This window comes from Haliotis asinina, chromosome 1 (assembly GCF_037392515.1).
Source record: "Haliotis asinina isolate JCU_RB_2024 chromosome 1, JCU_Hal_asi_v2, whole genome shotgun sequence".
Lineage (NCBI taxonomy): Eukaryota > Metazoa > Mollusca > Gastropoda > Lepetellida > Haliotidae > Haliotis > Haliotis asinina.
The window spans coordinates 81669523-81741611 of record NC_090280.1 but is presented as its reverse complement, the minus strand read 5'-3'; the positions used below and the strand labels follow the sequence as shown (position 1 = coordinate 81741611).

The following is a 72089-nucleotide window of genomic DNA, read 5'->3' as shown; positions in this document are numbered from 1 at the left end:
GGTGAGTACAGAGACTATCCACACTAGTATGACTGCACATATCTGACTATTTTAGTAGTAATGAATGTATTTGTTTTGCTCTTCATTCAGTCACATTCCAGCTATGTCAGGGGTCTGCATCGAGTCTGCACCAGACAATCCAGTGATGAACATAATGAGTATCGATCTACGCAGCTGGGGCATGATGACGTGTGTCAACCAAGTCAGCTAGCCAGACGTCCCGATCCGTTTATTCGCCTCTTACAAGCATTTCTAACCCTTTCTTCACGGGAAGTAATGAGATTAACTTTTGGCAGTGAATTATTAATAATTTTGTCAAAATTGCCTAAAACTGAATCAGAAGAATTTTGGCCTCCTACTGGGGAAGAGTGTCTTGCCAAAACATAGTAAGTCAGGAGCCCGTTTCACAAAACTCTCGTAAGCCTAAGGTCTCGTAACTTTTCTCGTAGCATTGGTACCTCCTATACTGAAGCATACGAGGTCTTAGACTTACGAGAGTTTTGTGAAACGGGCCCCAGGTTTTAAAAGAAGAATGCAGCAAAGATGGTTCACGGGATCATGGCACAATAATAAGATTGATCGGTGTTGTGAGATAGCATATCATTACGCTATTTTAATGGGTTTCACACATTGCATTCATGTCGGTATCGCCAGTATGTCGTAACAGGCGACTAACGTGGCTGACACATATCATCGTATTCCAAATGCGTACATGGATGCTCATGATGTTGATCACTGCTTCATCTGGTCCAGATTCGACCACTGACAGACCGTAGCCATATAGCTGGAATATTCCTGAGTGTGGCATATAGAAGAAACTAACATTTAAAGGGATGGAGCATGAATTAGCTCTGAAGTTGTTATCCACATAACGTGTCATGTATTCTTGTTTGTCTAAATGCCTTTCAAGAATTTCATGTACTCAACCATTGTTTCAGGCAATGAGGTCGAGTACTCCGTCAAGTGTGTGACGGTGAAGGAGGATGCAGGTGAAGCTAAGGTAGTCATTACAAGGACGACTGACAAAGGCGTTGCCCGCCTCGACTACTGCATCAACCCGAAAAAGATGCTGAACTTCCAGACAATAAAGAAACTTAAGGGTCGCGTGTTCTTTAAAGATGGCGAGAGGACAGCGACCATTAAAGTGCCAGTTAAAGACAACACCGTAAGTCCGATATACCTGTTGGAGATTTTTGTGAGTATAGTTTTACGCCGCACTCAGCAATATTCCAGCTGTACGGCGGCGGTCTGTAAATGATTGAGCCTAGACCAGACAATCCAGTGACCAACAACATGAGCATTGATCTGCGCAATCGGGAACCGATGACATGTGTAAACCAAGTCAGCGAGGCTGTCCACCCGATCCCTTAAGTCTCCTCTTACGACAAGCCTAGTCGCATTTTATAGCAAGCATGGGTTGCTGAAGGCCTATTTTACCACGGACATTCACGGGTCGTTAGAGATTTTGAGCCATAATGACAAAATGTATTGGTAACAACTTCTATTTCGTGATTGAGACGTTCCACTGAATATTATTTTATCTGTAGTAGTATAAATGGCGGCGTAAAACTAAACTCACTATGTTTTGCAGATAAAGGCAAGTACAGGTGACGAGGTTCACATTGTCAGAATCAGCAAGCCGACGACAGGGAAGGTCAAGAAGGAGAAGGCAGAGATTGTCGTGCTGGATGACGATTGAGCTTTCCGCCAATAAATCGATGCACGTTTGTTGTCGTTTTGTTTGGTTTGTTTGCTGCTTAACGCCGCCTCATTATTCCAGCGACGTCTGGACCAGACAATCCGGTGATGACCAGAATAAGCGTCAAACTACGCAATGGCAATCGACCTATACATAGTGGTGTTCTGGCTGGCTCAGCGGTATCGTCGTATACTATATATTACAGATACCAGGGATATTCTGTATATAGGCTCCCTGCAGATACGCACCCAAATCACTCATGTTGCCCTGCAAGGACATTTGCAGAATATTCAGTGGAAAGTCACGAGGAAAATCTCGACACATGTGAAATTATTACATTGGGCCACCGGCTAATTCCCTACTTACGCTCTAAACAGCGGCTTAATATTTGGGGTATGCTGTATGATCGGAGACAATATGTGCGAACTTCATATCCCCGACGCACGCAGACACGCACACAAACGCACGCGCACACAACTAGACAAACCAAAGTCATTCGTGACCATCTCGTGTTAATCCGGGACAAGCCAAACAGCGACATGTGCCCCTCTGGAAGGATTTCATAATGGCGCATGAACATAAAAACTACTGTAAACAAGAACGATAAATCCTTTCCTGTTTGATCCCAGTGGCACTTAATATCACCCAGGCACTCGTATTGCTGTTGTGTGTTCTTCTTAAAGAATTAAAGCTTTTTGAAACAAGTAAAAGGAGAGAAACAATTGTTAACGACATATTATAGTGTGACTTTATCAAACTGTTTACCTTATACTTCCAAATGTATATTTCCAATAGGATTCAAGAGATACAAATTGGGTTAGTTTTATTGAATATGCAAATGAGATAATGTTTTGTTTTTCATTTATTTTAAATTCTAAAGCAGATATGATTTTACAACATTTCTGAAACTGAACATTGGACTAACCTTGCTGCCATGCCCCTAGGGGAATTGTAAAATGACCAAATATGAATGACCCTCAGAAGGGCAGAGTAAAGAATAACCAGAGGCGTGAAATGTTAAAGATTTAAGTTGAGTAGTATTGGTATAGATATATGATATCATTGTTATGAAACTCGTAGCGATTTGTAAAGTTACGTTGCCTAAGAAGATTGGGAAGCGCTCGGACAATCTCTAAAACCAGTCAGCAAGATCATCAGAAATACGCTCAAATTGGACCCCAAGAGGGCCTTTATGTAAATATAATACCATAAACAATTTTACTCGGAATGACCTTTATCAAAGCACTCCAGATTCGTGACCAACTCGCTTTGACCGGGAAGAAGGAATGTCGGTTGGTTCTCGAGGGATTTCATATTGGCGTGGGAACATCAGAACTACTTCAAACAGGAACGATAACTCTATGCCTATTTGATTCCATTCTTACTTTAAATGTCAGTCTAGGTAGACTTAGTCTCAGTGTTATTCGTTACACTCCACCACTGAGTCTAACAAACCCTTGTAGAAGGTCGCGTCAGGTAACCTTTGAGCGACCTATAACCATTCAATCAATAGCGAGACGGTAAAGTAGATTAAACAATCAGACAAATGGCTACTACTTAGGGTTCGGGGGGATCAGATCAGATCACTGACACAGATCTCTCCACAAACATAAATCCGCATATAACACAGTTATTTGACCTGCAGTATATACGCTGTGCGGTTTCTGTCGACATGGTTACCATTAGCTAATATTTCCGCAATATTGCCCAAAATATTTTCAGCGCCTGTTTACTCACCGTTTTCATGATTGTAACATGCACCGTGTGCATCACCCGGAAGCGATCCATTCGTAACTACTCGTCTCTTTCCGTGACCTACAAGAAGACGCAATGCCGTAGCAGGGGTCACCATACATTGTTCTTATGTGTGGTATCGAACCCGTGTCTTCGTAGTGACGGGCGGACGCTTTAGCTATTAGGTTAACCCACCGCCCCTATGAGAGGAACTTATGGACATACTAGTTAGTATTCATGGAAAGATTTGATCTTAGAAGTCTTTCTCGTGATGATTTAGAATTACTCCACGCACTACCTTGTCTTCAGTGTTTGATAAGGACATTTTACTCCGACCTCAGCAATATTCCAGCTATATGGCCTATTCTACAGGTCGTGAAAAGAAGCGTTTGTGTGAATTGTATCTATTGTGTGTAAAGAGTACCAAACAGCGCGAGGATCCCCACCCTAATCAACAACCGAACCAACGAATGAATCTGTGTCATTAAAGGGAGGATGTTAAAATTAAACCGTTGCTCTGACGTTCCACAGATGTGTCAATTCAATAAATGCTTGGAAACATTTTTGAAACATTCGAGGAAGGAATATGATTTCACTGTCTACAGAGGATGGGTTGAAGCTTAGTGAGTTGACGTTAACTTCTGACAGCTCGGTATATAGTAGTAGCGGTGTGTGGAGTATACGGTTGCCCAGAGTGGCAGTCTAAGTAAACTTCGTCTCAGAGTATTTCGTTACACTCCACCACTGAGTCTAACAAAACCTAGTAGAAGGTCGCGTCAGGTAACCTTTGAGCGACCGCCCATTCAAACGCGAGACGGTAAAATAGATTTAACCAATCAGACAACGGCTACTACTTAGGATCGGAGGGACTTTCAAAATATTCAGATCACTGACACAGATCTATCCTCAAACAAAACTCCGCATATAACACAGTTATTTGACCTGCAGTATATACGCTTTTTGGTTTCTGATGACATGGTTACCATTAGCTAATATTTCCGCGAGATAACATCCTTGAATATTGTCGAAAACACCATTTTCAGCGACTGTCTACTCACCCTTGTCATGGTTGTACGTACGCCGTAGCATTCGGAATCGTTCGTTTATGGACCTTTTCGAGTTATAAAGTTCAAAAGGTATGCGCGAATGTGCATTTTCACGATTTGGTAAGCTGTGTTCTGATCTCAAAGGTTACCTGACGCGACCTACCATAAGGTTTTGTTAGACTCAGTAGAGGAGTGTAACGAAAAAGTACTGAGGATGAGTTTACTTAGACTGCCCAGGGTGGTTACATTCTCTTGTGATGATGTGTCCCCTGACTCATGATGTCTCATTATATGATTCTTTGGCAAGATTACACAGACCCGGACACATTCAGCCATCTTTGAAAGCAACATTATATTTGGTTAGGGTTAGGGTTAGGGTTAGGGTTAGGGTTAGGGTTAGGGTTAGGGTGAAGTGACACTAGGTATCCGGTATTTTGTAACTTTACCGACTCTTTTCGCATTCTTGAAATAACTCTGATTTAAATCCTCGACTTTCTCTTAATGAATTGAGGCAAATGGAAAGATCAGCATGTCACTGAATTTCAGGCGAATTATTTGCAAATAATTCCTTTTTGAAAACGTCTGTTTCTATTTTTTTGGTCACGTGAGGTCTTGCATTGTTGTTTATGTAAAAAGTATCATTCTGTTAAGACTGCGTTGGGTTTGATTAACTGAAAAATAAGTTCAAGGTATGGTCAAGCACGCTGATTTCACCTCATAACTTTGAATTGTACAACGCTATTCAACTCAATACTGTCAAGCCCAGAGGTTGGCAAGTAAACATCTGGCGTCCATCGCATAGCATTAAAGGAAGTCTGTGGTCAAAGCCGAAAACATACCCTGATCTTTACGTATCATTAGGTGTGTCTGCTTCAAATTACCTATCATATTCAAATGAAACCATGAAAATCTATCGAGTCCCAGGTGAATGACACAGGCTGAAATCTATTAAATCAATTGGGATTACCGAGAATCGTCCCTTAACCGACATTGCTCCAGATGTTATAGACGCGTTAATCGCTACTGATAAAACAGACACCACTGCTGTGTGACTGTAACTATATTTCACCTCTGCAGTTAACAGAGTCGGTATGTATCATATGGCTGAACATCAGTGAGTTGTTGGTGGTGGGTTGTTGTTTTACGCCGCACTTAGAAATACTCTAGCTATATGGCGGCGGCCTGTGAATAAAGGAATCTGGGCGACTTGGCCTTCATCCTCCTTCACCGACAGACACTTGACGGAGTAGTCTACCTCCTTGCCTGAAACACTGGTTTAGCTCATGTTACTTTGTTGTATATACCACAGTCAACAATATTCCAGCTATATGGCGGTGGTCTGGCAATTGTAGAATCTGGACCAGACAATCCAGTGATCAACAGCATGTGTGTAAAACAAGTGGGCGATTTTGACAACCCGATCTCCGTTAGTCGACAAGCACGGATTGTTGGAGATCAGTTCTGACCTGTGTTCTTCACGGGTCGAGTGAGTGGTTGTGTGAGCGAGTGAGTGTTCGATTCCAACATTGGTACAGCACATGAAAGGTATTTCTTGTATTCCCCACTCACTAACCTTCTGTTAATCCCACTTAACCCATGGGGATTTCAGTAAAGACGACAACAGATATCACTGGCATTTTATCCATATCACAGATTAAATGTTCTTTACTGAGTCATTGAATTTAATGGGAAAAAAACATCACAATAAAGAAATTACAGTGCGGTTGTGTTGACAGTTGCTGACAGCGGTATATCAGTGCCTGAAATGTAAGTTGGAAATGCAGTTAACTTTATACCAAGTTGGTAACAATTGTATGTTTGTGTTGTATCCTGTAGCGGTTATGAATACATGTATGTAGCGTTTATATGGGATATGAATACATAGTGTAGATTGTTTACAGGGTATGATTGCATGGTATATCGTGTTTACAGGGTATGATTACATGGTATAGCGTGTTTTCATGGTATGATTACATGGTATAGCGTGTTTTCATGGTATGATTACATGGTGTAGCTTGTTTATAGGGTGTGATTATATGGTGTAGCTTGTATACAGGGTGTGATTATATGGTGTAGCTTGTATACTGGGTGTGATTATATGGTGTAGCTTGTATACAGGGTGTGATTATATGGTGTAGCGTGTTTACATGATGTGACTGTATGGCGTAGCTTGTTTACAGGGTATGATTGCATTGTATAGATTGTTTACATGGTACGATTACATGGTATAGCGTGTTTTCATGGTATGATTACATGGTGTAGCTTGTTTATAGGGTGTGATTATATGGTGTAGCGTGTATACAGGGTGTGATTATATGGTGTAGCTTGTACATACGGCATGATCACATTGTGTAGATTGTTTACTTGGAGTGATTATATGGTGTAGCTTGCTTACATGCCATGATTATATGTGTAGCGTGTTTACATGGTGTGATTATATGTGTAGCGTGTTTACATGGTATGATTATATGTGTAGCGTGTTTACATGGTATGATTATATGTGTAGCGTGTTTACATGCCATGATTATATGTGTAGCGTGTTTACATGGTATGATTATATGTGTAGCGTGTTTACATGGTATGATTATATGTGTAGCGTGTTTACATGGTATGATTATATGTGTAGCGTGTTTACATGGTATGATTATATGTGTAGCGTGTTTACATGGTATGCTTGTATGGTGTAGATTGTTAACAGGCTATGATCACATTGTGTAGATTGTTTACAGGGTATGATTATATGGTGTAGCGTGTTTAAATGGTATGATTATATGGTGTAGCTTGTATACAGGGTGTGATTATATGGGGTGTAATATTCTGTTGCTTGTATGCGAGATGTGAATATAAGTTGTAACTTGTAGACAGGTTTCGGATATATGGTGTAGCTTGTACACGATGTGCGATTAATTAATGTAAATTATGTTAAAAGTCTGATGAAATTGTGTAGGTTGTGTAAGAAAAATAAATTATATGGTGTATATTTATAAAAAAGTAGGATTATATGGTGTATACAGGGTGTTTACATGGTATGGTTGTATGGTGTAGATTGTTTACATGGTATGATTGCATTGTGTAGAATGTTAACATGGTATGATTATATGGTGTAGCGTGTTTACATGGTATGATTATATGGTGTAGCTAGTATACAAGGTGTGATTATATGGTGTAGCGTGTTTACATGGTATTATTATATGCTGTAGCTTGTACATAGGGTGTGATTACATTGTTTAGATTGTTTACTTGGTGTGATTATATGGTGTAGCGTGTTTACATGGTGTGACTGTATGGCGTAGCTTGTTTAAAGGGTATGATTGCATTGTATAGATTGTTTACATGGTACGATTACATGGTATAGCGTGTTTTCATGGTATGATTACATGGTGTAGCGTGTATACAGGGTGTGATTATATGGTGTAGCTTGTACATACGGTATGATCACATTGTGTAGATTGTTTACTTGGAGTGATTATATGGCGTAGCTTGCTTACATGCCATGATTATATGTGTAGCGTGTTTACATGGTATGATTATATGTGTAGCGTGTTTACATGATATGATTATATGTGTAGCGTGTTTACATGGTATGCTTGTATGGTGTAGATTGTTTACAGGGTATGATTACATTGTGTAGATTGTTTACAGGGTATGATTATATGGTGTAGCGTGTTTACATGGTATGATTATATGGTGTAGCTTGTATACAGGGTGTGATTATATGGGGTGTAATATTCTGTTGCTTGTATGCGAGATGTGAATATAAGTTGTAACTTGTAGACAGGTTTCGGATATATGGTGTAGCTTGCACACGATGTGCGATTAATTAATGTAAATTATGGTCTGATGAAATTGTGTAGGTTGTGTAAGACAAATAAATTATATGGTGTAGATTTATAAAAAAATAGGATTATTTGGTGTAGATATAGGATTACGGACTCCACACAATGTAGCTATGTAGAGAATCGAATCCAAGTCTCCATTTAAGTTAGAAACAGGAATTTTGACGAAAGGTGGATATTCTAGATGTTTTAATACCGCTCTAATTTTTAGCCTAATTAAGTCAATATGATGACAATTTTGTGTTAGCATGCTTATAGACATACTTTCAATCATCAATCATTTTCAACCCCAAAACATGAACTCTGAGTAAACAGTCTTGCCCATTGAGATTTAACTTCTTCATCCCTAGCATAAGTTAACGAAACATACATATGAATTTTGTCAAATCCTTTGTCAGAAACTGGCTACAGTACTGAAAATTTTTGGGCTTCCAAAATTGAATTGTGACATGTAATATCTAAACCGCAATATTTTTTGTTAATTCACAGCATGAAGACAGCTTGTATCTGTATTTTGGCGGCCATCATTGTGATCAAAGCAGATCATCCAGAAGGTTTGTTGACCATGAATTCTGTGTGCGTGCACGCTCGTAATAATCCGAACTTTTATATCAACTGCAAACAGATATGTCACAGTTTAACATGGACACCCAACTACGTATACATTTTATACGCACGTCTGTGTCCATTGCCCAGGCAGGGTAACATCACTGACCATCATTTTACTTCATCATCTTGTGTGACGTGACAAAGGATCAAACTGGATGAAATTTAAAGTGACTTGGAATGACTCAGTTTTATCATGTCAAACATGTAGGCCCGTACAGTACACTGGACTCCCAGATCACATATGCATAGTTTGGCTTACTGGATAAAAGACTGGTGTCGGATACATCCAACATTACTTTTTTGTGAGTCTTTACCGCCCTGAACATACAAATCTGCCTTATTTGTGTACAAGCCTTGCAGTTCTCAGTACCAACCCACAATGAAATCTGGCGCCTTGCAGAAAAATATAAGCAAGCTGGTGCAGTAATGTTTAATAACCTCTTAATTAGTCCCTGCTAATCAGGACAGTCTACACCAATCCGGCAAGTTGTCAACACTGGCACAAAATCTCAGTCCCATTCATGCCTTGTACATTTATCATCAGATTTAATCTTTAGGTTTGTCAAAAGGCCTGAAATAAAACAGGATTGGTTTTTCATGCTCCAAGGTACCGATACACACAGTGTTCGTAACGTTACGACCTGGCGTAACTCTGTAGTTGACCACTGGCGTACGAATATTGCAGCGTTACGAATGCTTTGTGGATGGAGACCTTGGTTCTACAAATCAGTGTGCCGATCCACAAAGCGTTCGTAACGTTACGACCTGGCGTAACTCTATAGTTGACCACTGGCGTACGAATATTGCAGCGCTACGAATGTGTTGTGGATGGAGACCTTGGTTCTTCAAACTCTATAGCTTACGTTTGTCGTAACGCTACGAACGCTTCATGGATCGGGATCCAGAAACTTAAACTTAAGAAATCGTATTTGAATATGAACATCATGCACTGTATTCACAAACAGGTGACCAGGAATCAGTGTTTCTCCACCTGGCGCCCTATGAAGTGAACGAGGATGAACCTGCGGTGCGGGTACGTGTTCACCGCGTGGGACGGGCGGACAGACGGACAACAGTCAACTATTCTCTAAGAGAAGGCACCGCCACTGCCGGTGAAGACTTCGACGGGAGACCAGGCAACGTTACCTTTCAGGTGGACGAACTTACAACATACATCAGGATTCCCATCTTTGACGACAGTGTGAGTGTGTCTTCATCCCTGTGAGCTGTGGGATAGCCTAGTGGTTAAAGCATTCGCTCGTCACGCCAAACGGGTCCGATTCCCCACATGGGTACAATGAGTGAGGGCCATTTCTGGTGTCTCTTGCTGTGATATTGCTGATAGTACATTGCAAAAAGCGACGGAAAACTCAACTCAGTCAATCATTCTCCCTTGAATAACTGTAAAATACATTACTGTCATCAGGTTTGAATGTTATTGTTTCGCCAATATAACTATTTATTTTTTTTGTTCCTATGTTGTTTTAGGCAGCGATTTGAAAGCTGCAGGTGATTAATCGAGTATCTGTCGGTCAATTATTTGGTAAGCGAGTAATGTATTAGGTATGATGATTATCAAAATGAGTACAATTATATTTTTTTTGAATAGAAATAATTGACCTGGGTCATTTAATCAATTGTGCTGATAATACACTTTCAAGAACACTTGCCATAACTTTCCTTAGTGGTTTTAGATATCATTATGAATGACGTCTGCCTACTATGCTGCCTAGGCAATTTTGCCAAATTGTTATCGATAATGTACAATGTTTCATGGACATCTTATCAACAATTCTGGTTAGACCGTAGACAATCACCCTGATCACGTGGGATGTATCAAAATGATAACAATAGGTCGTTGATGTCTACATTCGCAAGAATGGTACTAGCCAGACTGATACTTTTCAGATTCAAGATCTTCCTTGGCAATTTGTTGTTGTCAGGTTCTTTTTTATAGATGCCCATCACTTTCACTGTTTATACATGTATATGTCTGTGCGATTGCGTATGTGCGTGTGCGTGCGCGTGCACGTGTGCGTGTGCGTGAGTGTTTAAAACGCCCTTATATGTCTGACGTAAGACGGATGTAAATAACGCAAATTGGGATGCGGTGACATGTGTAAACGAAGTCCGGGGACTTTCACCACCCGATCCCGTTAGTGACCTCTAGACAGACTCGCTAACTTGGTTGACACGTGTTATCGTATCCGAATCGCATAGATCGATGCTCATGATGTTGATCGCTGGACTGTCTGGTTAAGACTCCATTTCTTAAGGACCGCCGCCATATAGCTGGTATATTGTCACTCACATTTGACTAATTTGTTTCAGGAGCTTGAGAGTAACGAGTTGTTTGAAGTACGTCTTGATCACACTGACAACGGAAGTCTCGGAGCAACAACACAAGTGGCCGTGTATATCAAGGACGACGAACTACAAGCGTATCTGCAAGCTCATCATCGTTAAATCTGCTGTCATAACCACATAACGAAATGCAGAACCTACGCTGAATGTATCACAGTAATAGTGATTAAACATATCCACATTGACAACAGGCCTAATTATTGAGAGGTTCAGTCTGTGTGCTCTGCAGAGGTTCATATTATGGTGTTTTATATACAAGACGTTTTCAAACAAACACTTTAACCTAAGTTCGAGCTGACCTAATTAGTGAGTGTGGTTGGACGGCGATTTTAACAATATTCCATCAATATCACGACTGGGGAGACCAGATTGGGCTTCAACCATTGTACCAATATGTGAAATGGAATCCCAGGGACGAGCGAACGCTTTAACCGCTACGCTACTCCACCGCCCTAGTTCGAATCTCATCGTGGTAAACATCATGGATCAGTGTTCATACTTTCAGTCACTAGCTAGACAGTTCCACACGTATTTGTTTACATGCTGTCTTAATACAGCTGGAGGTTTGCTGATATCAGTGTTAATCAATTCACTCCACATTCATGACTTAAAACCAGGCTCCCTCACCGCCCCTGATATTGTTACGTGATCTCTGGGGTTGCCGCAATGGTGAGTGAGTGAGCGAGTTTAGTTTTACACCGCCCTCAGCAATATTCCAGCTGTATGGCGGCTGTCTGTAAATAATTGAGTCTGGACCAGACAATCCAGTGACCAACAACATGAGCATTGATCTTGTGCAATCGGGAACCGATGACATGTGTAAACCAAGTCAGCGAGTCTGACCACCCGATCCCGTTAGTCGCCTCTTACGACAAGCATAGTCGCTTTTCATGGCAAGCATTGGTTGCTGAAGGCCTATTCTACCCCGGGACCTTCACGGGTCTTTCTTCAAAGGACTTGTTACTAAACATCCACAGCTCTAAGATCAGTACAAAAATATCTTATGACACTTTCAAACCCTTTATTCCTTTATGAACTGAAAAACGTTTTAATCACTTGTATGTTTATAGTATTGTCGCGCTTTGGGCGTGCATAGTGAATGGGACTGAGCGATATAAATACACATATTATTATGATTATTATTAGCTCTGACAGAGCTTCAACCCACGTTTGACGTTTCAGATGAAGCACCAAAAACGTGTCATAATCATATGACATTTGTTGTTGTGACTGATGCTTACCGCCGCACTGCATTGCTCCAGATGTATGACGGAAGTCTGTAAGTAGTCCAGTCTTGATTAGACAAATCAGTGATAGTAATGATGGGATTCGACCTACACAAGTGAGATACAATGACACACATCAACCAAGCCATCGAGACTGACCACACGAGGCCGCCTGTCGTTTCTTTTGACAGGATGGGATGCCGATAATGATGATAATGGTGAAATTCTGCTAACTGAATCACTAATCAACTCTTTACTGTACACCTTAAAACGTACAGTCGGGCGACCTTTAGAATGACAAATACTGGCACGACATTTATGGCTTAAGAGAGACACGTGACCTCTTAGAATATATTTAACAGATATATTTGTCATTTAGATAGAGGATCCTTAAATTCACAATTGCAATATTAGATATGAAATGCTGGAAACAATTTTTGAGCGAATGTTTAGTGAATGGAGCCAGTAAACAGGAAACGAGACTGTTCAGTAATCAATTTTTTGACTTGACATCTTTTCTCAAGGTTCCGCTTACACACATAAATTTGACGGCCATGTTGACAACAGGTCCTTGAAGCAAACGATATTGTTGAGTAGTCAATGTTTTGACTTGACTCATCTTTACTCACGGTTTCCCGTAAACAGTTACATTTGACGGCCATGTTGACAACAGGTCCTAATGAAACACAGGGGTATACATGCGAGTACAACGTGAGAAATGTTGAGGGCTCGATTGGCAAAGTCTGCAGTACATCCCTCAATTTGGCTTCGAAGAACTTCCTTATCCTCCATACTCATATGGGTCCTGATTAGTCGTCGTGTGCAACAAAGGATTCCGGCTGGACAGCCCTATTCGAAGCTGCTTTACAGGAGGGATGACGTAGACTGTCCATTCAGGGTATCAGGATGGTGCGTGCGTGCGTGCGTGCGTGCGTGCGTGCGTGTAATTTATCATAATAAAATCAACTAGGATTCCAATCATTTTGCCGATTTTCATGAGGCAAAGGATCATACGGTCAGAAAAATTCATGTTTTATCATCGTGGACACAACCAGAAGTTTTATGTACGTGTTGAAAACCTATCATCGCTAAAACACAGGCGGTTGTGTTTGTTTGTGTGTGTGTCTGTATATAGAGAAATTAATAAATAAATGAATGTGGTACTCCCTTTCAGTATCCGTGTTCTATATATTACTTGTGAGACATAATAAAATGCGTTGGAGCTATTCTATTTTTTTCATACAAATATACCCTTTTGTTTTATTATATCTTACAGTAAGAGGCGACAAACGTAATCGGTTGGCCAGGCTCCCTGACTTGGTTGACGCATATCATCGGTTTGCCATTCTGCAGATCGATGATCATGCTGTAGATCAATGGACTATCTGAACTCGATTAATTACAGACCGCCGCCGCCGATGGAATATTGCTGAGTGCGGCGTAAAACTAAAGTCGCTCGCTCATATTTTGCACTTATGTATTGTTTTCGATAGCCATTTAAAAAGAAACAATTCAGAATATTCAAACCTCTATTAAATATTACGTTTATGTATGACGCCCTACATTCAATACGTATGCATGTACATATACATCCATGAAGCTTTTTTTATATGATATGGGATTTTACTTGAACTTCATAAACATCTCGATCCCCACCAAACAAACAAAAAAAACCAAAAACATGTTAACATTAAGGACGAAAGATCGTACATATTTGTGACGTCACTGTATGCTTGGTCTATGTCACTCAATAGTGACGTCACAGAAGCCGGCTACCTTCACGCCGGGTAGACGTGTGAAATCTACCAGCATGAAACGCATGAGAGTAAACCGGGTTGAACCTATGATGGAACCATCACTCAAGCGGAGTCGGATGGTAAGTGGAAAATTTGCACTTTTAGATTTTTAATGTTTGTCGGAATACGGTAGTTTCATTCTAATGAAGGGACAACGATGTGTATTTAACTAGTTCCATAAACACGGGCTCTGTGTTATGACGTCACCACCATTTGTGCATAACGTCACAGAACAGAAACCCTCCAACTTTCATTGCGGGTAGATATGCACCGTCTACCAGCATGAAACGGAGTAGAATTAACCCGACGGTAGCAATGATGGAACCACAACCAAAGCGGATGAGGAAGGTAACTTAGTATTTAAAGTAGTAAATGTCAGTTTGTCGCCTAACGATGTCTTCCTTTCGATGAATGTCAGAAACATGTATAGCGTGTGCATGCATGGCGTCACTGCCTAGTGACGTCACAGACGCACCCCGGCACTAATGCCGGTGTTTAAAAGCATGCAACGGGGTAGTTAAAGCTATAGAAACAAAACCCCAGCTTAAAAGAGAGCAGCCTGAAATTATCTTATTGTCATTATCGTTAATTATTTTCATAAATGTTCAAAATGTCTTTCACGTTCCTTCGAAACATCTTCCCCAAAGCGGGCGGTACCTTTCACGTTGTCTCTGAGCTAACTGAAACGGAATATATTGGAAGGCAAAAGTATCTGTCAGTTTTATGATGTTCATGTGTATTACATTTATCTTTGAAACTGCTTTGTAGCTCCAAACTTGCAGTTATTATAACAGTCAGTGTGGAAGGCGATATTAGTGCACATTTTCTTCCTGAGGATGGAAGGATCAAGAGAAGGCTATCAACAGACTGAGCACACACGGAACTTGACCTTCCAATGCTATGTCTTTTCTCGAGCATTTAATTCTATGAATGGCAGTATTCTTCATACACAATTCAAACATTTTGCCAAGAACATTGATATGACATGCGGAATTTTAACTGAGGTTCATATCCTGAGGGACATTTACCATCTTAACTAAAGAGCTATTAGATCTATCTTAATAACTTTTCTTGTTCAACAATGTTTCATAAGCAATATGGGTGAACAGTTTCCCCCTAAACTTTGAATGGGTCTAAAACTGTGCTACCAAATATATTTAAGTCCGCTTTTGAAACAGAAGGGGTAGTTTAGGACATGAGGACTTTTTCTGACCCTCAAGAGGACACTCTTAACTACCTGTATTATATATGTCCCTTCATAAATCGGAAGACTTTTGAATATCTAGTGTATTACCTTCGTAATCAATTAAACCTTTAAAAAATATTAAGATATACAAGCACCCCACTCTATATTGTCTATAGTGTCACAGCCTTCTTCATGCTTAAAACATCTTCCTGAAAACAGCTTCACTACATAATCCTGTCTAGTGAGATGTTTTAGTTTGAATTTACAAGTAAAACAATAATTGACAAACAATCTCATTTGTATGAACAGACACAATAAATATTTTCCTTATTTCTTCACGAATATGCATATCTTGAGGATCAAAAGTACTCTTAGTCTTACCCTAACTTTGCCAATGCCATGACTGTGTATGTTCCTGCCACCTCGCTTGTAGAAAACTTTGGCCGTGGACTCGCAAATCGCAAGATTAAACCATTTACTCCTTATAGGTTGGATGAAATGTCTAGAGTATCTGGAAGCGTTCTGATGGAGATATTTACCTTGTTTGTTCTCTATAGACCAATCTCCGATTTGAAAAGAACGTTAGTCAAGCGTTATCGGCAGCCATTTTAACTTTTAAAAAGGGACACCACTCTAGTTACCATAAGTGAAAACATATTCTTCAGAAGATAGCTCGACGTTTGAAGTTCAGGTCCAGCTAGAATGTTCACGTTTCAATTAAATGTAGAAATGTCGTGTCATAACATAGAAAACCTAGATTTATCACAACAATTATCAGACATTGCCTACCCTGAGAAAACACACGAGCCAGTACAGTTTCACAGAACAAATAGGAGTAACATCCTCACAAAACATACGTTATAAATAAGTAGGGGATATTGGATTTACAAGATTGATAAAATGCACATGATCAAGCCAAGCAGGAGGCAGATGATGAAGGGAAACTAAGGGAAAATGTGACAATTTATTCCATTCTTTTGGAAATGTTTTATCTGTATGGATGTATATTACGTTTTCTCTTAGGGTGCGTTCATAATGGGTGACCCCCCTTAAAATCACCACACACCACACACACCATAAATTATGAACGGTCCCTTTACGCATTGGCATTGGCTAGTGGTATGCTCGCAAAATGGAATATCCCCTACTTTCTTTTAATGGTATTCTTTATTTTGTCTTCGTAAACGAGATTTCTAATTATGTATTGAACTATCTGCCATTAACAGATATTCGTATTTCGAAGTAAAGATTTTGCTGTTTAATGCGCAAGGTAAATTCTGGTTTCACTGAATGTACCAGCTATGTTCATTTCTGGACGTAATTAGTGTATATCGTGCATCAGCTGATCGTAAATTGAACAAACAATCTTGAGGTGTTGCTAACTATAAATGTTCATGATAATATTCCACTTTCAAGAAGAAATTCTTTGTAAACCTTTTGGTCTTCATGCATAGGCAACAGTGCGTAGAGTTCAATATCTTTGTGCAAAATACTTTTAAAAAATCACTATTTTTCAGTGTGTTGGTTTTGCCATCCAAACATTTAATTATTGCTGGTTATTTATATTTTTGCTTTCTTTTTAAAGTTAGTCGAATGAGTAAATAACTTGCTGATTGTTAGTGGCAGTACCCTCGGAGGGGGTTGAAGTAGCGTAACACATTTGTCCAACCTTAAAAACACATCAAACAGTGTATGTTAATCATGGCCAGAAATTTAAACGTAGAATGTTTCTGCCTTTCATTTATGGCTAAATTGCTCAAAATTTGCCAACTGTTGAAGTAAATCCAGGTATTGCCCATGCAGGTAGCAAACGTAATGCAAGTCATCATGTCCCTTGCAAGGTGATCTATAACCTCTGTTTATATTGTGTTTTTTTCAAACACCGAACTCAAAGTAGTTTTAATTAATTTGTGAAAATCTAGTTGTTATGCTGCCCTTTGCTGACAGCTTTCTAAAAAGTATAAATAAACTACTTAAAAAGGGAAACGCGTAGGTAGTATTTTTCCATGTAACTTTTCGAATTTGAATCATTGGTGTCTATGTAATCAGTAAAGCTAGGGTTCAATGCTCTTGCGATAGTTGACAATCTCAACTTTGGTGTTAAAGTCATGCCCAGATTTACTGAGGCTCAGCGCAACAACGAGATCGGTCATTCGGAGGCTGGGGAGTCTCAGTCTGCGACTGCAAGGCAACCGAATGTGTCACAGAGTACCATAGCAAGACTCCAGCTACCAGCAGCAAGGGTCAACACGTTGTCGTCCCTGGTCAGGTCCACCCCGTGTGACCACGCCCGCTCAGGACAGGTTTATTCAACTTCGACATTTGCGGAACAGGTTCACCACAGCATCCTCCACAACATCGGTAATGCCAGGATTTCTGTTCAGACTGTGAGGAACCGCTTACATGAAGCTGTTATTCCTTCCAGAAGACCTTCGCGGGGACCTGTCCTTACACGTCAACATTGGCAACAACGCAGACAGTGGTGTCGCCAACATCTTCCTTGGCCTTTGCAAAGGTGGAAAACTGTGATGAGTACCATTACATGCCGCGACGTCCCAACGGAAGCGCACGTGTATATCGAATCGTAACGAACGCTACGCTGCAAAATGTGCACAGGAAGTTGACAGATTTGGTGATGAAAGTGTCATGGTTTGGGCTGGCATCTCATACAGTGGCAGGACAGATCTCATTCAGGTCCAGGGCAATTTGACAGCTCGGCGTTACCGTGATGAAATCATCAGGCCTCATGCCCTTCCTTTCATGAACGTCATTTTTCAGCATGATAACGCTCGGTCGCATACAGCAAAAATAACCAGGGATTTCCTTGCCCAGAACAACGTTCAGGTTCTTGAATGACCCTCACGGACAACGGATCTGAACCCTATTAAACATTTGTGGGACGAATTGGATCGTCGTGTTCGACAGCGTGACCCTCAGCCACAGTCGTTACCTACTGTGTCTGTGGCCTTGAGGGAAGCGTACCAAACTCATTCCCAGGCACTTTGATTCGGAATCTGGTCCAGTCTATGGGACGCCGATGTCAAGCAACCACTGATGCTAATGGTGACCACACAAGATACTGACTGCTCTGCTACCTCGACCGTGGAACACTTGTCTTTTGTGACGTACAGTTTCTTGCAGCATTGGACCGTTAATGTTCATTCAGGTTGTCTTCATGACTGCCCTGTATTACTGAACCATAAGTGCATAAATTGATAACAATTTTCAGCTATCCGTTTTTTGTGTTTTTTGTTTGTTTGTTTGTTTTTTTATGTTTTGTTTGTTTTGTTTTGTTTTTATTTTATAGTAGTATATATTTATGCCGGTGTAACGTAAAATTTTAACTCTCTCACTCAGTTTTGTGTGTGCGTGTGTCATTGATAACTGATATATTTTTATTAATTAGGACTGCATCTAAATGTCAGGTTTGACCTTTCATCCTGTTTTGTTTTTATTTTATAGTAGTATATATTTATGCAGGTGTAACGTAAAATTTTAACTCTCTCACTCAGTTTTGTGTGTGCGTGTGTGTCATTGATAACTGATATATTTTTAATAATTAGGACTCCATCTATATGTCAGGTTTGACCTTTCAGCGCACCCGAGTGAAAATTCACCGTCCCCGATCGAAGTCGAGTCCAGAACTTGTGAAAAGGAAAAAGTTTGACCTCAGGGAAATAGGGTACGAACGTTTGTGGTTGACACCAGTCCCAACTGAGTAGATCGGTGCCATTGATCACAGGATTGCCTGGTCCACACTCAATCAGTTGACACCAGCTGATCGTTTGACCTCAATGCACCGCACGTTACCAAAGGCTTGTCAATGCACGCTTTTCTCACTTCGCGTCGTCACCGAGGCGTAGCGGGGTGATATGACTTTCGCAGCGGGAGTATACGACTTTTATACTCCCGCTGGCGGATCGTGATGGATGTACATCGTATGTTATCAGACTCACGTGGACCAGTCAAAACTTGACATTCTTACATGAGGCTAGATAACACTGTATAGCATATTTGCCAAACAAAGGTGTTTATGGTGGTTCCGACCTGATTGTCTAATCATAAGGGCAACTGAGCCAACATCTCTAGACAGGAGAAAACAGAAGGGACTGCAATCTACACTAGACTGAAACTTGCATAATAATTCTTAACTCTGTTGTGTAACACTGGTGAAGCATAGTGTTCAGACAGTTTGATGTTTCCTGTTTTACAGTCACTCACTTAAAAGGCTGTTCAATAGAGAACCCGAAGTCAAACCTTTGGAAACCTTCACAAAGAGCAACCTGGACAGGAGCTACATGAAGCATTACATCCAGCACGAGGAGGAAGCGCTGGAAGCAAAGGTAAGAAGCATTGTACGCAGATACAGGAGTAACTGGAAGCAGCTGACGGAAGCCCTGTAAGCAGAGGTAGGAGGTAGTGTAACTGGGATCAGAGGTAGGAAGCAGTGTTAGCGGAAGTAGAAGGTAGTGTTAGCTTAGGTAGTAGTAACTTGGAGCAGGGGTAGGAAGCAGTGTTAGCGGAAGTAGAAGGTAGTGTTAGCTTAGGTAGTAGTAACTTGGAGCAGGGGTAGGAGGCAGTGTTAGCGGAAGTAGAAGGTAGTGTTAGCTTAGGTAGTAGTAACTTGGAGCAGGGGTAGGAGGCAGTGTTAGCTGAAGTAGTGTCGTGACAGCAGTGGTAAAGGTAACTTGGAGCAGGGGTAGGAAGCAGTGTTAGCTATAGTAGTGTCCTGACAGCAGAGGTAAAAGCAACTGGGAGCAGGGGTAGGAAGCAGTGTTAGCGGAAGTAGTGTCCTGACAGCAGAGGTAAAAGCAACTGGGAGCAGGGGTAGGAAGCAGTGTTAGCTGAAGTAGTGTCGTGACAGCAGAGGTAAAAGCAACTGGGAGCAGGGGTAGGAAGCAGTGTTAGCTGAAGTAGTGTCGTGACAGCAGAGGTAAAAGCAACTGGGAGCAGGGGTAGGAAGCAATGCTAGCTGAAGTAGTGTCCTGACAGCAGAGGTAAAAGCAACTGGGAGCAGGGGTAGGAAGCAGTGTTAGCGGAAGTAGTGTCCTGACAGCAGAGGTAAAGGTAACTGGGAGCAGGGGTAGGAAGCAATGTTAGCTGAAGTAGTGTCCTGACAGCAGAGGTAAAGGTAACTGGGAGCAGGGGTAGGAAGCAGTGTTAGCTGAAGTAGTGTCCTGACAGCAGAGGTAAAAGCAACTGGGAGCAGGGGTAGGAAGCAGTGTTAGCGGAAGTAGTGTCCTGACAGCAGAGGTAAAAGCAACTGGGAGCAGGGGTAGGAAGCAGTGTTAGCTGAAGTAGTGTCGTGACAGCAGTGGTAAAGGTAACTGGGAGCAGGGGTAGGAAGCAATGTTAGCTGAAGTAGTGTCCTGACAGCAGAGGTAAAAGCAACTGGGAGCAGGGGTAGGAAGCAGTGTTAGCTGAAGTAGTGTCCTGACAGCAGAGGTGAAAGCAACTGGGAGCAGGGGTAGGAAGCAGTGTTAGCGGAAGTAGTGTCCTGACAGCAGAGGTAAAAGCAACTGGGAGCAGGGGTAGGAAGCAGTGTTAGCGGAAGTAGTGTCCTGACAGCAGAGGTAAAAGCAACTGGGAGCAGGGGTAGGAAGCAGTGTTAGCTGAAGTAGTGTCGTGACAGCAGTGGTAAAGGTAACTGGGAGCAGGGGTAGGAAGCAATGTTAGCTGAAGTAGTGTCCTGACAGCAGAGGTAAAAGCAACTGGGAGCAGGGGTAGGAAGCAGTGTTAGCTGAAGTAGTGTCGTGACAGCAGAGGTGAAAGCAACTGGGAGCAGGGGTAGGAAGCAGCAGTTTTAGCAGATGTAGGAGTACTGGAAGCACAGGTAGGAAGTAGTGTTAACAGAGGTAGAAAGCAGTGGAAGCAGATTTTGGAGGACTGGAAGCACAGGTAGGAAGCAGTGAAAGCAGGGGTAGGAGTAACAAGAAGTAGAAGTAGTATTCTTGTAGTTGCTGACACAAAAAATATGAATAACTGGAAGAAACTGGATTCAGCGGTGGTAGTCACTGGAAGCCGTGGTAGTAAAATGCTTCAGGCAAACCAATAACTGGTCCTGTGAACAGTATATTGATGTTTACAGTGTATATATTCATGACAAATAGAACCTGCAGTCATCCGGTGCCCATTGTACATGAGCATTTCAATATATGTTCTTTAGATTCGAAAGATAGAATCAAGACACAACCCAAAACGGCCCGATATTTCCACACGTTTGATAAAACGTCGAAGGCGCCCATCAACATTCAGACGCACCTCATCCCAGGAGCGCACAGAGAAGGACAAGCTTGCTGTCCAGGATGTCATTGCTGAGGCCTGCGCAGGGATCCTTGGAACCAAGCGGAAGAACGCATATACACATGTGCAGTTTCCCTTCCCGGATGAGAAGCGGACGATCCAAGGCACCTTCTCACAGGCGAATATTCCAAAAGTGCAGAGGATGTAGGTTTTTGTTTTTTCTTGTTTCTGTCGGTGTTACATGAGTGAGAGGGTTAAGTTTTACACCGCTTTTAGCAATATCAAATTCACGTCGCTTGAGGCCAGAAATGGGTTTCACACATTGTACCAGTAGCTGTTGAAATTAGTTACTTGTTTGGAGCCTGGATTAAGAAAAAAATGAGTCTTGGGTGGTGTGGTTGAGGCGCTTACGCGGTGGATTAGTGGTGGCTATGTAAGAACAAATAAGAAGTGGTTATCCCACGGTGAAGAACTTGATACACAGATGTGTTCGGGTTGCAGAGTTATTGCGAATACTTGTGGATTTATTGTTTATGTACATGTCCGACAATGATATCAATCTGAATGAATGTAACTGTTGAGACAGTGAGTCATTTTAGGAAGTCACGAATTAATACATTTCGACACTGATTAGAAATCAACATTTTCCTGACATCTTACATGTGTACTATTCCCTCGGCTGATGGAGTGAGTGAGCGAGTTTAGTTTTACGTCGCACTTAGCAATATTCCAGCTGTATGGCGACGGTCTGTAAATAATCGAGTCTGGACCAGACAATCCAGTGATCAAAAACATGAGCATCGATCTGCGCAATTGGGAACCGATGACATGTGTCGACCAAGTCAGCGAGTCTGACCACCCGATCCCGTTAGTCGCCTCTTACAAGCATAGTCGCCTTTTATGGCAAGCATGGGTTGCTGAAGGCCTATTCTACCCCAGGACCTTCACGGGTCCTCGGCTGATGGAAGCCGATGTACAAGCTATCGTAGCGCTGCAGTTATAGCTCCTATACTGGGCCCAGGTTTTGAAAGCTCTCTTATCGCTAAGATAGTCACAGCTGCCATACATGAACATTATCTTACGGCCATCTTAGCGCTAAGAGAGATTCGAAAACCTAAGCCCTGTAACACAGACTTATGACAGTCTTAGCGTTGCGATAGCTTTGTGCAACGCGGCCCGGGTACCATGTGCGCCCTATCCTCTTCAAACTCCTTATCTCGCTTTTTAACAAATGCCTGGTTACAAACGGCCTTGATTTACCGCAACGTCCTGACCGACTCTTCGCGCTGCAGCTCTCGACACCTCAACCAGCAGTGCACATCAATGGCCTACACGGCTATCGTAGCCGCCAAGAATCTGCCAACAACATACTGGACGCCCAAGTTCATGGACCGCTTGGTTGTCACAGCAGACAGACTTCACCATCAGACCCTCATCAACAGGATGTGGAAACCTGGCACAACAGAGCGGCTCGCCGTGGATGAAGTACAGACATTCCCACAAGACACGCGCTCATGCTGGCCCTTCAAGTAAGTCCACACTTCGATCATGCCGTGCAAACGGCTTTTGTTGTGAAGTGAGTAGCGTTTTACGCCTCATTTAGCATCATTCCAGCATTATCACGGTGGGACATCAGAAATAGGTTTCGCGTAAATTATACTCGTGGGAAATCGAACCCGGTAATTTGGCGTAACATTTGGACGCTTTAACCACAAGGCTATCCCACCACCCTTCTTTTTATTGTTAAAGGTCGACAGTCAACACTACCTGTTTTAGGTGAAGTCCAACTGACCTCGCCATGATTTCACAGGCTAAAAATGTATATAGAAAGGAAGTTATAAAGGAGAGAGAGAGAGAGAGAGAGAGAGAGAGAGAGAGATCACTACCATGGCGTTTGCCTTTGGAGAGAGAGAGAGAGAAACAGAGACAGAAAGAGACGACCTCACTATCATGGCGTCTGCCTTTGCCTTTGTCCAGGGTGCTGCCCACCAAACACTGCCACGGATTGGTGATACCCCAAACAGATATTCAGAGGAAGAACCTCCGAGACATGGATGGCATGTCGCTCCAACAGGCTATTGAGGAATGCTACGACAGCAGAGCAGACGGCTGCCTCGTCACTGTCGGGGCTTTCTCCACCGCCGTCATCAAGGACCCTGCTGGCAGACCCTGCGTGTTCGATTCCCACAGCAACAGCAGACACGGATGGGGCGGTTCTGGGGGCGCTTCTCTTTACACATTCGACTCCCTTGAACACCTGTGCAAATACTACGCAGCAAAGCACGGGAACTTGGAAGTCTTCAACGTTGCCGGGCTCGAGGTAGAGAACCTCACGCCCGACAAAATATGCCGGTGAACAGGTAAAAAATAACATTATACTTGGATGTCTTGTAGCGGCATTTAGAAGTTGTTATAGATGATGATTTTTTTTTCTATGGATCAAGGCTTGCTTAATCTTTGAAGTCACCTGATGAAGTGATCTGTAATGATCCAGAAACCTCATGTGGGAAAGATGAAAGAAGCTTAAGTCCATAAGAGACCCAGTGCAAAATTCTTTAAGCCTTTTTGCTGTATTTATTATTTCATTGTTTAAAAAAAAGATAGGAATAATGTCTTAATATTGGTTCAAAACACATTCTGTTACTACACTTTCCAGAAAAAATTAACACCACTTATGAGCAGCGGGCAGGATAATATCATGTCCCACTGGTGCCAGATTGTAAATGGCTTAAATATTTTACGAGCGCTTAAAATATTTTGTCATCAGTACTTCGTAACATTTAGAGTGAGTTCCCTTGAAAGGGAAATTATTGCGAATAAAGTACGAGATCTAATACATTTAATATTAGGCAATTACTTGGAGGCATATATATTTATGCATAAAACGGGATATGTTATTGCCACCAATAGGTCAAAAGGGTGTTGTTATTAACAGAAAAACGAAGTGTTTTGTTCAAACATGCACGAATACAATTTCATTAAACAATGTCTCCCATATACGGAAGCACGTGGTGAACATCAAAACATTGGAACACACGTGTTGACGTTTTGCTTTATTGGACCATTTGGGATTGAAACAAACACTAAGGAAATGAGGTGATATGATAGTGTGTGTGATAGAGTTAAACATGCAAGGTAGTTTATCATTTACGCCTTGTACAGTGATAAGTGATGCTGGAAAATGAAAGTAAATGCATGAATGGGGAACATGTGTCATGTCGATGAGGTTTCAGTCTCAGTGTACGTGTTCTTTTAGTTTTTTGAGTGGTGCTTCTCCATTTATGGCACCTGGGTCACGATCCACAAAGAGTACGTAAAGTTCCGACCAGTGGTGACTTTGAACTCCACTGGCTAGCGACCAGTTAGCAACAATACCTTGCTGTAGCTTTTGACTGGGCTGAAAGCTTGACTTGTACTTGCGTAGTATTTGTACTTGCGGACCCGTGAAGATCCCGCTTAGAATAGGCCTTCAGCAACCCATGCTTGCCATAAAAGGTGACTATGCTTGTCGTGAGAGGCGACTAATGGGTTCGGGTGGTCAGGCTCGCTGACTTGGTTGACACATGTCACCGGTTCCCAATTGCGCAGATCGATGCTCATGTTTTTGATCACTGGATTGTCTGGTCTAGACTGGATTATTTACAGACCGCCGCCATACAGCTGGAATATTGCTGAGTGTGGCGTAAAACTAAACTCACTCACTCACTTGTACTTGCGTAGTATTTCGCCAAAGACCATATAATTATCTATTATATGGTCTCTGATTTCACAACAGCCTGGTGTTTGGGATAACTGGCTAGCTATTCTCGGAATGTTGGTAGCCATACGAAGTTCTCAAGCCCATTCTTAACACACTGGCTACGAGCCAAGTTAAGAATTCTTAGGGCTACGAATGTTTCGAGAATAAGGGCCCTGGTCGCTAACCAGTATGAATGGCTCAGTGCTGAGAACTTTAATGGATCAGGCTCCTGTGTTGAAACTGCAACAGATCAGCACCCTCAAGCCTCCCCCTAAAGTTAACTATGTCCAGTCCATTCCTACTAAATTCTTCATGTGTTTAGAAACTGTTGTACTGTTACACTATCTCATGTTTGTTCCAAGATAAACACGTAAAATACAGTCTCTGATGTGTGTCCATGGATCAGTGTTCAGGCTTTCAGTGACTGACTGGACAGTTCCAGACATTTTTGTTTACAAATGTCGTCTTAATACAGGTGGAATTTTGTTGATATAACTTTTAATTATTTCACAATTTTAATCAGTTCACAATATAGCATGACACATCAGCTACAAATTACAATAATAAAAACTGTGTGATCCTTAGGTTTTAACTTTTAAGTAGGACTAGTTTTTCAGTTTAGCGACCATCTTGTTCATGATGTCTTTTAGCGGCATTTAGAAGTTGTTATGACCAAGATATTTAATGGATTCATCTTTTTTAGTCTTTTGCACACAATGTTTTGGGATCATTACAGATCAGGTGAACTGATGACGGGATCTGCAATGATCCGAAAACATTGTATGAAAAAGATTAGAGAAGATTAATCCATGAAATATGTTTGTGACAACCAGCAAATTATTGTTTAACAGTACCGGCGCAGGAGATGGGGAGGTAACTCCCCATCAGGAGGAGGAAGAGGTGGGAAAGCGCGTGCTGGCCCAGTTCAAGAGCGAGACGGGGGAGGCAGCAGGAAATCCGTTTGACTTGCCAGTTGATATCACCATTGACAAGCTCAAACTAGTGTGCAATGCCATCCTCCAGAAAGTGAGTCACATGTTCGATTGATTTCAAGCAAATACACTAAATTCATTGAACATTTCCTTGCCAGTGACAAAACATCAGACTGAACCAGTCTCTAATCTCATGAAAAAATGGTGAAAGTTTTTTGTTTCGAACACTTTTAGAGCAAATTTTCAATATGTTGATTCATTATGGGAAAGAAATTTGTTTCATTACTTATGTAACCATTACAATTCATGGGTTGTAATTTCTCTGTTGCAGGATGAAAGCACGCCATATTCATTCTTTGTCAATGAGACAGAGATTCAGGATAGCCTTGAGAAAACCCTACAGAAGGTCGAAGTGACCTCTTCAGAAGAAGTCCTTGATATTGTGTATCAGCCCCAAGCTGTGTTCCGAGTACGAGCCGTCACACGCTGTACCAGTACTATAGAGGGACATGCAGATGCTGTTATAGCTGTAGCCTTTAGTCCAGATGGAAGGTGAGTACCTCCATATCGTAACATGCTCCTGTAATCAGTCAGGGGGAACATGTACAAGTGACAGCCAATCGTTTGTTGCTTGAGGGTTGCGTGCACTCTAACTACCCTGACACTAATTAATTCAGTCACTGTGGAACCATCTTGATCAGTTGTGAGCATGGCGTGAGGTGATTAAAGCATCCGATAAAAATCCCCCAAGCATGATGGTTAATTTCAAGTCTTGAATAAACAGGATTCTCGATCTCAGATTGCATGCTTTAGTCATTTACTCTAAAGAGATTATGAATGATGAACCTTGTATTCTCCAAATGTTAGTTTATAATCTACTTCTGTCTAACGTTGTGAGACAAATTATAGTAAAGTTCTACTACAATGCGAGCTAGATCTGTACTGACATGACCGAGAGATGTATGTCTCAGCTACCAGGACTGGTGATAGAGGTCACAGATGTGTCAAAAATATTGTCCAAATATAAATGCAGTAAACTGGGTTTTATTTATCAGTAGATCGTGTTTTTCCTGATTTAAACTTTATTTTTTTGTTTATTGTTTGATGCTGCACTTGGCAATATTTCAGCCATATGGCAGCCTGCTTTAAACTACATGACTGAGTCAGACATATTCACATTGTTTGTTCATATACAGTTTGTTCATACGGTTGCCTTTTTATTGCAGGTACCTTGCGAGTGGATCTGGTGACACGACAGTCCGGTTTTGGGATATCAATACAGAGACTCCTCAGTTCACTTGTAAAGGTAGGTAGAGTGTAACAGTGTATGAGACTCCTACTTCACGTGTCAAAAACTCCCTGGTTTACATGTAAAGGTAGGTAGAGTATAGCAGTGCATGAGGCTCCTACTTCACGTGTCAAAAACTCCCTGGTATACCTGTAAAGGTAGGTAGAGTATAGCAGTGCATGAGACACTTCATATGTCAGAGATTCCCTGCATTTCATCTTTGCAGCCAGTGAGTTCACAATAATTCTGCTTCACATGTTGCTAAAGTTTGGCACAAGTGTAACCATGTCGCATAACTCTGACTAGAAGTACACATGTTAATGACAGTAAGACATAGCGCCTGTTCAATGCATTGTTCACTGAGCTCAATTACATGTGGTTGTTAGCATGATTAAAGCATTTGCTTATTACACTGTAGACCTGGGTTCAGTCCCCAGCGTGAGTACAAACTGTGTAGCCCATACATACATATATATTGTTCTTGAATATTGCTAAAAGCATCGTGCATGCATGCACGCACGCACGCACGCATGCACATAGAAAAATGTGTTGATGTGCTTTTGAAATAGGGTAACATATGTTATATTTGGGATTACACTTACTTTATGTACTATTAGGTACACTATTACTATTTTTGTTTGGTGGAATCCCATCCATGTAGGACACATAATCGCCAGTACACAAAGTCAGCTGCCGAACCTGATCAGCCACCATGGCTTAGTTTGTATTGATATGTTTATCTTGGACTTTGTATATTTACAAAACAGTTGAGAATTTCCTCTGCGTTCTGACAGGTCACCGACACTGGATCCTGTGTATTGCCTGGTCTCCAGATGGTAACAAGTTGGCTTCTGGATGCAAGAATAGCCAGGTGATAAGGGATAGCTCAGTGTCATGTTTTGCAAGAGTTGTGCAGAGTTGTTTCCCTTAGATGTGCTTTATCAGTTTCCACACTGGCTTTGCTTATGTGACCATATCTGTTCTCGTGGTCTAAATCAAGTTGTCAGACATCTATGGTCTGAATCACTTTGGCCTGGAGTTGATGTGGAGTGATGTAGCTGAAATTAGGGTTCACATGAGGTCTGTACAGTGTGCCAAAATTATGCTCGTTTTGTGCTCCCAGGCTAGAAAAAAATCATCAGGACCACTGACTGATAAGCGTGCATTTTTTCCTGTGTCTACATTGGTATTATTTTCTGTTCAGAACAGCAAGCTTTGCTAATGGTGTTAGTAGGGAGGTTAGAAAACAAGAATGAATTAATTTAGACACAACTGCTAAGCGACTCCACTTCTTGAATATTTCTGATGTACTGTCAAACACAATTCTGTCAAACTGTCATGTGTCGAACTTGCTAGTGTCTGGAAGTGTTAGCTTGGTCATTTCATATTTTTGCTATATTCATATAACTTTCAGTGTGTTGACTCTTAATACCCAGTATCAAGGGACACTAGTCCAATGGTTAAAGTCAGGCTAAAGATCCAGGTTCAATTGCCCACATTGTGTCAAGCCCATTTCTAGTGTTCCCAACCATGATATTACGGGAATTATTATAAATGCTTCTGAAAACCATGCTCGCTCGCTCTCTGACTGTCTCACTCCTTCCTAATGAACAACATTACTAATGAACAAGAGAGGACTTTAATACTTTTATGTTTTTTCTTTTATTTAAATGTTAACTACCCCTGAATCAAACAAAATATAGGTTTTAAAGAAAGTCTCAGTTTCCAACTATATTGCATTGCCTTTCTTTATTTGCCAACTTGTGGACTTAGCACGTTCTTAGTTCAGAGTTGTGTGGGAACTTTCTGAAAGCGGTCTTGGAAATGCTGTGGTTGTTCAAACTTCATGAATGTAGAATGATGATAGTCAGAAATTACGGTACAAAGTGATATATCGTAGTCATGAAAATTGACACCAGGAAGCAGAGTACAGGTTATGTAAAGATTTATTTTTTCATGCTAAGAAGTGTTACAGTGTATATACTTTTATTGTGAGGATGTAATTTTGGTGGGAGTTCATCTGTAATTTTGATGGTTTCTCTGTTTTTCATTTATTCACGCTGTTTATTTGCTTGTTTCATTGATCAGATATGCGTGTGGGATCCTAAAACTGGGAAACAGATTGGCCGAACATTGACAGGACACAAACAGTGGATCACGTGGTTGTCATGGAAACCACTTCATCTGTAAGCCTATTAGCTATATCTGTGTATACCAACTTTTAGAATCTGTGTAGTGCATAATATTTTCTGACATATTTTTGTTGTTTTTGGAAAAAGGGTGTGTGCAAATATTGTTGTGCTTCAGTGCAAAATTTGGAACATGTAGAATGTTGTTTCATAATATAGAGTTCAAATTGAAATACATACAGTTTTTTTAATCTGTCTGTGCGCAAATCTGTACATGCCAACTCTAAAGTTTTAAAGCGATCAGCTGTTTGGCAGCCACATTCCATCTAACTAAGGTCAAGGTCATTTGTACAACCCATGTAGTGTGTCATGTGATGGTTTGTACACCCTGGCAAATCTGCCTACATGGTTTTGTATGCTTTGTTTATTAACAAATCAGAATTTGACAGTCCAGAGGTAATAAAGTATCATACACCCTTTCAGACCACTGTGTAACAAATAGTATACCCAGTTATTTGTAGAAAACTGTGTATTTGTGTTGTGTTGCCAGCTCATAAGGTCATTGTAATATTGTATGAACAACAAGTTACGTTTGATATTGGCTCTTGCACATTAAGACTAATTCTTAGTCTCTGAAAGAATGTAATGCATGTGGACTATCTTGTGGACTATTTGAGAAAGATAAGTTGAACCTGTAGTGCGTTTATGTTGAAACAGAAAATATTGTCAGCAATATATAAATTATAATCCGTTCATAACTCAGGCATCTGCATCTGTTGGATTTATTTAACACCAATGTAGACACTGGATTAGACTAGGCTGACTCCCCAGAAACATTCACTTGTTGTAGAGGAGACTTAACTGAATTAGGTGTTTCAGCTAGTCATGTGAGTCACAGTCTGGTCAAGAATTGGTGTGTTACAGACATTTGTCACACAGCTGAAATATTGCAGGACTGTTAAATGAGCACACAGTCAAAACTTGAAAATTTACTGAAGGGCATGACCATGTTGCATTTTGTTCATTGTTACAGAGATCCGGAAGGTCGCTATTTGGCCAGTTCATCCAAGGTATGCCAAGTCAAGGAGATATCAGATTAATTATAGAGACAGCACAGCTGAAGTTTTGTTTCTCTTATGTAATGCAAACAATAGTATTAACAATTCAAACGATTTAATCAAAAGGATGATTCTTTTATACGTTGGAAATACTGGCAAATTTAATTGAAGCTGTTCCATCACCTCTTTGGCTGCTGGAACTATACTTTACGGGAACTATGTATGGTCATATTTCAGTATCTGTTGGGCCCATATTACAGTGGCCAGACATAGTCTGATGAAAAGGCTTCTCATGGGTAGCATAGGCTCTTGTGAGAGAGTGAGTTGACTGTTGATGCCAGAAATGGGCTTCACACATTGTACCCAGTAGAATCCAGTAGTATATAAACCTATAGTGTGCTTCTCACTATATATTACGTCATCACTTGTTTTCCCAGAATAACTGCATTGGAGGTTTTTGTTTTGGAGGGACATGTTTTACTTTTTGCTAGAAAGACCTCTTCCCAGCTTTTACTTTTCCTAACTTTACATGAACATCAACATTCAAATAGTACAGGAGTGTTTGAAATCAATTGAAAAATATCATTCAGGATTAAACTTGCATTACAAATGTTTTCCAAAGCAGAATTGGAACTGCAATTCTATCATCCATAGGCAGACGCTCTACCGCACGGCCACCAGGCTTACAAAGGTGGAGTGAGTGAGTGAGTTTAGTTTTACGTCGCACTTAGCAATATTCCAGCTATATGGCGACGGTCTGTAAATAATCGAGTCTAGACCAGACAATCCAGTGATCAACAACATGAGCATCGATCTGCGCAATGGGGAACAGATGACATGTGTCAGCTAGTCTGACCACCCGATCCCGTTAGTCGCCTCTTACGACAAGCATAGTCGCCTTTTATGGCAAGCATGGGTTGCTGAAGACTTACAAAGGTGGAGGGGTGAAATTATCGACTTATAGTTACTGTCAGTAAATTGATTTTACACGTGCTTCAGTTACATGTTGCTTCATTAAATGATCATCTACATTGTAATTACCCATCATTGACGGTATATATGATAGAGTAAACACTTCTCCTCGGTTTTGGTAGGCAATGTAAAACCTCTGAGGCATGTTTTCTCCTATACTTACAGAATGATGAGCTAATCCCTTTAACCTGTAGGCTACCTCTATGGATTCATGATGTGATGTATGTTTTGTTGGCCACCAGGACGGCACAGTGAGGATCTGGGATACAGTTTTAGGCCACACCCACCTGACTCTATCGGGGCACCTGCAGTCTGTGTCCTGCGTCAAGTGGGGGGGCACGGACCTCCTTTATACAGCCTCACAGGACCGCACTGTCAAGGTGTGGAGAGCCGCTGATGTGAGTCATTTTTGTTTGTTCAATCATGGTTGGCAGTGTTTATTTCATGTGCTAGTCATGTTGCTATTTTAGTTGTTATTGTAGCAAAGGAAGGCCAGTTTGTGCCTGTCTAATTAACTTTTCTTTAGAGTTGTCTCCCTTGGACACTGAGCTATGCCAAATGCTTCTGATGACTAAGTGTTTATGACACTTTTAGAAATATTTCAGTAATGTTCGGTGGGCAGGGCTGTAGTCAGCTTTTCATAATAGAGGAGGAATTATCATCATCAAAAGAGTGTTCTATGAAATACATAAAAAGTAATCTGTGCAAAAGATTTAGGGGGCAGCTGCCCCCCTATCTCGGCGGTCCACCTATGGCTCCAGTGAGGCATACCAGAAATGGGTTTTACTCATTGTACCCATGTGAGAAATCAAATCCAGGCCCTCTGTGATGTGAGCAATTCCACACACTGATAACATGTTGCAGGGAGTTCTGTGTCGGACCCTGCAGGGCCACAGTCACTGGGTGAACACAATGGCCTTGAGTACTGACTACGTCATCCGGACAGGAGCCTTCGACCCAAAGGATGCTAAACTAGTTCACAGAGATGTCACAGAGTCAGGTAGGTAGCAGAAACCACGAAACAGCAGGTGTTGTGCTGTCCTTTAGGTCTTATATCTGGGATAGATAGTTAAAGTTAGCCTTCAACAACCATAACAACACTAAGACTGGGTAGTGAAGCATGCTGGCTTGGCTGACATATCATTGTATCCCGACTGCGCAGATCGATGCCTGTGATACCTGGATTGACTGGTCCAGATGTGAATATTTACAATTGGACATATGTCTCCCTATAGCTGGAAAAACACATGCATCTCTCATCAAACAAACAAAATTATGATCCATGATGTCTCCACAGTACATATGCAGTAAGGTGTTCTTCACAGTAGTGATACAGGGCAGTGGGATAGCCCAGTGGTTGAAGCCTTTGCTTGTCACGCCGAAGACCCGGGTTTGTTTTCCCACATTTATTAAGCCGTTTCTGGTGTTCCTTGCCGTGATAATGCTGGAATATTGCTAAAAGGGGCATAAAACTAAATTCGCTCACTCACAGTACTGATATTTTGGTGTTGTGGTTTTTCATTATAGATGTGTTAATGAAGCACTTGTCAATGATGTGAAAACACAACACAGGCCAGTTTGCCACATTGTTTCAGTATATGTACTTTATCCAGATGTGTAGGTATAGTATACAGATTAAATGAGAAAATGCACACATTCCTACATACATGCATAAATTAAATACATCTGTAAATGTTGCAGTTTTATTTATACATCGTTGTTTGTAAACATTTACAAAATAGACTCTATATAAATAAACACAAATGTAAATTTAACAATCATATGTCAGTATATATAACAGCCATTTGTTATTCATTAATACTGTCAGTAACAGAATCCACATTTCTCTAATGCCTTGTCTAAGTGTTGGTCCTCCTGAGCTGGCTGGTGGTGTAGTCTATTGTTAAACCTCTCACTCCCTAATAGAACAATTGGGTAGCCCATTGGTTAAAGTGTTTGTCACACTGAAGACCCGGGTTCAATTCCCCACATGGGCACAATGTTGAGTCCCCACTGTAAACTTGCTGGAGTATGGCTAAGAGTGGCATAAAACCACACTCGCTCACTCTCTTTCCCTAATCCATTCCTCTTAGCGGACTAGCTAAATGCTAAGCCATACCTTGACAGCTGGGAAGAAAGTGATTTCAGATTGAAGTGATGTATGTTGATATACATGATGTTGTGAAAGTGTCCTTGATACTGGAGTCAGGGTATGAATGTGTTACCTCATCCAGTCACTTGAGAGTCACAATCACAGGTTTAAAAGCAGTTGACTTACAGTGAATTATGTCTTTTATGCTATTCACCAGTGAATATGTTCCCAAACTGTGGTAAGTGAGGAATATCATACATGTGCAGGGATTTATGGGACACAAATTCTTGGGCCCGGTACCGGTAAAAGTGGCAGTGGGCGCAACAAAATTAATTAGCATCCACGGAAAGAAGAAGTCAAAATATTTTTTTTTCAAAAAGTCAATCAAGTAACAATAAGTTATCACCGAGTCTGCTACTAGCAGGTTATGGTGTCACTGGCAATGTAATTACTGTAACAATGTGATGATTATGATACACAATACAATGACAGTAACTGACTTACAACACTGATACAACATGGTATTAATAGTAATATTTAAGTGTCTCGGACCTCCATTTGGTAATCCAGGGGCGGTATTCTAAAAAAGTCTAAGATTTCTCTTAAGTTTTGTCTTAAGTTTTCAAAAATTGACTTAGCTAAGTCAGAAACTTAAGTTCGTATTCATAAAGTGACTTAGTCAAAAACTTAGCTGAGTCGGAGGTTAAGTCCATCATAAACTTAAGTTCTTGGCCGCGGTGCGTGCGCATCGTTGCTAGTGGGAAAATACCAGCAACGGAAAACTTCCGGTGGAACTCTTTAATGCAAGAAAATAAAAAGTGACGTCAAGCGGGGATTCCCTTCTGTCATCGGAACGCAGACGACAAGAAATCATGGTCGAGACCGATGCTAGCAAGAAAAGAAAACCCAACTGGCATAAAGAAGAATGTCTGCTGTTAGCAGAATTAGTGAAGGAGAGGAAGACTGTAATAGATGGGAGATTCGGACCGGGTGTGACTTCGGCAAACCGACATGAGGCGTGGCAGGTGAGTGCATTCAACACGTTAAAGAACGTCTTATCAGGATAAATTTTAATAACACGTAATTATGTATAATTACCTCATGAATTGATGGTACATTGTACAATAGGAAATATATACGAACCTTCAACATCATCAATTAGTATAAAAATTTACGAGCACCATTTAATGCATTTTATCAATTTTTGTGTAAACTGATTTTCTTAAAAATGGTTGATTTGCACCAATTCCCTCCTTGTAATATAAAGTATTATGCTGTCAGTAATGATTGTTTATTTACAGAAATATTCCGTACATTCTTTTCTACAGACCAAAAGTCGTTTGGTTCAACTTATAATGTCCCTGAGTAATGGTACACAAATACTAAATCAGAGAAATCATTAATCATAATGAAAAATTACTTTTACATTAATTTGAAAATTGTCATGTTCTCTCCTGAAACAGAAGAATGCCAAAACCAAATTTGTTATTTTCAAACCAAGGATCCAGGTAATATTAATCCAAATGTGAACCAATTTTTGTCTTAGAAAATCACAGACACCCTCAATGCAAAGGGTCACCAACAAAGAAGCAAAGAGGAGGTCATTAAGAAATGGAAGAATCTGAAGAGTGCCGGAAAAAGTGCTTACAGCACATTGAAGAATTCAACAACTGCAACCGGTAATTTTTAGATTTTATTTCCTACAAAGAGTAATATATCTGGGATAAGGCCTAAAAAAATTCTTGGGGTTCCCATGTCTCTACTGACCCAAAATTTTCCCACTGACCATAACAATTTTACTCACCATAATAAATCCGACTTTCTTTCAGTTATGTAAGTATTTTAAAAGCACAGGAGAAAACCTAAAGTAGTGTCATATCACACCATTGTTTATGAATTATAAAATCACAAAAACACCAACTTTTAGTTTTGTGTGAGGTAAATCTGTTCATTGCCATGAATAAAATTGATCATCTATATTTCACATGAGCAGGTGACTATGGGTTGATTGTGTAATATTTTTAATCTCACCAATGCGGTATGTTATAGTAGTATAATTAATTCAAAGTAAGTCTGACTATATTTTCAGGCGGTGGACCACCCCCAACACCTATAAGCCCTGTCACAGAGGCGGTGGTGGACTGTATTGGCAGGGATAACACTGTCCTAACCGGGATTGGGCCAATGTCAATGGATTCAAGCTTCATACAGCTCCTACAGCTAGACCAATCCTTCGAAAAGTAGGTAATAAGTTATTGATAGTATTATATGAGTTCCCCAGGCTACATGCATGACTGACTGTGTGAAGTCATAATTTAAAATTAGAAATTAGTTAAACCTTCTTTTAAGATATAAAATAAGAACAGAAAACAGGAATTGAAAAGCATATGTATTAAAATGAATACAAGATTGATGATATACGTTTATGTTTCAGAGAGTTAGAGCCATCATTGGCATCACCATCAACATCAGCATCAGCCTGCACATCAGTCTCCACATCAGCTACTTCCTCAGCAGTTTTGGAAAAAGAGAACTTGTTACTGGAAATTGAGGTTCTGAAATTACAGAAAATTTATCTTCAGTCAAAAATCAGGAAATTGGAAGAATAGCTTTTCACATATCCCACATCAGTGTATTTTACTAGTTCCAAATATACAGAACAATCTTTAACAAGCACAAGTATTGCTGTTATGAAATTGTTGTTGCGTGTGACTTATCCCTAAAATACAAAATTGTGTATGTTATCATTGTTATGTCAAAGGTAGACATCTCTTGTGTAATTTTAAGAGCTAATGACAACCGATGAATACAAACTTAATGAACAGTCAGAATATTGGAAAACAACACCTTGGATTTTCTTTCACTTGAATTGTTGGTACAAGACATTATCTTACTCTGAAATTATGGCATATTTCTTGACTTGCATCTGACATTTTCGCATATTTGGAGGCTTTACTTTTAATGTTATCCAATATTGCTACGACTGATATGACCAAATGTTATCTGTACACTTGAAAGATGATGCCCACTGATAATCTACTTCAGTTTTGGAATAAATTGTATCTTATTTCCGGTACATGATTTTCAGGGCCAGGGGGAATTGTGATCTTCGTAAGACTGGTGTTGATGTTTAAGATGATATACATGTATGTGGTTAAATTAACCATGGGATGAGGTTGAGCCCCTTTTTTTATATCAAACGTTTCAAATTTTTATAGTTTTATGGCTTGTTATGATGCTGCTATTTAAAGAATGTACATATGGAATATGTTTGAAATCGAATAACTTGAGGCTTAAACATGGGTAATATTAGCATAATTCTAAAGTGCTAGAACTCAGTCTGATCCACTTTACACTTGATGCCATTTGGCACAGAAAAATGAAAACAAGTCAACCTTGACTGTTAACATAGGAAATTTTGCTTTTACCTACATGAATCATCTGGATGAATCCTAGAATGTATTGCAATGCAAACAATTATATTGAGTTTTTCAATGGATGATATTTATTAACCCTTTGAATGAATTCTTCTTATGATGCCATAATCGTAATCTGTTAAACTATTTCACATCAAAGGAATTATTTATTAATTGTAATGTAATTGCATGATCTTATGACAGACTTTAATAGTCTGATGTTTAGGGTGTAAATTATACCCGCTCTACAGAGTAAGGGGGGTATATAGAGTTCACTCTGTCCGTCCATCCTTCCATCCCAAAATTTGGACCTGAGCATATCTCTGAAAGTTTACATGTTAGGTTCACCAAACTTCACATACATGTTAATCATTACCAATAGATGTGCCTTTTGCTATTTGGAAGTTGGGGTTTTTTTCAAAATTTGGGGTATTTTTTACTGTTTCCATGGAAACATAACTATTTACTGGCAAAGTGTGTGCAACATGAGACAGTCTATTTCAATTTTATGTCAGGTTTCCACAGGAAAAATAATGTTTCCATAAATTGTTAGTCTAATTAGTACATGGGAAGTAGGGGTATGTAAGCTTTGTTCAATTCTACACTTGTTTCAATTATACTTATGATTACATAGCTCTGTCAATAAGCATTGATTTATACACTTTACTGTAGTGTGTGAACAGTGCCCATTGTTCTCATGTTACCATGTTGGTTATTTATAAACTGCTATATGTAATATAACTCAACACTGCAATTAGTATATTGATAGAATATACCGGGATGCATCATGTGTTCTGTTCTTATTGATACTGTATTGTAGAAAATTGGGTTGGTTTCAGAAACTAATCCTTTCTACCAGTCCTAATAAATGTTGGAAATAATTTTGATAGTTGCTTCAGTCAATCAGTAATGTATGTCATCAGACTTACATGGAAAGTGAGTCCTTGCAAACTGCTCCCTGTACCGAACTCCCATCAAACCTTGTGGAGGCAGGACTGCTGGTGCTGCGGCTGCATTGCGCTGTTGTTGCTGTGGTATACCATCAGCTGGTGGAATTGGAATATTACGTTCCTTGCAAATATTATGCAAAACAGCGCCGGCCATAATGATCTGAAACACATGAAATGACACAATGACAAAATCTCCAATGAACATGACACATCTTATTACAGCCACTTACAAGATATTACTAAATTGAGTGATTTCTCAGTGACATATTTGTATCCCTTCATTTAGCTTCTCATTTTTACCTTGCAAGTTCTCTCTGGGGATTGTCTGATTTCACCATGAAGGACTCCAAATCTGCGCTTCAGTTGGCCAATTCCACGCTCAACACAACTCCTTGTGATCTTGTGTGCTCTGAAAATAATTGTCTTAATATCAAAATATATCAAAATAACTTTGGTTCACACCAGTTTAAAAAAAAACAAAAAAACAAAAAACATGAATATGGTTAATAATGATATTATTGTATTTATTTAGTGCCTAATATGCTCCATAGATATGCTCAGTGGCACTGTAGCAACATTGGGAAAGGAAATAGTTCACACAGCTTTACAGAAGAGAAGCATGAATTGATAGGTGTTAAGTAGATAATTAAGAGTTTGGGTTCCTTAATCTTCTTATGATATTTGAATTCAATTTTACTGAAAAAAATTCAGGTATATTATTGTTAGAATGTGCATTATCATAAAAAAAACTAAAAAATACTAGAAACAGTTGAAGATAGATACAAATTACTTTGATGTGATCTGATCAGTGTTTTGTGTCAGTGCCAAATTAATGTTCTTACATTGAAACACATTATTATCAAATCATTGAATTTATATTATTATTATTATTTTTCAAATGATTATGATAATAAATATGATCATCTGTTGGATATATACTTGCATGTAACGCAAGGTTTAATTTGGTTATTTTTTTCCGTATTATGTGTATCCAATTATGATCGCAAGTTTTTACAAACTAGCAAGGGAGGTTACTCCAACATTTTGTGGATAGTTCTTACCGGTTGTAGCGTGCCTGACTGCCGAGTTCTGGGCGAAGGAATGGAGTAAGCAGCCAACGTTTAGACGGATAACCACTATCACCGAGAAGGTGACACCCAGCTGGCAAGTTGTTGCTCTCCATTAAACGGAAGAGGCCACTCTGAGAGAGGATTCTTGAGTCGTGTGTGGACCCAGGCCAGCGTGCCACGATGTCAATGATACGGTCGAAGGGATCGAACACTACCTGACAAATACAAATCCACAGCAACAAGTTTACAAATTTCTTACAACCAATCGACGATTCAAAATTTTGTGAGATTATTTGGAAATAAGCTTTGAGAACACAAATATATGAATCTGTGAAGAAAGTACCTGTGTGTTTATGCTGTGGTAGTGATGTCGATTGACGTAAACATCCTCATTTACAGTTGGTGCCTGTATTTGTATATGCGTGCCGTCAATGACGCCGATCACCCCTGGGAAGTTCGCCGTCCGGTGAAACTCCACCTTGTTGCGTTGACACTCTGCGGGACTGGGAAAATGTATAAACCGTGCCACCATGGCAGGGGCGGACAAGGCTTCAACAGTCGTGTATATCGCACGTGAAACGCTCGGTTGACTCAACCCGTGATCATCCCCATTACACAATTGAAACTTGCCTGTTGCCAGAAACCTCAAAGTTACTAAGAGCTTTGTTGTTGCATCAATAGCATGATTCCGTCCAGTCAGTGGCTATATTTGTGCTCCAATAAGTTGCAATAAAAACCTAATACCTTGTTGATTCAGTCTGTATCTTCTAAGTAGTTCCTCGTCATTCATATCATTGAATCTGTTGGATCTTGGTAAATATACACGCTGTGCGGCTGCCATTTTGGTTAGACTTAAGTTGAAATCCTATATTTAAGCCTACATGGGTGCAGGCTTAAGAACTAAGCAAAAAAACAACAAGACTTAAGTCTAAAACTTTTATTGAATATGACTAAGAATAAAGAAGTGATTTAAGACAAAACTTAAGTTTTTCAAAAAAAACTTAAGTCATTTTTATAGACTTAAGTTTTTTTTAGGACTTAAGACTTTTTTAGAATACCGCCCCAGGACCCCTGAAAATTAAGAGTTTAAGTCCCAGGGACCCTCAAATAGAGGACTAAGTGTAAATCCCTGCAAGTTCATAATATCTCTGCTTGTCATTAATCCCTGTTTAGGTATCTATACCCTCTAGTGCCTATCACTATCAGGTCATACGGAACAAAAGTTGGTGACAGTATAAGTTTTCAGTAATAGTTCAGTTTCTGAACACCTTTGAGCTGTTGTTTTTGATGAACATTTATGTGTCTTATGCTGAAATGGGTTTTAAGGTTAGGCCAGCAGACCAATTTTATTGCTTTTTTTTGTGGATTTTTGTCTTCAGAAAACCTGAAGGCAGGAACAGCAAAACAAAAGTCACCAGTCATAGCAAAAACCCACATTGATTTCAAGAATATTTCACTAATATCACATTAACATTGGGATTTTATTGTTTGAGCATGAATTTTTTTTGAAAAAATTCTAAATCTTGACAGTATACAACCGGCGAATCCATAAAACAAGAAATAAAATTGGTTTGACCTTACATACAGATTGGTCTTGAAGTTGATCAATTAACTGGGGAAGGGCTCTTAAAACATCAAATACAATGATGATACGATATGTTTATAGTGATTTTATTGATGAGATGCAAATTACTGTCATAAATGCCAGCCAAACAGACCAAAATTTGTAAATAACCATGTACATGGTGGTGACGATTCTCTATGTGAATAATACGTAAAAGTCAAACCACTAACTGACAGATATGTTCACACAATGTATAGTGACACCAAATTGTTACTACTTCAATATTTTGTACATTTACTAATACTTCAACTGCTGTTGTCTCTAGTTTCTAAAGGGATGATGTGTAGCCCCATGGTAACAGTATTCATTAGTTTCACTGAAGGCCCAGCTTACGATTCCCAACATGAGTAAAATGTGTCACGCTGTTTATATCTTCTCCTGCTAGGGTGTTAGAATTTTCTTAAGTGCGTTTCAACAAATAGATCGTTGTTATTATTAAGAATTGTATTCACGGTTCAGAGTTGTGTTCCTTTGATTTGTTACTATCTCAACCCTTAAGATAATTTTAGAGTTTACACACATCTTTAAAGAATGTAAGTATCTTGTAGATGACTTTCTCATCATTACCCTCAGTCCTGCAATGTTCAGGAGGTCAGTGAGAGTGTTGTGATATAAAAGTTGAGTATATTCATGGCAACATCTTCTTTGTTGTATAACACAACGTTTCTGGGCTACTTCATGTTATACAATGAAGGAGTTGCCATCCATATACTTCGTTTTATGCAGTCGCCAATTTTTAAATGCCTCTCAAGAATCTCAACTTCTGTGATATCTTTCTTATCAGCAGTGTTTGACACTGACCAGAAGGAACTGCACATCGAATGAAGTGTCAAACATGATGGTACTGTTTGAAATACTGTTAACAAAACTTCTGTCGTTTGGAGCAGGGTAGAACTGCCATGAACCCACATACCCTGTCACTAGACCTGTCCTTCAAAGTATCATAAAGGGTAGGTCAGTGTTAGTCGATTAATGGAGCCTGATACGTTCCTAATTCAACTCTTCACATAGTCAGTCATGTTGAGTCGCTGTCAGTCCCAGTCTAGTACAAGAATGAACACGAATCCTGCCATCTCCAAATCACATTTCATTACTTGCCCATGGAATATACTGCAGTGTAATATTGTACGGGAATATTACGCTAGTGTAATACTGCCAGACGTATGACATCATAATGGTTTACTGTTATGTCACAATGCTAATACCTGTCACAATGGTATTAGACCTTGCTTGAGAGTCATCACACTGTAGACATTTTCTATCTATTTATGTTGGAGACTAATAAACAGGATGCTAAAATCGCTTCTGTGAAATACTATTTTTCATAAACTTGTGAAAGATTTGGTATCTAACGAGCAAAATTGAGTAAATCTAGCTTGATAAAAATGGTATCACAGACGTTTGTTTAGTATCCTCCATATATGCCATTCAGTGGGTTGTACAGGCTAGGTCACTTGAAAGGTCAACTTCATGAGCCAAGCTGCCCTCCCAAGTCACAGAATCACATCCTCAGAAAGATGACTTTGGATCATTTGGTGAATCTAACACCCCTGCCAGTCCATCCCACCATCACTTGTCCCACAGACAGTAGCACAAGGTGGGTCAGTGTTTGGGTTTACCGGGGAACCAGGCTTATACCCATCTGCCAATCCACCTGTCATCACATGTCCCCTTAAATGGTTGTACAGGGTGGGTCAATGTTTGGGTCGACATGAGGAGCCAGACTGCCTTTGGTTTCACAGTTCAGCCAGCCCGTCTGCCACACTTTAGTGATGTCCACCAGGTCCTCCTGCCTGTAAAACCTAGTTCCATTCTTCAGAATGATGTGACTGTCTTCACTGACAGTTGTCCGGTAGTAGTGAACTGTGATGTCCACTCCCTCTTTCAGACCTTCTTCAATGCTGTCGGTGATATTGTCAGACGATATGGACTCGCAGACACCCTTGTTGTTACTGTATTTAGCATTAAATCGGATGTCCCCAAAAACTAATTTCCGGAACACTCTGTCAGGTGGAATAAAGGTAAATTTGAAAATGATTGATATCCGATCACCACTAAGAAAGCTTCCACAGTTTGATTGTTTGGTAATAACAGCTGTTGTTTTATCGATTGAATAACACTCTATGGCTTCCCATAGGGAGCCATTGTTGTTTTCCCAGAGGACAACCTGGAGTTGAGAAACGGTGTCTCTGTATTCATAGTTGAACATTACCACCTTATCGGGCAGATTCCGTACACTGTTGATGGTGATGAGTCTCATCCAGTTAGCATCAGAGGTGTTGTTTGTCTCCATGATGTCAAATGTTGGGTGATGGAAGTAGATGCTGACGTTCTTGAAGTAGCGATCATCATGGTACTTGTCCTCAAATATTGTCTCCGGGATCTCAAAGACAATGTTCCCATTAAGATCCCTCTGAGTTTGGGTGAAGAAGAAAATCGCACAGGCACCAACAAAGTTTGCAATGAGACCCAGCATGATAAACACGTGGTAGGTCACGTGGAGTCGGGATACTTTCGTCTTCTGTTTCAACTCTGCGATACTTTCCTTGCTGCAGTATCTGGCAAGGGCGATGATGATCCGGATGACGATTCCTAGGATGATGACACTGGCTTTTGTCAGCTGAAATACACTGATTGGATCTTCCCGACAAAGTGCAATGAAAACGTTAATGGATATCTGCGGAATGTCCTCGATCCAAATAATTATCACAGTCACCAGGTCGACATTGAACCATGGCTTCCCAGTGAAGATTTCCTTGCCCAGATTACACACTTCAAATATGAAGGTGATGGTGCCCATTATTGAAAAAAACAATAAGGCGACGACGGCGCCTTGTTCGGGCAGTCCATACACAAGTCCTTGTTCAGCGATGCTGACATCAGCGTAAAATAGCCAATCGCTGAGCAGGTCAGAAATGTCCAGGCCAAGGATTACTAAGAACACGATAACTTGAAGATATCGATGGCGGCGTATCTTCTCTTCCAGTTTTTGTTTCAACCCATCAATGTCGTCAGCATCAAGTTGGTCACCATGGGCTTTTCCGCCTTTTTCTTTCACAGTTAACGTCTGCCTTGGTTTGTCTGGCATCTTTCTGATATCGTGTGTGCTCTCGAGTTACCTGCAAAAACATTGATCAATTGCATCATTATACTGCCATAGCTTGTATGGGATTTTCCAAGTGAGGTTTGGGAATTGGTTGATCCTGATTGGTTGTTTTGTTGGTTACTTGGTTTCTTTTTTACACTGTGCTCAGTAATATTCCAGTTATTTGGTGGTCTTGTCAAATAAATGAGTCTGGATCAGACAATCCAGTGATCAACATAATGAGGATGGATCTTCACAACTAACACATGATGACATGTGTCATCATAGTATCATCAAAATCTGCGAGCCTGAAACCCAATCCAGTTAGTTGCCTCTTACCACAAGCATGGGTTGCTGAAGATCAATTCTAACCTGGATCTCCTGAGTTCGGTCCTCAGGAACTTGTACCATCTGGCAAGAGGCAACTATGTGAATTAGATGGTCAATCTCTGTAACTTGCTTTGAGGCATGCACTCCTAACCTGAATATATCCTAACCACATAACAATCACTAGATAACTTGGTCCAGAATCAAACAATTACTGGCTCCCTGAATGGGACAAACTTCTTGTGGATATCAAACTTTCATCATTATTAACTGTATTTATACCAAAACTTCAAGACGCACCTATTTTCAAGCAGTTTTTCATACTCTTTATTTCACCCTATTATTGAAGGTCCCGGGGTAGAATAGGCCTTCATCAACCCATGCTTCCCATAACAGGCGACTACTGTTGTTGTAAGAGGCGACTAACGGGATCGGGTGGTCAGGCTCGCTGACTTGGTTGACACATGTCTTCGGTTCCCAATTGTGCAGATTGATGCTCATGCTGTTGATCACTGGATTGTCTGGTCCAGACTTGATTATTTACGGACCGCTTCCATATAGCTGGAATATTGCTGAGTGTGGCATAAAACTAAACTCACTCACTCGTAGAATTCATAGAATTATCTTCTATCATTATTCATAGGCCTTATTTCAGACTTTTAGTCATAGGTTTCATTTCATGTATAATTTCATTATGTGTGCCTTTTCTCTCAGTTTATGTTCTATGAGCACGCACCCAGTAAAAGGACATTGAGCTTTACAAATTCTCACTGTTATCATTATTATAGAGTTGTTGCTGCAATGAACATTAATTGATAAACAAGATGAAAGATACTGAAAATAAAATGCATTATGTAATTATATATGAGACATTTTTTTCTGAAGTTGATTTTTATTTTGATATCTGTTACGCTAGGTATGGTCTGGGGTACACTAGCTTTTGCTGGTTTTGACTTCGGTTGTAATTATTCATTGATATTGACAGGGTTTTACATGACACATAAATGTTTGTCCAGTGCTCACAAATGTAGATAATGGGTGCAGAAAAGGAATTCACTGCATAACAAGGGATGCAAAATAATATTTACTGTAACTACAACATATCTGTGATTTTGCTACATGTTTGGTAGTTTCTTTCAAAGCAGTTACATGTATCATTTCATCCATCAGTCTACACCATCAATGATTCATTCCAGGCTGTAGAGACATTACCAACTGGTACAGTTCTCTACACTGTACATTGTCCTTAATCCCAATAATCCTTATAATTGTCAGTTCCATGGACCCCCATGTTTGTGAATCAAGGTAAAGCTGTGTATTGATTTTCAAGTGTTTCTTTTTGGCAAGAAACAAACTGAATCACACACAAGACATACTGTGACTTATGAGTATTGTTTTGGTCCTTGTGGTGTCACGTGTCATGTCCATTGTTTGTCCTTAACCCTAAGGTCCCAGAACCATACTAGGGTTCAGAATTAACACTTTGAGGTAGCAAATTTCCTATTTAAATTCAAATATTTGCTGCCTGAAAGGAAAACACAATAGCAACAACTTGCTATCTGGTACATTTTAGTCACATCACTTATTTTCATCAGTTAGCCGTCATCTTCAAATGATAGATCTCCACTTGACTGGAGATGTAGACTGCAGACAGATACACTTGAAGATATGATGAAAATGAAACTTGCAGACTCACAGACTTTTACAGAATTTGATCCTGTAAACCACTAGTGAACAGGTGTTTGGTGAGTGGAGAGAGGGTCAGGAGACCTAATACAATTACATATGGCCAAAGACAGTAATGGGACTGGGAGGGTGGGATTAATTATGAAAAAATACTGCTACGAGGTAAGGGATTTCGCTACCTATTTTTAAATCAGGTAGCAAGTACTTGCTAGTTAAGAAAGTTAATTTCAAAAACTGCATAAAAAGTTGTGCTGGCTTTGGCCATAATCTATAGGACCTATATTTTAGCTACAATTTATATTACCAAATATATGACAGCTAACAAACTGAATTAAAGGGTTTGATTAAACTAGAACTGACCAAATGATATTTTCTGAAAAATAACATTTTTAGTTAGTAGGGATGAAAAATACCTGCAGAAAACAAAATCTGTGGGTCCGAGTGGGTTTCAGTCGGTTTTGAGCCTAAGGACCGCTGGTCATGTTAGAGCCAAAGGACCGCTGGTCATGTCACCAGTTTAAAGTGGAGGCATCAGCTGTAAATGTACCCTGCGATGTTGATAACAGTTTTATCAGTTGATTACCATCATTATTCTAACATGACTAGTTGTCACATGTTATTTTTGGAAAGTTATGAAAATCATTTATGATATAAATATCAAATTCAGCAAGTTCAGGTAATGAAAAAAACAAATCATATAACCATTGTAAAGTTAAAATCTCTGTTTGAAGGTCTCAAAAACTATAAACAATTATGTAATAAAATTATTAATCAGCTTTATTTAGCTTGACTTGCGTATTAAACATAAATTCATACATAATCCTTTCATCTAGACAAGTAACAAGTAAAGTCACCATGAACTCCTTACGGTGAGAGCACCAGTTATACTATACCCTTTATTGTGGGAAAACCAGCTATACTATACCCTTTACTGTGAGAGCACCAGTTATACTATACCCTTTCTTGTGGGAAAACCAGTTATACTATACCCTTTACTGTGAGAGAACCAGTTATACTGTACCCCTCATTTTGAGAGAAAAAGTTGTATTATACCCCTTACTGTGGAAGAACCAGTTAAAGTATACCCCTTACTGTGATAAAAACAGTATTTTTCGGGTAATAGTAAATCATGTTGTATTCACACAAAGATACTGAGAAACTCAGAATATTTTCACTTGCAGGTACATACCTCTTACTTGATCGTTTGTAAAATACAGATGTGGTTGACCCCAAATTCAGGTCAAGCTATACAATAACATTGCTTTAGTGTAAGAGGATCATTAATTTATCTTGCGTGTGGGTGTCACACTGTGATCAAGTATATTGTTACAGTATAGTTTATCTTGGGACACCTTATCAGGTGTGTTGATAAAGAATACTTTTTTATTGTCCATATGTAGAGCAACACACTTCTTAAAGCTATATTCCTGTTATTCCTGAAAATAATTAAATGATGATTTTATAAATGTAGTGTTCGCTAAGGCAGTTACGATTCGTTTGCATATTTCAGTGAATTGAACGGTAGTCCTTCATGAATTCAGTTCATTATTCGTGGACTCCAGAACAGAATATTATCAAATATTTATGATTGTGGGTTTTTTAAGGGAGCATGTTTTACTTGAATCCTTATGTTCTTTTCCAAAGTGAGATGCTCATGAATGAAATATGTAATGTTATAAAAGCCTTTCAGTAGCACACGTCATGGTACATTTCCAAGGCCATGCATGGTACTGTCCACTATCACTATTGCATGCCAAATTTGAGTGTCACAAGATCACTGGTTGACAGATTAATACTGTCAATATCAGCATTCCATATTGTGCATCAGTCATCACTGAACTACAATATTGTATTTGTAAATAATTATTCATATTCGTTTCCCTTTATTTGTGATACGTATCATATTCATCACATAGAGTATTCGTTGCAGCTCATGTGTTTGCACTAACACAAAAAATGCATGTTTTAGGCAAATAAATGTACATTTCACATGATATTTTCGACTAGCATGTTCTGCATACAAAGCATTTCTTAGTAGTTATATTTTAAATTACTTGCTTAATTCTCAAGATACTGAATTGTAACCTCGTCTGTTTTAAAAGGGTGATGTAACTGAAACTAAGAATTTCTGAGGTTTGTAAATAGCGACATGCAAAACTCAGAACCATGTATGACCATTTATGTCAGAAATTCATACCATGGATAGTTATTCACAGTTTGCAGATGTTTGAGTCACGTGTTTTATGGCACACCTACCCAAAGTCTTTGCAAGGCTATAAAACTTGTTGAATGGGTAAAAGTTAAGCTGATTGTTCTTCAGTATAATGGCAATGACTTGTGGATATGTGAACCAATGGTTAATGAAAGACAACAGGTTACCAAAAGACGTATTTTCCCCAAGGAAATACCAAAATGGAATGTTTCTCTCAGATAATTTGACTTGCCAATGATAATATAATGCTCTGAAATGAAAGTAAATTTTAAAATTTTATAGGGGCTATCCTGTGGACACCCTTCATGCAAGATTCCAAGTGCTATGCTTTTTAGCTTTTTTTCCTACCATGAACACTGTAAATGACTAGCAAAATTTGATTCCTTTTTTGGAAAACATGCCAGGTTGATGCTCAACTACGAGGGCTGTCTTGAAGCATCAAACTGTCAATATATTGCGATTGTAGATTCCCCGATAGCAATTATTCATTGGGTAAACATGAAAAACTATCAATGCATCAATAGTATGTATAACTATCAATAATTTAGTAACTGACTTCCATTGATAAATGAGTGCGCAAAATACAGGATGTTTTGGTGCAGACTTGCACTTTCGTTTAGTTTATGTTTTAGCTGTTTACTTGTTCTCGGCTTCACATTTCTTTTCATTTATTAAGATAGACTGAAACTACTTCAACTTGTTTTTTTGTATAAACTAAACATTAATTCTGGAAATGACTTCAAATGAGACAACGGAAGGAGACCAAAACTATTGCAATAGTATTGCAATAGTTGGTTGCAAAAGACTATCGCAATCATTTCCCCCTGAACAGTCATCCTTATTAACAAGTCCACAGCTCAGTATACGACATTTGCAAACTACTGAATTGAAGTTTCTAAAGTCTTCCATCACAAATTGTGTTGTTCCAAATCTTAACACGAACACATTCAATTAATTCCCATGCTGTTTTTCTCTGTGACTTCTTGTGGTGCTAATGGACTGATAAAGGGACATGTTTCAACATGATTTTACATCTAAATATTTATGAGGAGGTTTCAGACTGTCGTGCGTCATTCTTAACTCCTTTCAGTCCTATATATAAGAGAAATTATTCAGGGATTTGTACCTACTTTATCACAGGTCATTGTGTTTGAGAGTCTAATGAGACTGCTGCTAGGCGTTGCCAGGTGTGGTGACAGGTATAATTTGTATCCTCGCTGTGTCAATACTCCATTATTTGTACTGGTGGAAGTAGAACTTTCCTCTAAGGAAATATTGCAGTAGTTAGACAACTCCTTGGTTGGAACAGAAAATTTGCCAATATTAAGATCTCACATAGACTAGATATTTCGCTTGAACCTAATGATAGTTACTAGGTATGGTCTAATGTTGCTAGATACTTGCTTTGATTTGGTTGAAAGTATGGTCTAATATTGCTAGATACTTGCTCTGATTTGGTTGATAGTATGGTCTAATATTGCTAGATACTTGCTTTGATTTGGTTGATAGTATGGTCTAATGTTGGCTAGATACTTGCCTTGAACTGGTTGATAGTATGGTCTAATGTTGGCTAGATATGAGGGATGTCAAGAAGTAGTGAGCCTAACTATCTTCTTAATATCCATTGTTTGTAAAGTTATCATTTTATTTGGGAAGGGATCAATAATGGTGTGTCCTCAGATAATATGATGTAAAATATGTTCAACAGCCAAAGATTTGGATTGCTTGGGATAGATTTAGACAGGGGCTGGTTTTTTTCTTTTTTAGGACTCCCCCTCTTTGATCTTTCACAAATACAGAGTTCAGATATTAAAGTGGAACTGTTTACAATATATCAGGACCCGACACTTGTGAGACCATTCAGTATTTAGCTTATACTCTTGGCATCATGTATGAATAGTGAAAACATTGGAATCACTTATTTCCATATATTGAAGTCCTCTGGAAGGGGGTGAGTAGTGTCTCCAAAACAAGTTCTTTCAGTAAACATGAAGGACGAAGTGACTTTAACACTTGCAGTTTCAAATTATTTTTTTATGCACTTTAATCAATGTTTGATTTTAGCAGACTTTGAAATACTTCAAACACACAAACTGTTTCATGCATATTTTGTTTCCTGAAGTTTGTGATGCATTTATTGCAGATTTTGCATTTTTTTGCAGGGGGAGGGGGGGTACCAATTTGTAAAGTTAACAAAATGGGGTTTGAATTGTGAGGCTGGGCCCCGTTTCACAAAACTCTCGTAAGCCTAAGGTATCATAACTTTTCTCGTAGCATTTGTACCTGGCATACTGTAACACAGGAGGTGGAAATGCTACGAGAAAATTTACGAGACCTTAGGCTTACGAGAGTTTTGTGAAACTGGGCCCTGGTATATAGCAAACCAATTTGCTTGAGGGTGACCATTCTCTCTCTTCCCACAGAGGTTACTGCTGTCATATCTTCCTACATAACCTCTGTTTTGATACGGCCATATTTCCCGTTTCTTGTCAAATCTCCATGCAATCAAAGCTCCCAGCATGAATTATCTCCCTTCTATCTATCCAATCAGATCATGTGCAACATTGACATAGATCCAGTATGGTGGCCGCCGTGGACTTGATTGATCAATATGTGAATGATAGATTTGGTATTTCATGTTAACTGAAAAGCAGAAACTAGCGCAATAAAAAGTGCAGGAATCAATCAACAAGATTTTTTTGTGATGTGACACTTAAGACATTTAATAGCTAGATTGTCCTTTGTCAAATAATTTGATAGAGATGCCATTGATCCGTGACTGAGTTCTGTCTACACAAAATGTTTGTGCATCATGCTGGGGAAGAGGTTCTAGCTTTCCCAAAGCATACGGAAATTACAGAGTCTGAATGACTACTTTTGAAACAACAATTGCACAACTAAATCGGATCGCAGCCAATCATAAATCCAGAACACTCGAACCATGAAGGAACTGTTTGAGAAAAGATGTTATGCAGGAAGATATGACAGTAGTAACCTTGGCGGGAAGAGTATGGAGGTTGACAGATTTTATGTAGAAAAATACAGCATAAAACAGCTGTATTTATATCATTGTAGTGGTGAGGCTCACTACTTTGTGACATCCCTCGTACTTGCTTTGGTCTGGTTGATAGTATGTTTAAATGTTGGCTAGATACTTCCTCAATTTGGTTGATAGTATGTTTTAATGTTGGCTAGATACTTGCTTTGTTCCTGTTGATAGTATGGTCTAATGTTAACAAGAACCGTCCCATGATATCATTGATCAAATTGTCACCATGATAAAAGCATGACTTATGTGGCTGTTGTTAGATTTAGATCGTAATTTGGTGAGGTAGCCTAGTAGTTAAGTGTACACTTATTATGTTGAAGACTGAGTTTGATTCCCCACATGGGTACAATGAGTTAAGTCCATTTTTATGTCTTCCACCATGATGTTGCTGGAATATTGCTGAACACTAATTCAGCTTGCCTTTATTTCATATAAACCATACATTCAGTTGGGAAATGATTTCAAAGGAGATAATTCAAGAGGGAAAAGGTTATTACAATAACTGGTTGCAATAGCATGTTTCAATAGACTATCGATATCGTAATAGTTCTTTCCCCCTAAGTAGTCACTCCTGAGTATGGGTGAAAAAAGTAACAGGTACAATGTGGTTACAATGCTGAGTTTTTGAGTCACTTGAACTTGCCTATAAAATCATGACTTTATGATGCTGTTGATGTTTAGCGAAGTGCTGTACAACCCTCTGAGTAATTTTATTGCTACTGGAGTGTTAAGGTTGGTGAGTTCAAGAAGCTATTGCACATGAGCATGTTAATGAAACTGAACAGTTGACACTTACCGTTGGTGAGATTGTTCACGGCTCAAGTGACCGTGTAACGACTTCAGTCACAACAGTGACATAACAAGCTCAAATAAACTCTGCTTTCCTTCAGAGCCCAGGACAAGTTGTTGGTCAAGAGACACGTTGTCAGTGTTTTTTGTTGGGTTCACTCGCAGAAAAGTAAACAATGGGAGATTTTCACGTTGTAGGACGACCTGCTGTAAGCGTTAGAAATACTCCTGTCTTCCGAGCATGCTTATATAATACTATACCAGCTTCGTGTTCCAGGGCGATGCTATTCTTAGTTGTGATTCAGGTCATGTTTGTTTTCAAATCACCTGTTATCAGGGCTGATAAGGCGTATTGAACAGACATGTCCACCTAGGCTTGAAACTTGAATTATGAGAAGGGTTTATTAGATCGTAGTAAATCTGATTTTCATAATTAATACATGTATGATAGTTACATCTTTTTGTAATAATCTATAAAAAATTACCCAGTAGTGATACAGGATGCATGAAATAGGATTCTTGGGGGAAACGGAACAGGGTTGTGTGAGTGATAACCCAAATGATGACACTAAGCTGAAGGAAACATTTGCAAAATAATCTCACCAGGTATTATCATGCAGGAAATAAAGTTTGTGAGGATGGACTGTTTGACTTCCAGCCAAGGTAGCAATACATCTGCAGCATTCTGTCAAGAACGCAAGTATATGATTTAGCAGTTGCTCCAAGGATTGTAGTTCATGCTGAGAGATCATGAACTCTTTTTGAATAATGTACGCAGATGTTTTTCAATCCAGTGATGGAGTGAGTGAGTTTGGTTTTACACTGCTTTTAGCAATATTCCAGCAAAATCACCGCAGGAGACTCCAGAAATGGGCTTCAGACATTTTACCCATGACGGGAATCAAACTGATGAAATCAGCGTGATAAGTGAACACTTTAACCATTAGACTACCGTATCACCCCTTCCTTGTGATTGAAGTGTGTGATTACGTGAGTCGGAACCAAATCCAGTGAGTGATACCATGAGCAGCAGTCTGAATGATCAATACTGTTGTTGTTCACTATCTTAATATCTCCTGCCAGATTTAAAATCAAGAGATTCAAATGAAGGTAATCAATAGTCAGTCATATCGACATGAGGTAGATCAGTTCACTGGTGATACATCCAGGTGTAGTCTCACAAGTGTAATCCTTTCAGGTTACATGAACACTGGTATGTATGGCCCTTGTTACAGTACTGGACGATTTTACTATGTCAGTGAGCAATGTTTATCATGTTGTTAACTGATTTTTTAGCCAGGTTACCAAAAACAAAGAGCAGTGACAGTGTTTGTATAATGTATAGTCTGGCAGAAAACATGATGGTATGCTGAGTCCATTTAAAATACTTTTTAACGATACAAAGGGATGACCCCGTTCACTTTCCCGTTTGAAATAATTACAGATCTTTCTAATCACATCTTTCGAATCAGCAGACTCATGGGAAGCCAATATTGTTTTTCACATGTGTGTGTGGGTGTGTGTGCTCTTCGTGTAATGAATAAGCCTGTTGTCACGGGACATGACCTTCCGTGCATGTATAAGGTCTTGACGTGACACGCACATTTGCATGGCCAGGTGTCCGTTCCGGTTAGTCACATGATGCCCTTGACAGCTAAGATGTTATTGTGTCTTGACATAATGATTGCTTATGTGGACAAATTTTGATTATCAAATAATAATTGCAATTCAAAATCCACAATGGTAAAATAATTATAAAGCAAATGGACGAGTGAAGGTTGCCATAAAAGTTGACTTGTCATAAGAGGTGACTAACAGGATTCAGTGATCAGACTTTCTCACTTGGTTGACACAAGTCTTTGGTTGCTCATGCTGTTGATGACTGGATTGCCTCGATTAATTACAGACTGCTGCCATATAGCTGGAATATTGCCGAGTGCGGTGTAAAACTAAACTGACTCACTCACTATAATACAAATGCCAAATTAGAAAACTGTTGTACTTGTAGTTATTGTGTAAAGTTACCAAATGAGTTTTTTGCCAGACCATAGTTTATTTTACCATACACATCCCACGTTTATTTTTAATGATCTTTTGTCCAAAAGTCCATTAAAATAAACAAAAACTATGTTTAATGCAAATTTACAGTTGTTTTTATGATTTTAGTTGAATAAACCTTAATTGGATGATGATGTATTCAGTGAAATATTGTTTTCATTCTTTTCTGAATATAAACTTGTCTATATAAATCGACCAATATTTTCAAAGATGTACACTTTTTGGAGATGATAAATATAGGTAAATTTTGTATAATTTAGGTATGTTAAAGCGGATACAAGTTAACAAAAATATAATATTTCAGGTTCATGCAGTGGAAAAATTAGGAGTGATGAAAGCAAAACAAACCCAGTATGATATTTAATGAACTGGTCAGATTCTGCTTCCCATCAAACTAATTCCAGATTCTGAGGACTAAAAATAGCTGGTACATCATCCACTAATTACAGTATATGGTGAAACTGATAAGTTTTTCTCGTGTGCTATGTTGGGATCTGACGATATATACAGTAGCATGTTATCTGATATGATTCTTCTCGGGCAGTGGGTAGCTTAGTGGTTAAGGTATTCGCTCGTAATACTGAAAACCCAGGTTCGATTCCCCGCTTGGGTTCAGTGTGTGAAAGCAATTTCTGGTGTCTGTCATCATGATATTGCTGGAGTATCACTAAAAGCGGCCTAAAAGCTTACTCACTCACTTAACCTCATATGAATATAAGCAGTACTCTCATCAACTTTTTTATGCAGTTCCCACCTGTGAAGATTCAGGTTAGAATTGGTTTTCAATAAGCCAGTCTTGCTGTAATGGGTAACTAATGCAGTTGGCTGGTTCACTGACTTGGTTGACATAGTATACCAACTGTGTAGATCGATGCTCTTGCTGTTGATCACTGGATTGTCTGGTTAAGACTTTATTATGCATATAGCCGTGTGCAGCATTAAACAACAAACAGAACAAATAAACCATGTAGATGCAAAATAGAACAGAAATATACTATTGTGAAAAAGAGCAGTGGTGTAGCCTAGAAGTCAGCTTTGCGCCAAAAACCCTTGTTTGCTTCCCCATATGGGTACAGTCTGTGAAGTCCAGTTCTGGTGTCCTCTGCCATGATATTGCTTAAATATTGCTAAAAGTGGCATAAAACTAAACTTACTCACTACTGCAAAAGAAATTCCTTCACATGTCTTCTTTCAGGAGAAGGACAAACATATATTACCTATTATGCATGAGATATTACTGTTATTTACCAGTTCAAGTGACAGGTGTTGTGAAGTCAGTGTATACGGCCCCACTGAGTGGTCTGTCCTAGATTGTACCCTAGCCACTGTTTGCTGACAGTATTGACAAGATGGATTATGTTTCACGCTGCTGGAGATATGCTGAGGGCTTAGTGTGGCCCCATGCTACCATCTGTTTCACAGTGTCCAATACTTATGGTCCCTGACTGATATTGCTTAGGTAATTGTTAGTTATGAAGCCTATTAACATCGTATTACACAATTAGTATCCATAATTTCCTGGCTGCCATCATACAAATAGAACATTCATTTCTGTTAGTCATAAAACAAGAAGAAGAGCTACATTTCTAAGCTTTGTGACTGTTGGGTGGTGAGGTAGCTTAGTGGTTAAGTGTTCGCTTGTCACGCCGAAGTTCCTGGGTTCAATTCTCCACATGGGTACAATGTGTGAAGCCCATTTCTGATGTCCCTCACTCCAGTACTGCTGGAATATTGCTAAAAGTGACTTTAAACTATTCTCACTCACTCTTAAAACGTACTGTATATTAGATAAAATTGATGATGTTGCTGGAATATTGCTTGGACCAACATACCAACATTCAGGCACTCGTGTTGTAAACATACTATGGCATGTGCTCTCATGTAATAACCTCTATGTACGTCTTCAGTATTCCGGCAGAAAATACTTGAATAGCTGACTCATCTGAATTTATATGCTGGTGCTGCAGCAGTGTTTTGTCAAACAGGAAGAGGACTGTATGCAAGTTTTTCATGAGCTTGAAATTTACCTTAAAAAGGTGCTGACTTCATATTTGCCCAGAAATGACCCTGATTGCCAAGGATTTGCCTCAAGAAGCCCTACTTTAAGAAAAAACCTGTCACGTTATGATTATACTAGAAACTAATTAATCTCTGTTGCAAAGCAGGACTTTCCCACTGAGAGTTATTTCCCTCTGATGGTCAGTCTCACATTTGACCAACCGTGTGTGTCTTCAACTACTTATGTGTTATAGTTGTTTCTAGTTCCTAATTGTTGACTGGGTCTTGAATATCCCCTGAAAAGACAGCGAGCCTCTCCACCTGATCCTGTTAGTCGCCTCTTTAGACAAGCATGGATCACTCATGATAATATACTGATTTAGCAGTGCATCCTTAAGTAGAATAAAGAAACTTGTGTTTTTGAGTGAATGAGTGAGTGAGTGAGTTTAGTTTTACGCTGCTTTTAGCAATATTCCACCAATGTCATGGCAGGGGACACCAGAAATGGGTTTCACATATTGTTCAAATGTGGGGAATCGAACCCAGGTCTTCAGCATGACAAGCGAATGCTTTAACCACTGGGCTACCCCACCACCCTCACCCCCCTTAGTGTATGACTAAGATGGTTGTGGAGGTCGATCATGATTTATGTTGAAGATAAGGTGATCTTGTTTACACTGAAACATGTGTTAGCTTGTTATCCTGGCTTGTGTTTGTCTACCCAAGAGAAAGTGTGAGGTGGGCAACATTGCCTCAGGTCTGTTTAGATGTCAGTGATAGTCTATGACCCATGTATGGAGCAAATGTCTATGACCCATGTATGGAGCAAATGTCAAGGCTGCAGCAAATGTCAAGGCTGCAACAAATGTCAAGGCTGCAGCAAATGTCAAGGCTGCAACAAATGTCAAGGCTGCAGCAAATGTCAAGGCTGCAACAAATGCCAGTTTAAATGCCCAGAGTGGAAGAAGAATTTAAAGTTCATGTTTTATTTAGTGTTGATAATAACTGATAGATCTTATAAATTGAAAGGAGCTTTAGTGATTATGTTTAGTTGGCCAGACTGAATGTGATGTGAGTCTGATGTAAGGTTTGTTGTGTCATGAGTGTTACACACCATCACAGGATCTGCTGAAGCTGAAATATATGCGCTTGTTCCAACAACATTCCAGTTTCAAGACTATGAAGATCAGGGTTAGAGTTGAGTTGGTCTTCAGCAACCTATAGTTGTCGTAAGAGGCGGCTAAATGAATCAAGTTGTCAGGCTTGCTGACACGTGTCACCATCATGTTTCAGTTGGGTAGATGGATGCTCATGCTGTTCACCACTGGAGTGTCTGGTCTTAGGACTCTCAATCATGACATGAAACTGCTCGCTCCATTCACTGTCCAAACAGTTGACATACATAAGTTAGTGCATGCATCCTTTTGGTGAGATGTTTTTAAAGGAGTGTGTGCCTATATCCAAATATGTTATGAATCCTTTCTTCATTGAATCAATTTACTTGCAGGAGATGAGTTGTCAAAACTTGCTCTACAGAGATACAATGCAGTCAAGGTAAATAGAGAAAGTGTCAGAGCAAAGATTTCATTGCAAGAGGTAGTAGACAAGATTTAGGATTGAGATCAGCGTTTATATTTGCAGATCTTTTGAATATAGAAAGGAAAGATTTTCAAAATTAAACATGTCCTCAATCAGTTTTCAAAATTAAATACAAGTAGAAAACTATATTCTTGGGATGTTTATTTGCAAGAAGAAGTCAGACAACTTTCGCCCCAACATAATATGCATTTGTAATGGTGTGATTAGTAATGGGGACAGTGTTAATAGATGGTGGCTCCAACTGTGTAAAGCTGTGTAAAGTTTTAATTGCTGTGCTGCTGCAAGAAGTGGAAAGCTGCACATATTGGTCATCACCTTTGTCCACTCACAGTTGTCTCCCTTTGTCTGTACAGGGCACATCTCCAGAGCGACTAGTGACTGGGTCTGATGACTTCACACTGTTTCTGTGGCACCCAGAGGAGGAGAAGAAACCTGTGTGTCGCATGACAGGGCATGCACAACTCATCAACGAGGTTCTCTTCTCCCCTGATACCAGGCTCATCGCCAGTGCATCCTTTGACAAGTCAGTGAAGGTCTGGGACGGAAGAACTGGAAAGTAAGCAGTTTCTGGGGATGTTGTCAGATGACTGAAGTATCAAGGGTTGAAAGTGAGTGGATGGTTGAGTGAGTGGATGGTTGAGTGAGTGAGTGAGTGAGTGAGTGTGTGTGTGTGTGGATGGTAGAGTGAGTGAGTGGATGGTAGAGTGAGTGGATGTTAGAGTGAGTGAGTGAGTGTGTGGATTGTAGAGTAAGTGAGTGTGTGGATGGTAGATTGAGTGAGTGGATGGTAGAGTATGTGAGTGAGTGGATGGTAGAGTGAGTGAGTGAGTGGATGGTAGAGTGGATGTAGAGGGAGTGAGTCTATGGTAGAGTGAGTGAGTGGATGGTAGAGTGAGTGAGTGGAGGGTACAGTGAGTGAGTGGAGGGTACAGTGAGTGAGTGGAGGGTACAGTGAGTGGATGGTAGAATGAGTGAGAGGATGGTAGAGTGTGCGGATGGTAGAGTGAGTGAGTGGTTGGATGAGTGTGTGAGTGAATGGGCTGGAGGCAAAGTGACCATGTTAAAGAATAATTGGTTGAATTAGTGGGCGAATGGATGTGTGAGTGAGTGGGTGGGTGTATGAATGTGTGAGTGATGTGACATAGATGCTGCTGCTGAACCAAACACCCTTGGAGCTACTAGTCCATCTGGTAGTTGGTGATGACCATACTGTGATGCACCAGTGTTACGTATAGACCTGCAGATCCCTCAGTCATGATGTTGCTGTCATGTCAGCCTCAATCATGGGAGCTGCTGAGTGATGTTCATCACCGTCTCTGTGGCTTTAATGGTTGAAATGGGGTCTTTGTTGCCTTAAGCTTGGCATTAGTAGTGAGTGAGTGAGTGAGTTTAGTTTTACGCCGCTTTTAGCAATATTCCAGCGATATCACGGCGGGGGACACCAGAAGCTTGGCATTAGTAAGTAAAACAAGCACTTGTCAGCTCAAAGTCAGTATAATGTGTCTGAGTAGGGTATTCGTGTTTAACTGTTTAACTTGATCGGGTGCTCAGACTCGCTGACTTGGTTGACACGTCATCACTTCCCTGTTGGGCAGATCGTTGCTCATGCTGTTGATCACTGGATTGTCTTGTCCAGATTTGATTATTAACATACCGTGGCCATATAGCTTGAATATTTCTGATTGCAGCATAAAACTAAACTCCTCACTCACTTACTGTAAGTAACAATTCCAACACGAAATATGTGATCTGGACTACCAGTCGTCAGACTCCATAGATTGCTTAGACTGATTGCTGACTTTGTGTGCTGGCATTGATTTTCTGATTTTCTGATTTTCTCTGAAAGTGTAAGATCTAATATCAGATACCCATGTTAGTCATAAAAGGCAGCTGACAGGATCAGGTTGTCTCACACTCTGGTTGACATATGTCATCGTATCTGAACTGCGTAGATTAAGGCTCATGTTGTTGATCACAGGATTGTCTGTTAATTTACAGACAGGTGCCGCATAGCTGGAATATTGTTGAGTGTGGTGTGTAACAACTAACCCACCAAATCTCAGAGAGGACTCAATGCCCCAAAAAACTCAAATCTGTATACTTCACTAGAAAGTGTGATCCGAAATATAATTTGTGTAACTCCTAATTCACCATCTTGCTAACTCTGACCATTGTCCATGTATGTACAGGTATTCACGTGTTATCAGCAACAGTGTATTTAGCATATTCACAGGTCACCATGGTACATGTATAGTCACCTGTTGTTTGTTTTCAGGTTTATAGCATCCTTGCGGGGCCATGTGAGCCGAGTGTACCAGGTGGCATGGTCCGCCGACAGCCGCCTGCTGTGTAGCGGGAGTTCCGACTCCACCCTCAAAGTCTGGGACATGAAGACCAGAAAGCTTCTGTGTGATCTTCCTGGGCACGCAGATGAGGTCAGTGGTGGCTTTATGGTAGTCACTCTGTGGCCTGGTTCAAAATTAAATGAGCAGAGCAATAATCAAACACAGTCATGTGATCCATACTTTCATTAAGTATGTAAGCTGCACCAAATTCCAGCATGGATATGCCACTTTCAATGAATGTACAACATATCTATGTGGATATATGTGTGAATTTCCCTGCAGAAGAGTCCTGAAATTCTTTCGCCTAGATTTTTAAGCTCTCTTCATGCTAAGATAGTCGTAAGGGCCATACGTTAACATTAACTTACGACTATCTTAGCCCTAAGAGAGCTTCGAAAATCAGTGCTCAGATTGTGTGGCATGCTCTGAAAGCATGTCATTTTGCCCCTGTGAAATCGGGGAGCATGTGCTTGCTATCAATCACATGCTCATCTGACACTGACAAGTCAAAGCAGGATTGTAGCGTGTGTTCGATTCACAGTGTCATACGCCACAGTGTCATACGCGCAGTGTCATATGCGGTAGTGTCATATGCCTTAGTGTCATACGCCGCAGTGACATGGATGAGGATGCTGAAGCTGTGGACCACTCAGGACACACAACTCAGGAGTCAGTCTGTACCATTTGAGATGCAGACACATCTGACCTGAAGAGTTATGGCCCTTTGCTATGACAGTATCTGCTTGTCATTCCCATAACACTACTGACTTTTGTTTTTACATGTTAACCTTGTCTCCAGGGTAATATTATTCTTTCCATGTAGTAAACATTCTGTGTTATATTCCAGGTGTACTCAGTAGACTGGAGTCCAGATGGACAGCGGGTTGTCAGTGGAGGGAAGGACAAGGTACTCAAAGTGTGAGTAAAACACTATGTCGATAACACAGTGTCATTGTACACTGACTGATGTATCGATGCTACTTGAATAGCCGTATAAGTATTTTCATGCTCATTTTGTAATGTTTATAGGTGAAATAAAATCACCAGCTTTGAAAAGGGCTGTGGGATGAAATCTGAGAGTAGATATAGGAACTGGTGTTTCCCTCAGTATATTTTAGTGAAATAATATCTGATATGTACAATTAAATTTCATTGTCTTCAGGCAGTTTTTATTAGCAAAGCATATGTCATTTATGAGAAAATTTTACCAATTAAAAATATTCAAAGTGATGTGAGTAGTTTCATTAAAATGTCATTGTTTACAGTCATCAGACATTTATTCCACCCTAATGCCAATTTATGAATGTTAAATTTTTCATGGTGCAATTTCTTCTGAAATTTTGTTCATAATTCTGTTGTGTTTTTAGCTGGCGACATTGACAGTCTCTCAGCAAAGACAGTCCCATCCTGGGAAGCAGCCAATCAGCAGCCACGGAACACAGCAATACATCATTATCTGACAAAGACAGAGCCAAGTTGTAGTTTCCTCCCAAACATGGCAGTTGACTCAGGAAACATTAAACATGCCAAGAGGTTTATACAAGCACCAGGTCCTGTAGGATGGAACTGTAGTATGCCTGTTGCAGGCTTTTAGGACTACAGCCATTAACATGACATCTGTGGACTAACTGTGTCAGTGGTGGATGTGAGGTAGAGCTACAAATGATGAGCAGCTTGTTTAAATGTGTTGAAACAACTCTGTATGCATGGTATATACTGACTCATATGGAAAGTGCATATTCAGATTATTGTAATATTTGCCTAAGTGGCCTGAAAATGAAGCTAAGTTGGAATTAGAATATTGGTACAAATCTTGTTTGAAAATTGAACTAACTTCTGGGTGTTTAGGCTTTCAGTAATCAAACACAAAATTGTTGGAACTAGGGTTCAAATCTTCTTTGAAAAATGAATTTAAATTCTGGATGTTTAAAGGTAATCAAATATGTTGGAATTTGGGTTTAAAGCTTTTTTGAGAAATGAAGTTTAATTCGGGATGTCTAGTTTTGAGTTAATTAACACAAAATTGTTGGAATTAGGGTGAAAATCTTCTTGGAAACTAAAGTTAAATTCTGAATATTTAGAGTAATGGTTATCAAACATGAAAATGTTGGAACTGGGGTTCAAAGGTTGTTTGAAAAATGAATTTTAATTCTGGATGTTTAGGTTTGAGGTACTTAACACAAAATTGTTGGAATTCATTGTAAGTGGATTTTGCATTTGAAAAATGTTTCAGTATAGAACATAAGCATAGGCTGATGTCAACATTTTTCTGATGGTTTTTTTTATAGGGTTTTAACTTACTTAGGGAAATATGATTCAGGGGAATATGGCTTTAGTCAATGTTCATGGAATGTCCCAATCTTGAACTGGTTAGTATTGCAGAAACTTTTGTAAAAACACTATTATACTGTTAAAATGTTTGTTAAAAAGTGTGTTTTGATATTTTGATTGTAGTCGCATATAGCTGCAAAATTGCTGATGCGGCTTAACGCAACATTTATTCATTCACCGATATTTTGAGTGAGTATATTGTTGGATTGTGAGTGTGTGACTATGAATTGTTAAGGTATATGTAAATATGGATTATTGTGTTATTGAATAATGTATCAGCGATGTTAATGTAAAATTGTTGAACATTTTATGTGAAGTTAAATCCGTTAATGTAGTCTGCTCCTAAATGATTCACGTTAAACTTCAAAGGGGTGCTTTTTTAGAGAAATACCATGTTTGTTCAATTTTTAATCACTTATCATTAAAGAATCAGACATAGGGAGATTTCTAACATCTGAAGTAACCATAATGTGCCCCTGTAATAGATCAGTCAGTGTAGAGTGAATCTCTGTTTTGTTTTATTAAATCATGGAGTGGTATTATTTTTAGTTAATGATTATGATGATGATGATTATAATGTATAGAAGGCACAATCACCTTTGATTGTGCCTGGAATGATGCAGATGTTCTGAGGGTTTTTTTCCCTGTATGCTCTCTCAGTGAGTTTGTATATGTATGTATGTATGTATGTAAGCTGGTCAAAAGTGTTTTGATAGTGATCTGCATGAATGTTCCACTGCTACTGTCTAGCAGACTTCCGATATTAAAGCTGTTTTGTCAGTAGTAGGATCACCAGTGTATATGTCGTTTCCCAGTAATTTTTTCAGAATACTGAAATCTGTTGAAAAAAATTCTATGAGTCATTATATAATTTAAGGAAGTCTACCCGGCCTGTTGTTCAGCTTCGTCAACAGAGACATACCAAAGTTGTGAGTTGGATGGGATGATTTTCCATTTTCCAGCTCTAAAGTATTGCAAGACAACAGAGACAGGAATATTTCTTGCTGCAATAGATTCTGAACATTTCTACATCATTATGGTGTTACTCGTGATGTGACTCAAATATTAATGAGCCTAACATATATTTGTCGTTCCCAACGGTTCTTTTATCTCTTATGGCTGATTTTATTGATCACTTTGATCCTGTGGGATTGAAAGTCCCGCCATGCTTGTGTTCCCTGCCTGGTGTCTGTTTGAATATCATCTTCAGGCATCAGGAGGTGGTTGACACAGGTGTGAGCTGGTTGATGCTCTCTTACAGGTTCATTCTTCTTCGATTCAGATAACCGCCCACATCTATATTCAATGCTGTCCATTTCTTTCTCTTCTCCTGTGGGAGCCGTACGGTACCCCAGTGGTTTCAGTGTTCATTTGTTACGATGAAGATCTGGGTTCAATTCCCCACATGGGTGCAATGTGTTAAACCCATTTCTGGTGTCCCCCTCCGTGATATTGCTGAAATACTGCTTAAAGCAGCATTCAACTACACTCACTCACTCACTCACTCACTCACTCACCAAGCCTGGCTGTCTTTTCAGGTTCTTTCTTCCTCAGGTCAATTCACCTATCCACATCTATATTCTGAACTATCCATTTCTTTCACTATTCTCTCTTGTCCTGTGGGATTGAAAGTCCCGCCATGCTTGTGGTCCCTGCCTGGTGTCTGTTGAATACCGTCCTCAGGCATCAGGAGGTGGTTGACACAGGTGTGAGCTGGTTGATGTTCTCTCGCAGGTGCACTTTCTCCTTGTTTTTAGCTCTCCTGTCCACATCTATAATCCATTTCGTTCTCTATTCTTTACGATCCTGTGGGATTGAAAGTCCCGCCATGCTTGTGTTCCCTGCCTGGTGTCTGTTTGAATACCACCTTCAGGCATCAGGAGGTGGTTGACACAGGTGTGAGCTGGTTGATGTTCTCTCTCAGGTTCTTTCTTCTTCTGGTTAACTTACCTCTCCATGCTATCTCCTCATACCCATGAAGATCTGGGCAAGAATTGACCCTTACAAACTCATACTTGTCATAAAAAGGCGATTATTGGTATCAGGTGTTGAGGCAGGCTTAACTGCCACCTGTTTATTTCAACCATTCACACCCTTTGCAGTCTAATACTGGGAAGTGGCTATGGGCTATCCTAGTGCCCTGATATTTAAAGCATTCACTCGTCATGCTGAAAACACAGGTTCATTTCCCCACATGGGTACAGTTTGTGAAGCCCATTTTGGTGTTACCTGCTTTGATATTGCTGAAATTTTGCTTAAAGTGACGTTAAATTAAACTCACTCGCTCTCCAGTCCTGTGGCTTTTTTTCAGGTTCTTTTTTGTTCTGGTCATATCACCTGTCCACATCTATATTGTATATTATTGATTTGTTTCTACATTCTCTTCAGTCCCTTGTGATTGAAAGTCCTTCCATACTTGTGTTCCCTGTCTGGTGTCTGTTGAATACCATCCGCAGGCATCAGGAGGTGGTTGACACAGGTGTGAGCTGGTTGATGTTCTCTCTCAATTTCTTTCTTTTTCAAGTGATATAATTGTCCACATTTATACTCCATACTATTTCTTTCTCTTCTCTTTGGTCCTGTGGGAGCCGTACGGTACCCCAGGGGTTTCAGTGTTCATATGTGATGAAGCATGGGTTCAATACCCCACATGGGTGCAATGTGTTAAACCCATTTCTGGTGTCCCCCTCCGTGATATTGCTGAAATATTGCTTAAAGCGGCATTCAACTAAACTCACTCACTTACCCACCAATACTGACCTGTCTTTCAGGTTCTTTCTTCCTCAGGTCAATTCACCTATCCACATCTATATTCTGAACTGTCCATTTCTTTCACTATTCTCTTTTGTCCTGTGGGATTGAAAGTCCCGCCATGCTTGTGTTCCCTGCCTGGTGTCTGTTGAATACCATCCTCAGGCATCAGGAGGTGGTTGACACAGGTGTGAGCTGGTTGATGTTCTCTCTCAGGTGCACTTTCTCCTTGTATTTAGCTCACCTGTCCACATCTATAATCCATTTCTTTCTTTATTCTTTACGATCCTGTGGGATTGAAAGTCCCGCCATGCTTGTGTTCCCTGCCTGGTGTCTGTTGAATACCATCCTCAGGCATCAGGAGGTGGTTGACACAGGTGTGAGCTGGTTGATGTTCTCTCTCAGGTTCTTTCTTCTTCTGGTTATCTTGCCTCTGTATACTATCTCATACCCGTGAAGAACTGGGCTGGAACTGACCCTTACAAACCCATGCTTGTTGTAGAAGGCGATTATTGGTATCAGGTGATGAGGCAGGTTGAATTGCCTGCTGGCGATTCACTCGTCATGCTGAAGACCCAGGTTCAATTCCTAACATTGACACAATGTGTGAATTCCATTTTGGTGTCAACTGCTGTGATATTGCTGAAAGATTGCTGAAAGTGGCATTAAACTCACTCACTCACCAAGCCTGTGGCTGTTTTTCAGGTTCTTTTTTCCTCTAGTCATATCACCTGTCCACGTCTATAATCTATAGTATTCATTTGTTTCTATATTCTCTCTGATCCTGTGGGATTGAAAGTCCCGCCATGCTTGTGTTCCCTGCCTGGTGTCTGTTGAATACCATCCTCAGGCATCAGGAGGTGGTTGACACAGGTGTGAGCTGGTTGATGTTCTCTCGCAGGTGCCTTTCACCTTGTTTTTAGCTCACTTGTCCACATCTATCATCCATTTCTTTCTCTATTCTTTACGACCCTGTGGGATTGAAAGTCCCGCCATGCTTGTGTTCCCTGCCTGGTGTCTGTTGAATACCATCCTCAGGCATCAGGAGGTGGTTGACACAGGTGTGAGCTGGTTGATGTTCTCTCGCAGGTGCCTTTCACCTTGTTTTTAGCTCACTTGTCCACATCTATCATCCATTTCTTTCTCTATTCTTTACGACCCTGTGGGATTGAAAGTCCCGCCATGCTTGTGTTCCCTGCCTGGTGTCTGTTGAATACCATCCTCAGGCATCAGGAGGTGGTTGACACAGGTGTGAGCTGGTTGATGTTCTCTCTCAGGTTCTTTCTTCTTCTGGTCATCTTGCCTCTCCATACTATCTCCTCATTACAAACCCATGTTTGTTGTAAAAGGCGACCATTGCATTAGGTGTTGACACAGACTGAATTGCCTCTGGTAATCTGAACCATTCACACCCTCTATCCTATGCACTCTGGGTTTGATTTCCCACACAGGTACAAAGTGTGGTCTCCCACCATGATATTGGCAGAATACTGCTAAAAGTGGCATTAAGCTAAACTCACTCAAGTTGGCTAGTTGTTAAAGGGTGCTTTCATCAGGTCAGATATCTGGGTTCAATTCCCCACATGGGTGCAATGTATGAAGCCCATGTCTGGTGTCCCTGCTGCGATATTGCTGGAACATTGCTGAAAGCGGCATAAAACAAAACCCACTCATCTTGATCAGTATGACAGGCATGTGGTCATCCCAGTCCAGTTTCAATTTTTGGATGTCAGATGTTATGAAAAAGATTCATGTTTTCACAAGCTACTTCAAATTGCCAGTCAAGACTTCCAGGCCTGTTCCTTTGTTGAATCCTTTTTTAGTTGAGAGTGGTTGGTGCCAAGTACAGCAAGGTCTTGTACTAGGTTCAGCCTGACAACCATACAAATATACCAGGGCCTATATTTTCAAAGCTCTCTTATCGCTTAGAGAGCTTAGAAAATCTAGGCCCAGGACTGTACACTGATGATCAGCTAGGATGATTTGCCACCAACTTTTGAACACACGGTGATCAACACCTAGAAAATAAGAATGTCGCAAATGATCATCCAAGAATATGTTTCTGAGTTTGAATCCTGTTTTGGTTGCACCATGCCATTGATTTTCTCCTAGTTTGTACATCAGACCAGCATTACTTCATGTTTGTAAAGAAACTACAGATTGAAGTTGTTTGATCAAAACTTGGATATTTTTAAGGTCCAGTGTCCACTCAGGCATATCCACTTACAGTTGTAAGTTCCAGAGAAGACCAAAGTCATTGCTTCTATTGATGATGAATAAGGTTAATGAAGGCATAAGACATGTAGAGTTGTATGTGTGCTGATCAGTTTATGTACACACCATTAAACCATGGTCATGATGAAATTAATTTTATTTATTTTCTTAAGATTTTCAAGAGAGATTTTTTGCATGTTACTACTTGTAATCCTGCCATTGTGGTTTCAATCTCACGTACATTATCTGACCCACTGTAAGGGATCTGAGGATCATTAGACCCAGCTGATCTGATTGATCTTGTTGTTAGCAGACATTGCTTCAGGTTGAGTTTATGTAAAGGTTGGACTAGGCAAGTGTGGAATGTAAACAGTTCAGAACAAACTACATATGTTGATGTTATAAAAATCAGATGCTTCCTAAACGTTTTTGTTCTCATGGGCATCTCTTTTAAATATTTGCCCTTCAGTGCTTTAAGTGTAAAATAATTATGAATCTATCTGAACCTTTGAATTATGATAATTCTCTTGGAGTAAGTTGAAAATAGATATGTTATTGCAGCATGAATTGATAAATAGTAGGTTCTCATTAACTGTATCAGATGGAATGCCCTGTGCATCATTGAATTGTGTGTCATTGAAATGTTTATCACTGACATGTTTATCTTTGAATATGTATCATTGAACTGTGTGTCACTGAATCATGTAACAGTATATCATACAACATTTATTTATGTAACAGTAAATCGTGAATCATTGAAGCATCACATCCACAACCCATACCTAAAGTGATCAAAGATTGGTAGAGATTGTTTATAACTGATATAGATTCATCCAAGAGGTATTGAGTTAACAGTGGATGCAGGCAGTATAGAATATGTAACCATGGTGATCGCCATGAAATATTGCCTGTATGCTCCATTGTTGGAGCAAGGAGTTATTCTGGTATTGTCACAGACATTGGACATTTGTTGGCCAAGTCTGTATTCTACCCATCATGCATTGGTCCTTGCACAAGCATGAAGGATGGAACATAGTCCTCTGTTGTTGTCATGGCAACATGGGATGCCAATAAATTGAAACCTTTTCATTGGTCTTTGTCTTTTTTTATATATATTCGAATATGATGACATCAGATATTTGAATATAATGTTCAAGAATCGTTCACTTCAACTATTGGAGTGATGCTGGAATACCATGCACTACAGTCAATAAAAATGATATTCTGCAGTCTGCAAATTCAAGGCAAAAGCTCGATTTGTCTGCAAATATGACGTAATTGGTCCATGTCCTGTCCTTGGTGCTTTTTAGATATCATGTGTCACTGTATCCCAGTTGTTTACATCAGTACTCATGCTGCTGATCACTGGATTGTCTGTTTCACTCTTGATTATTTACAGACAGCCACCAAATTGCTGGAATATTGCTGAGTGTGGGATAAAACTAAACTCAGTCGCTCACTCACTTGTAGACATTTTTGTCGTCAGTGTGAGGGTCACCCCACTCAAAGTGTGCTTTACATTTAACTGGACTTGAGGGATAAGGCTTAGGTGTTAAAACTGACCCATAAAGGTCCAAGGCCTAGATTTGTGAAGCAATAAGATAGTCAAAAGTTAATGTGTGGCACTTACAACTGTCTTAGGGCTAGAAGAGCATTGAAAATCTAGGCTGTGGTTTGCCTCTATCAACCCACGCTTGTTGTTACAGGTGGTTAATGGGTGGTCAAGCTTGCTGAATTGATTGACACTTGTCATTGTACCTCAAATTGTGTAAATCGATGCTGATGATATCAGTTACTGGATTGACAAGTACAATGTGAGTGAGTGAGTGAGTTAATATTTATTGTCACATCGGCAATATTGCAGCCATATCGTGACGAGAACAAGTAATAATGAGACAGTAAAACCATTAGTATATATCACAGATATCCATTTAAGACTACTAATTACATCTAAAACAGTTTAACTATAGAGGACAATACAATATAAAAATGGGCTATAGATTGCCATACTAGGGACCATGGGGACTTACATTACTATTGCTACCTGCATGGACCCTAGCTGGATTTACGCCATCCCCTCAGTCGTTAATAATTTAGGCACATCTAGCCATACATTTAAAAGGACACATATACTACGATTAAAACAGCTGAGAGTTTGTATTTACTTTGAATGTTTGTGGACTTACCCTCTCACGAGGACAATAATTTTCAGTACTTTAACCTCCCTCGAGGATACAACCACTAACAATCTTAGTTATCAGATTAAATCTCCAATCATAAAATATTTGTCTATTTACAAGTCTGATATCAAATCTAATTCTTTTAGAAATGCAAGAATTAAACAAGTATTTATGTTACTAAAGGATCCTTCAAAGTGCGTGATTTGAAATATTTATCCCTTGTGATGGAATATTCGACACAGTCAAGCAAAACATGCTTGACCATGATTATTTCATCACAAGGGATACAGAACAGAGGATCCTCACCTTTCAATAAGTATTCATGAGTATATCTCGTATGGCCAATACGACATCGTCGCATGATCACCTCTTCAAATCTGGACTGACAACCCAAGTAAGTATAACCAAGATAAGGTTTTATTGTATGTAATTTATTAATGCCCACTTGGATGTCCCACTTCTTTTGCATCAGATCGCGGATATAAGATCTAATGGTAGCTTTATAATCAGTGTATGGAATAAGAAGTATCACAGATTTGTTGAGTGCTGCCTTGGCAGCATGATCGGCCATTGTGTTCCCAGAAATGCCTACGTGGCTGGGTAACCAACAACATACGATGTGGTATTGGCCAGTAGCAAGATCATTATGCAATTCAATAATTTCAATTAAAAGTAGATGTTTGCAAGAAATATGTTAATAGCCTGAAGGCAAGAAGGAGAGTCTGAATAGATTATATACTTTTTATGTTTAGGGTGTCTTTGAATATATCTAAGCGTCATCAATATGGCGTTAGCTTCAGCTGTGAAAATAGAACTGCTATCCGGTAATCTAGAAGATATTGTTTGACAAGTACAAAGCTGCCATCACATGCAGCATATCTTGAAATGAAATAAAGGCCGATATATGGAGGCGTCACTGTCCAGGACACACAAAGGAGCTTCACTTCCTCACATTCCCGCCGAAGATCACCAATTGACGCACCATGACCCAATTGTCCAATATTATTCAATGGAATTGCAGATCAAAACAAATTCAGTAAGGTTTAAGTACTAACACAAGACTTTCAACCATCAGCTGTATGTCTCCAAGAGAAATATTTAAAAATATAGATAACTTTAATATGAGACGGTTAAGCAACTGGAGGTGCTTCCAATTTTGGTACGGCAAGGTATAATACACAGTTCTGTCCATCTTAGTAGTAATCTTCAAACTGTAGCTATTCGTATCACCCTGCATATTGCATTGACTCTGTGCAGTTTATATATTCCTCCCTCTTCTGATATTAGACAGTCACATTCAAAAAATCTGTAGGACCAGCTTCTGAAACCATGCCTCGTCATGGGCAATCGGTGCGGTCACAATCCGCTTTGGGGAAGTGACCACAGATCTTTAGCAAAGATAAAATCCTTGATGAATTATTTCTGATAATAATGTATGTATTCTCAAAGCTGATTCAGCTACATATCAACGCCCTGCTGCTGACATATATTCTTCTCTGGATATCTCACTCGCTGATTCCAACATATGTGTCCGAGATGATTTTATTACTTCTGTATAAATATTTTAGAAACATGTCTTAATCTATTTTGTTTCCCTTTCTTCAAGTACATGTACAAGCTAGATCGCACAATAGCATAGTTAGAATAGTGTACAATAGGTTCAACCCAGCACTTTCATAACTGTCTACTCCACAACAGCCAGTTTCAATCAAATGCCAAGCACACTGCATTCTCTGCCCTTTTCCTATCTCTTCATTATGTAAGTCACGTTGCCCACGGTTAAACATTCTGTCATCAAGCAACTGGAATCGTAGGATTTGGTTGCCTAAGAACAACATGTGTATCTTCCTCCCAAAGATCTGAAAGTTTATGCTTCCCTTCAAAGGCTAAGATCTTGACCAAGACTCTGTCTCCTACATCCAAATTAGCTCCTCTTACTTTCATGTCATAGTTGGACTTTTGATGCTCTTTAGAGGTCTTAGATGCTTCAGCAGCTTGTTGATATGCTTGTCGAAGACGTTCCTCCAGAGACTTGGTGTACTGAAACAAGGACCTCTTCTCCCAGTTATGCTCAAGCCCAAATGCCAGATCAATGGGAAGCCTTGGTTCACGTCTGAACATCAGGAAGAAGAGACTAGTGGATTCACGACGTATACAATTATAAGCATGAACTAGTGGTCCAACATGATTCTTCCAGTCTTTCTTCTGGTCAAGTGCAAGAGTCCCAAGCATATCACACAGTGTCCTGTTGAACCTCTCACACAAGCCATAGCCCATCGGATGATAAGGAGTGATCCTGGATTTCTTGATCTTTAAAATATCTCCACTAGCTTGCCTTCAAAGTTTGTGCCCTGATCTGTGTTTGTGGCATACCATAATTCCTTGTGGGTATTGCCATGGCATATCTGGTGAAATGGTCCGCGATGACCAACATGCTGTCATAACCTCGTGATGAT

The 72089-nt window shown here is 39.8% G+C and overlaps 4 protein-coding genes and 1 pseudogene across 4 annotated transcripts in view; 3 read left to right on the top strand and 2 right to left on the bottom strand.

Moving 5' to 3' along the window:
• LOC137283413 (uncharacterized) overlaps window positions 1–1728 on the top strand; it is a 2780-nt gene extending 1052 nt beyond the window's left edge. The window contains exons 2-4 of the mRNA XM_067814888.1: window position 1; window positions 939–1165; window positions 1592–1728. The exon at window position 1 is cut by the window's left edge and continues 74 nt beyond it. Of these exons, the coding sequence (XP_067670989.1) occupies window position 1; window positions 939–1165; window positions 1592–1699 (336 nt within the window). The 3' untranslated portion in view covers window positions 1700–1728. The remainder of the gene's footprint in view (window positions 2–938; window positions 1166–1591) is intronic.
• Window positions 1729–24751: 23023 nt separating this feature from the next.
• LOC137297957 (notchless protein homolog 1-like) lies at window positions 24752–68540 on the top strand. The gene is made up of 14 exons (XM_067829965.1): window positions 24752–24835; window positions 26330–26504; window positions 26742–26962; window positions 27637–27716; window positions 28493–28569; window positions 29787–29884; window positions 30861–30897; window positions 32100–32255; window positions 32722–32857; window positions 57721–57767; window positions 58166–58368; window positions 60088–60247; window positions 61005–61075; window positions 61525–68540. Exons 1-14 carry the CDS (start codon window positions 24831–24833, stop codon window positions 61535–61537), a joined length of 1479 nt encoding a protein of 492 aa, XP_067686066.1. The 5' UTR covers window positions 24752–24830; the 3' UTR covers window positions 61538–68540.
• On the top strand, window positions 34822–36558 carry LOC137258628 (nuclear apoptosis-inducing factor 1-like). The gene is made up of 4 exons (XM_067796327.1): window positions 34822–34974; window positions 35496–35628; window positions 36039–36189; window positions 36384–36558. Exons 1-4 carry the CDS (start codon window positions 34822–34824, stop codon window positions 36556–36558), a joined length of 612 nt encoding a protein of 203 aa, XP_067652428.1.
• Window positions 38261–40226, bottom strand: LOC137258617 (putative nuclease HARBI1; annotated as a pseudogene).
• On the bottom strand, window positions 41036–52416 carry LOC137297967 (uncharacterized). The gene is made up of 2 exons (XM_067829976.1): window positions 52165–52416; window positions 41036–44128 (listed from the first exon to the last, which is right to left on the bottom strand). Exon 2 carries the CDS (start codon window positions 44095–44097, stop codon window positions 42682–42684), a length of 1416 nt encoding a protein of 471 aa, XP_067686077.1. The 5' UTR covers window positions 44098–44128; window positions 52165–52416; the 3' UTR covers window positions 41036–42681.
• Window positions 68541–72089: the final 3549 nt, after the last annotated feature.

What these genes read in the sequence shown, in the direction of transcription:
- LOC137297957 (XM_067829965.1), top strand. An exon ending in GCAATGCCATCCTCCAGAAA is followed by an intron (nt 26,505 to 26,741) that starts GTGAGTCACATG and finishes TCTCTGTTGCAG; the next exon opens with GATGAAAGCACGCCATATTC. An exon ending in TTCCTGGGCACGCAGATGAG is followed by an intron (nt 60,248 to 61,004) that starts GTCAGTGGTGGC and finishes GTTATATTCCAG; the next exon opens with GTGTACTCAGTAGACTGGAG.
- LOC137258628 (XM_067796327.1), top strand. Translation starts at nt 34,822, where the DNA reads ATGGTCGAGACCGATGCTAGCAAGAAAAGAAAACCCAACTGGCATAAA. An exon ending in GAATTCAACAACTGCAACCG is followed by an intron (nt 35,629 to 36,038) that starts GTAATTTTTAGA and finishes CTATATTTTCAG; the next exon opens with GCGGTGGACCACCCCCAACA. An exon ending in CTAGACCAATCCTTCGAAAA is followed by an intron (nt 36,190 to 36,383) that starts GTAGGTAATAAG and finishes TTTATGTTTCAG; the next exon opens with AGAGTTAGAGCCATCATTGG.
- LOC137297967 (XM_067829976.1), bottom strand. Translation starts at nt 44,097, where the DNA reads ATGCCAGACAAACCAAGGCAGACGTTAACTGTGAAAGAAAAAGGCGGA.